The 72089-nt window shown below is 37.4% G+C and overlaps 1 protein-coding gene across 3 annotated transcripts; it reads left to right on the top strand.

Moving 5' to 3' along the window:
• Positions 1-3892: 3892 nt before the first annotated feature.
• On the top strand, positions 3893-53652 carry LOC149186383 (uncharacterized). 3 transcript variants are annotated; one of them, XM_089410989.1, is made up of 4 exons: positions 3893-4210; positions 35018-36024; positions 36112-36999; positions 50886-51960. In XM_089410989.1, exons 2-4 carry the CDS (start codon positions 35088-35090, stop codon positions 51638-51640), a joined length of 2580 nt encoding a protein of 859 aa, XP_089267115.1. In that variant the 5' UTR covers positions 3893-4210; positions 35018-35087; the 3' UTR covers positions 51641-51960. The 3 variants fall into 3 exon arrangements, with proteins under 3 accessions (XP_089267115.1, XP_089267116.1, XP_089267117.1); XM_089410990.1 differs by lacking the exon at positions 50886-51960 and adding an exon at positions 53342-53652 and having other exon boundaries at positions 3897-4210; XM_089410991.1 differs by lacking the exon at positions 50886-51960 and adding an exon at positions 37272-37558 and having other exon boundaries at positions 3897-4210.
• The last annotated feature ends 18437 nt before the right edge of the window (positions 53653-72089 follow it).

A 72089-nucleotide genomic window follows, 5' to 3' on the forward strand; every position in this document is an offset into this window, starting at 1 on the left:
AACCCTTGATATTTGAATTTTCTATGTTACTATTCAACAAGTTTTATAAATGAATTAATATTGAAAATTCCCAACAAAATAAAAATAAAAAAAACAAATTTTATAAATGAATTAATATTGAAAATTCCCAACAAAATAAAAATAAAAATAAATATATATATATATATATATTCAAAAGGAAATTATAGATTGCTTACTTACTAATATATAAAATGAAATTATAGATTGCTTACTTACTAATATATAAAATGAAATTATAGATTGCTTACTCACTAATGTATAAAATTTAACTGAGTCAAATTATTTTTCCACGTCATTGTTAATTGTTTTCTCTCCAAAAACCACGTTAAAGAAATTTAAAAATAAATAAATTCAAAACATCATTGTTAACTCGTTTCTCTCCAAAAACCACTTTAAAAATATTTAAAATGGACAAAAGCTTTTAAAATGAATGTAAATTTTTCATACTATTATCCATGAATAAATCAAATTCACTTGCATATTCATTTTGATCCGACAACGCAAATTTATAATTAACAAAAGATACACTTTTCGAGGTATGTAATTAACTCTTAATATTTGAATTTTCAATATTACCATCAAGTGTTTTATAAATGAATTATATTGAATGTTTTAATTTTCAATATTACTATTGAGTGTTTTATAAATGAATTAATATTGAATATTTTAAGCAATTTTTTTCCCTCAAGGGGAAATGTATGTAAAAGTAACACATTTATAAGGAGAAAATTAGAGAGAGACGGTTTACTTATCTATAAAATTTAATGATTTTGGATAATTTTTATATTATTGTTAATTTTTTTTTCTCTTAAACTATTTTGTAAATATTTAAAATTAAAAAAAATAAAAAATAAAAATATCATTGTTTTTTCTAAAGCCACTTTCAAAATATTTAAGTAAACAAAAACTTTTTAAATGAATTAAAATTTTTATTATTAGTTAAATTTAAGACAAGATGGAGAATCAAATCTTAAAGAGAGTGATGTAGAGACAATTAATTCTAATAATTGACTTTGAATAAAGACATATTATTTATTAATAAGAAATATTTTAATATTAAAAAAAAATCTTACACATCAGTTTAAAAAAATAAAAAATTCATAAATATCACACATTTAATTATAACATTGCCATTTTCATTGAACACAATATATATTTTTAAAACTTTTATATAAATAATTACATTAGTGTAATGATGCAACTTCAATTATACTTCACTAAACGTTGAACTTATCATAGCTAGTCACAAACACTTTTCAAACTAATCCTTGGTATGATGAAGAGTGCAAGGTTGCCAAAGGGTCACTTAAGAAGGAGACAAATAATGAAACACTGAAGAAGTATAAAAATATGATTAAAACTAAAGAAGACAATTACGTGGCTGCTAGAAGGAATGAACTAATTTCTTTGGTAAAACACAACCCCAAATGTTTTTGGCGGGAGTTACAACAAAAGACAAAAAAACAGATAATAATATAATATTAGTTGCGCAGTGGTTAGATTATGCGATGCTGCTCTATGAGAGAGATCAGGTGAAAAGTAACCCCCCATAATCAACACTACAACCAAATTATTCTCATTGGAAGAGGTCAAGCGGGGTATAACTTTTTTAGCAAGTGGTAAGGCTCAAGACATTGATGGTTTGCAGGCATAATTTTTAAAGTGGGGTGTTGAGAGCTTGGCCCCAATCATTATAAGGATATTCAACAATGTCACGCAAGACAATTTTCCAGTGGAATGGACTACGAGTGTGGTTATCCCGCTTTACAAAAGTGGAGACATCAGTAATCCCTCTAATTACCATACTATTATGGTCAATCCTCTTCTTAGAAAATTGTTTAGGAGCATGTTGGAGCACATATTCAGTGACTGTGCGGAAAAATAGGGTAAAAGAGCTAAAGGGCAAGCTGGTTTTATGCTGCATCACTCTTAGGCACTTCATCGAAAAAGTTTGGGACGTCGAGGACGAGGAGGCCTTTTGTTGCTTCGTTGACTTCAAGAAAGCTTTTGACACTGTCCCTAGAGATAAGCTTTGGAGAAGAATGGAAGAGCTCAAAATTCCAAGGGAGTATAGAGTAGTTGTTCATAAACTTTATGAGAAAGTTAGCGCAAAAATTAGAACTAAGGAAGGCTTTTCTGAATGCTTTGGTAGTGACATTGGGGTTAAGCAGGGGTGCCCCCTTTCCCCCACACTTTTCGATTTATATATTGATAAGTTGGAAGAATGGGTGAACAACACTAGTGGAGAGGGTGTTCAATTAGCAAGATATGTGGTGACGCTGCTTTTATACGCAAACGATCTTATTATAATTGCAAAATCGGCTCACGGTTTGAGAGAGCATTTGAAGGCATTAGAGCTCTTCTACCAAGAGCTGGGGATGCAAGTAAACACTAGCAAAACTAAAGTCATGATCTTTACAACAAGTTAGCTTTATCTTTGAGGGAAAAGCCTTGGAGATAATGGAAGAGTACAAGTACTTACGAATTGTTTTTCACAACAGGCTCAGTTGGGAAACATGCATAACTAAAAGGATTCAAGGGGGATGGAGAGCTTCTTACCTTCTTCAAAATAGATGTAGGAAAGCATAATTATGGGATTGGAAAACCAATAAAACTCTTTTTGGATTATTAGTTACTTTGGTTGTCCTCTATCGGTGCGAAGTTTCGGGGAGCAACGTGTCAGATCACAAATGGAAACAGGTAGAAAGAATTCAAAAACACTCAATCACTAGAAACTTAAAAGTCAAATCAACAGTCCCATATGAGATCTTGTTGGCAGAGACTAGTTTGTTTATGATGGAAGCTTTAACAATCATTCTTTTGTTAATGTATTTAGAAAAGGTGGTTGGCATGGATGAACACCGTTGACCCAAATTGATTGTGGTAGAAGAGTTAAAATGTAGGAAGAAAACTTGGAGGAAGCAAAATGACAAGTGGATGGGAAAATGGGGAATCAATTGGCGGGACTGTTCTAATTCAAAAGTGGAAATAAAAATTTGGGTGCTTGAAAAATTCAGGACTGCGATGTGGAAGAAACATGTTCGCTGTAAAAAAATGATATATGTTAATAATTTCAACCCAACTTGGTCACATGATGAAAAGACTTATTTGAATGCCACAATCAAGGGAATGGCTAAAATGTTAATAGCGCAGCTAAGGATCGGATCCCATCATCTTTGATGTGAAACAAGTAGATAAATAGTTCCCAAAAAAATGAGAAGAAAGAACTTGTGTCTTTTACAAAGAAAAAGCGATGAAATCAAATGACACTTCATCATGGAATATCTATCCATTTACAAAAATGAAACCTAAAATAAAAGAGAAAACAAACCAAAGTGTCTCTCCTAACCGACCAAGCTACCAACCTAAACAGAATAATTATCAAATTGCAAAACTTTAATGATATCTACTCGCTTGGGAAGTTACCTCATGACATCATGATTTAGTGTGCAACGTGAGGGCAATATAAGCCACGTCGACTAGCCATCTAACCCCATTGACTATCCGGGCTCACTTTAGTTCGCAACTGGGTAGGCAGCTTCTTTCACTTCACCCTAAGCGCACGTGAAGGAATGATCGCACACGTGTCGTTGGAGGAGGTGGGGCCAGAGACCCAACTTGCATGCATGTCGTGTGAATGGGAAGCCATGAACATGGATGCATGGTGACCATGGAAGGCCATCACACATTCATGCATGTCTACGCGCTGTCGGCACCAGAGAAATCAAGGCGGTCCCAAATGTCATGCGCACGTGGGAGAATCTCACATCTTCGGGGCCCTGCCACGTGGCTTGATATGGACAGGACGTGGGAAATTGGAGGGAAGGGTAACAGCCACTTTTGACTCTGTTTCAACCCCCGCCATTTGATAAAAAAAATCCAAGAAGATCTGCTTTTTACGCTCTCCCCCTGCCTCTGTCTGTCTTGGTGGGGCACGAGTGTACTTACAGGGCTAAAGTGGTGCCTTTCTTTATTGCTTTTCTGTGTGGACCTTGCAAATTTATTGAGTGGTCTTTCTGAAGTGGGTGGATTGGGTCCCAAAGTGGGTAATGCTCATGACTGGTGAACGTGAAGATGGACTCAAGGTGTGGGACTTCTGCCATGGCGGAAGGAAGAGCAGATGTTGAGTGTGCAGGGAATTTCAGAGTTTTATTCAAGTTCTCCCAAATGCACCCTCTTACTTTCTGAGGTAAGCCAAATGGATTTAGTTAACCGAATTCTAATCTGTATCAGTCTTGGAATGTCGGATCTTGTTGTAAGATTGGGTGGACGATTCAGGACTTCTGAAGATCATACCCATGGCTCAATTTTGTCAGGCTGGATGCCTCTTGCTATCTGTTTTCATTAATAAGTAGAGCCCATGAATGTTGCATACCAACGTTTCGTTTTTGTGTAATTGGTTCTTGCTGTTTTCTGTGGCCTGACATATGTATATGTGGGCTCTTGCAGGGTTACTTATTGTAGTTTTAGTCTATTTTTAGAATAAGTTACATAAAGATGCTTGTCAAACGACTTGTTGACAAGTGGTTAAATCAAAGCACCTTTCAGAGTTAAGACTTGGGTTCAAACTCCTTGAGAACATAATATGTCAATGATGTGGCCAACCAAGCCATACTGCATCTGGTCTGGCATCTGAGACCAGGTGAAAGTCCTGGAGACCTTCGTGACTCATGGATGCAGTCCATCTCAGTGGGAGAGGCCAGATGCAAGTCCTGGTTGAACTTGGTGAAATATAATACCTTTTGGTCATGGCATCTAAGGCAATGGTAGACCCACTTCTTTAACAAAGGTTTATTTACCAACCCAAAGGTTACAGAACTGACACAAAATGAGGAACAAGAAAACTTATTGCTTTGTTGTGCCACTGAAGGCTTGTCAATGGCAATGGTGTTTCGTACACTATGCCACTTTGATTCAGTGTCATGTAAGAATATGATGCTTCAATAAGCATAGACTAAAATTGGCCAAAGGGAAAAGATTGAATTATATTCTGATAATCACTTAATGAAGTAGATGGTCAGTTCAGGTTTTCTGCAATAGATAGTGGGGAATATTATATAGTGTCATCGATCTAGCCAATGGCTTCTCATTGGATCACTATGAATCACTACGAGTGAAATAGTAAATGGATAAACCATGATGATCAGAAATTTATAAGTGGCTAGTGCAGATGTTTCAAGCCATGGTGAGAATGTGGGTGTCTGATAAGCACAAAGTTATCTAAGCTAAAGGTAGACCCAATTCCTTTATTATTTACCTCTCACCACATGCAATATGTGGAAACAGCACACTAGATCTCTTTGATAAGGTGTCATGTAAGAATACAATGCTTTAATATGCAGAGACTAAAACGGGTTCAAGGGAAATTTTGAATCATATTATGATAATCAGTCAATGAAAAACATGATTCACTCAGGTGCTCTGCATAAGGCATAGTGGGGGAATATTGTATAGTGTTAACTCTAGCCAGACTGCTATAGAAATCATAAGTAGATAAATCATGATGATCAAAAAAATTGTCAGGTGATAGTGCAGATACCCCCAAACCATATGGTGCAGACATAGGTTCCTAAATAAGCATGGAGTTATATTTGAGCCTTGAACTTTGCCAGCTATCATGTACTAGAGGAAGTTCGAGTTATGATTAAGGCAAGGACACGGAAAATAGTAGAGGAATGCTGTGTATGGAAATTTCATTCATTCCTTCCATGTGTGGATTATGTACTATTCAATCTTAGTTTCTGTCTTCACCTTCTGCCTTCAAGATATCGAAGGAAGGTTTATGATTTTGAATCTTTGATACAATTATTGATTACAAGCTGCTGCAAACTTGGGCTCTAAACTCTGTCAGTCTAGGTTGGCTTTGATTATTTTCTACCAGATAATAATGACTCGTAAAGGTTCACATTTGTTAAGGGTTTTGTACATCTATCATTAATTAGAAAGAATTGTTTCAGAACCCCTATTCGCTGTCCTTTTTCCAGTTTGTACTTGCAATTCCAGTCCCACTAGTGCCAAGCCTTGTCATGGCATTTTTATTATGTCAATACGGTATTATGATACATGTTTTAACAGGTTTATAGAAGTCTTGCATGACAAGATTGTAGTCTTTAAAGCAGTTGTTAATTACCCCATTTATAGAACCGAAATTTTAAAGGAAAATCTGAAGGAAATTATAGCTTGGTGCAAGCATTGACATTGCATAGCAAGAAACTTCATTGTTAGTAATCGATACATCTTTTTAAGGAGAATGAAGAATGATATTGGCTCTGATTTCTCTCTCTATTTATGATTCTACCTAAACTCTAGATTTGTGTGCCATATTCTCTCAGCTTGGATTTGGAGATTTATTTTGCACCGGTCTTGCACTCTAATCCTTCATTTATGTTTTCCAGTTGATAATACCATGTCCACATAATCGCCATATTAATTGCTTTCCTAATTTGAATCGGTGTCAAGTTGGTGGCTAATCATATTAATGATTCATTGAGTTAGCTGCATACAGCAATGGAACTTGCAAAATTTTAAGATGGCTCACTCCTTTGCATCATTCTATCCAACCTTTCTCTTCTCAAAGATACTTCTAGGAGAACATTTTTCTCTATTGCATAAAGTCAGCTAAATTGTATCAGTGACACAAAATGTTATCGCTACATGGCTAAGGGGCTGTCACTGTGTCTTGTTCCCATCAACAGTGGCCGCATATCATGGAAGGTTTAGAATCCTGAAGTTGTTTGTGTGATGGTGGTGTCAGTGAAGAGTCAAGACACACATGCATGTCAATATGGGACTTTGGAGTTGCTCTAGCGCTAAAGCTCACTGGAGTGCTACTTCCCTCTTCACACTTCAATTGCTAAGAAGCAAATCTTTTCTGGGAATGGAGGTCCTCTTTATGTGCTTGCAGTGAGTCAAAGCATCCTAATTCTATGTGATCCTGAATGACACCTTGACTGAAGGAAATTATTTAGCCTGCATTAGTAAGCCTCTTAGACAGATTTATCTTGAGATCAATTGCCACTAGTTCACCCCCTGCAGAAACTTTACACAATAGAGGCAGGTTGTTGATCCTCGAAGACCACAAACTCATTTCAACAAGATACACTCATTGCACAGCAAAAGGCATATCTAGGTAATCAGCTGATCAGATTGTCCTAGGTGCTCATTAAAGTTGTTTCATCTCTATTGCACACGTGATTGATGTTAACCAGAAGTTTGTATTGGAGATGGATATAACTAGTGGGTTACAAAGGCAGAAGGCTCTAAGGATGCAACTGCTGTAACTAAAGTGTCAGGAAGAGAAACGTTTCTAAGACACCATTAACGTCCTAGTTCCAATGACTAGATTTCTTGTAGAATACCACCAGGCTTTATCTGGTAGAGGAATCAGCTACTCTTGTGCAACGCCAAGACGGACTCGCCAATGTTCAAAAGCTGAGCTCATTTAAGACAGAATAGTTCTCAAAACAGTGTTTGCCAGATCTCTTGCTTCCCGAATGAGCTTCTTCTTGGACTACCAACTTAGCAACCAAGGAATCTTGATTACGTTGTCCTGTATCATTTAAGGAATCTTGATTAAGCTCATTTAAGTTTGCATTCAACGTCCAAATGGGTCCAAAGGACTTCAGATTTAATAGTGCTAGCAAGCAACAAAATCATTATCTTGATAATGTGTGCATCCCAGAAGACCCATTTGTAATATAGAGGCTTGAATAAGAAATTGCTAGTTATTGAGCATCAGAAAGCCCAAAACGGTCTAGCCTTAGAGCAATCCCAAAATAAATACAAGATACTTTTCTACATATGTAATAAGGTGCATGCATATGTGTATTAAACTTTCACAATCTTAATCTAGATTCTAACTATAAACATATTATTAACCAATGTATATATAAGATAAGATAATTTTATTATTGTGCATTAGTGATCAAAGTACATTAATGGGACTAGAGAGTACAACAATCCACAATAGTGATATGGGAGTGTTGAGACGACTCCTAAGTAACAAACAATCCATATAATAATAGTTATTAGAAAGGGATAAACCCATACAAGAACTATGATGAGTATATTGTTATACAAAAGGGAAAAGGATAAATGAGGGAGGCTTTCTTTTTTTTTGGGGGTGGGGCGGGGGGTGTAAATGTAGAGGTGTAGGAGGATTTATCTTCATCATCATGAATCATTGTGAAGGTACAAACACAATGTGAAAATTTCATCTATTGCAGCAACTAGAAATTATTCTCCTAACTGTAAATTAAATTATGCAGTTTATTTGCTACGACAAACAATGAATAAAATCACAACTGCAATTTTCACCATAAAAAAATCTGTGGAAAGTAAAATACTAGAAACTGAGAAATTCTAGCACACACATTAGAATTTTGACATAGTTAATTTTAGACAATTGTCCCCAGAAAAACCCAATGTGGGAAAACCGGTGTAGCAAATGAGGGTTTTATTATTATTCTTCAGCAACAATTCTGAGTACAATAATTTAGATGCTCTACTGGAAATCTAATCCGAGAAGAAAATTGGCAAAATTATTGTGAGAATTTTCTCTCACTCCACAACTAATTTCTTCCACTGAAATTGCCTCCCTTATTTTTGCCATCGAAATTGCCTCCCTAGCCACACGTTGAACCTTCTGCATCACCCTCTGCGCAGTGCTTGCGCATAACCTCTGGGGATTTTGACCTTCCTCTCATTGTCTCTTCCTGGGACTGGAATATTTCCTCTTGGAATGCTGCTAACCTCCTCTACCACCTGCTACTCACCCTCTGGCTCTATCTTCTCTGCTGAATCTCTGCCATTGAGAAAATCGAATTGCCTTGGCAACTGAGTATCTGCACTGGTGTGTTCTCCATCACAACATCAATCCTTTCTTATATCTTCCTGTTGGGACTCCAATGACCAAAATTAAATCTTAATTGATGGCTCAGATCGTTTATGGATCTATCTGAGTGAGTTTTTAGATGATTCTCACCTTATCTCAATAAATACTGATTAATTAACCATATTCCCTAAGTTTAGACTTAGGAAATATTTAAAAAACGGTTAATAATCTAATTTAGACACTTCGAGGTGGAATTTCCAAAAACGACTTCTGGGTTTTGGAGATCTCATGTATTCTAGCCTCCCCACTAAATTTCGTGGCTAGAACACATTCGATGCTACGAAAACTAACACTCCCTCTTAGCAAGGAATGTGTTCTAGCGCTGCACACCTTGTCACAACACTATGTTTTTGTATTATTTCTTGTCACACTGCTGATGTCTGGCTGGTGCTGCCCACCAACTACTGCGCAACTCTGATGTTGCGTCTGTGCTGCTGCTGACATTGCCATACTGCTGCCAACACTGCATCTGCAATTGAAAAATTTGTCCTTGCTACTGGAACGGGTTCTTCATTATACCCATTTGTTATCTAAAATAGAACAAATGGTTATATCTACAACTTAGAGATTTTGTCAATATATCTACAACTTGCTCTTCTGTGGGAACATACAGTAGCTGGATGACCCCACGTTGTACACAATCTCTAATGAAATGACACCGAATATCTATGTGTTTCGACTTGTCATGAAACACTGGATTCTCAGAGAGCTTGATGCAACTTTGATTATCACAGTAGACTCTGGTCGCCTCCATTCTCTGTCTGAACAAGCTTACTAGCAGCTTCCGAAGCCATATAGCTTCGCACGTAGTTGTGCTTGCTGCCATGTATTTTGCTTCTGCAGAGCTCAGAGCTACCAACTTCTGCTTCTTGCTGCACCACGAAACCATCCCTGATCCAACGCTGAAGCAGTACCCGGAGGTACTTTTCCTATCTACTGAACTGCTTGCCCAATCTGCATCTGTGAACCCACATAGTCTGACGTCATCCCCTCGGGTATATCTCAACCCATACTCGATTGTGTCGCGCACATACCTCAGAATATGCCTCGCTGTTGCCCAATGTACCCTCTTCGGCTCTACCATGAACTGACTGAGAGTATTGATTGCAAAGCAAATATCTAGCCTAGTGTTGACCAGATACATGAGAGACCCAATAAGTTATCTATACAAGGTGGTGTCGACATCCTTGTCATTTGACGCATCTATCTTCTTCCAGTTGGTGATCATGGGCGTAGACATGGGTCTGCAATCTTGCATTTTGAACCTCTTTAGAATATCTGTAGCGTATCTTCCTTGCCCAAGGAAGATCTCCCTATCCTTCTGCCACACTTCCAATCCTAGGAAATAGTGCATCAACCCCAAATCTTTCATATCAAACTCTGTTGCCAGGTTCCTCTTGCAGTCCTCTATGAGCCTTAATGACCCTTTCAAAAAAAGATCATTCAATACAAAACTAGGATGAGTGGCTCACCCTTTACCATCAAGTAGTAAAGGTTGGGATCTGCGTCACTCTTGACGAATCCCATCTGCTGCAAGTAGCTATTAATCCGACCATACCATGCCCTGGGAGCCTGCTTGAGTCCGTATAGATCTTTCTTCAGTCTGCACACATGAGTGCGCCTCTCATGAGTCTCGAAGCCCTCTGGCTATTCAATGTACACCTCTTCCTCTATCACCCCGTTCAAGAATGTTGTCTTGATGTCCAATTGATGAATTTTCCATCCCATTTGAGCTGCTAGGGATATAACTAACCAGATAGAGGTGTATCTAGCAACTGGGGCGAAGGTCTCCTCATAATCTATCCCTTCTTTCTATGCATACCCCTTTGCCACGAACCTAGCCTTGTACTTTTCCACATTGCCATCTGCAACATACTTAATCTTGTAGATCCATCTAGAACCTACAACTGACCTGTCTTCAGGCCTTGGCACCACCTCCCAAACATCATTCGTCATGATAGAGCTATACTCTTCTACCATGGCATCTACCCACACTTGATGCTGTGCGGCCTCCTGAAAGCTGGAAGGTTCTGCAACCTGAGCCACCAATGCTTGGTACCTGTCAGGCTGTCTGTGTTGTCTTTTGTTCGTCCTAGGAGTTCCAATAAACTCCTCTGCATCTCTCAATGTTTGACGAACCTCTCTGTTGGCTCAACCACTAGTGGTGGGAGGTTCAACCAGCTCCTCCTCATCCTGACTCTGTTGCTTTGTCTGCTGAGAACTCCCCGGATCTCCTGCACTTGAGGAAATACTAGTACTAGTCATTGTACTCGATCCCTGTGACTGTCCTCTTGCCGGTCCCACTGGCTTCCCATGTGGTTGCCCCTGATGCTGGACTAAAGGAGCTTCTGTTGACTGATTCTGATCACTTGCAGGCATCTCATGAGATCTCCTGAAAGCTCGGTCCTCCATGAAATTCACGTCTCGTCTCACCACAATCTTCCTACTGCTAGGAATGTAGATCCTGTATGCCTTTGAGGTTTTGCTATACCCAACGAGAAACCCCTTTTCTGCAGTTTGATCCAATTTGGTATGCTTTTCATCTGGCACGTGGCAATAAGCAACGCTGCCAAAAATCCTGAAGTGACTAACTTCTGGCTTCTTCCCTGTGAAGACCCCTTTTGGCGTTTTCTTCCCCAACGCTCTATGAGGAGTCCTATTCTGAATATACACTGTTGTGTTACATGCCTTTCCCATAGAAACCTGGGCAAATCCTGGTCATATAACATAGCCTTTCCAGCCCCAACTATGGCTCTGTTTGTTCGCTTTGCTACACCATTCTTCTGTGGATTATACAGGGTTGTCCATCTGATGTCTACCTTCGCACAAAAATTTGTGAAGTCCTTATCAGTATATTCTCCATCATTATCTCAACGAAGCACCTTGATCTATTTCCCTGTCACATTCTCCACGAGAGCCTTAAACTCGTTAAAACGATCGAAGGCCTCATCTTTGGTCTTCAAGAAGTAGATCCAGGTTTTCCTGGAATGGTCATCAATAAAGGTGACGAAGTATTTGGCACCACTGAGAGCTCTAGTGGACATCGAGCCACAAATATCTGAATGTATAAGTCCTAACACGCCATCTGCTCTGTTGTCACTTCTTGGGAATGCTACCTTAGCATACTTCCCAAGTACGCATCCTCTGCACACATCATCGTGTTCTGTGCCAAGTTCTGGAACCCTTGTTACTATTTCCTTGAGCATCTTGAGTGCTCCATGGTGTAGATGTCCCATTCTCCTATGCCATAACTCATTCAGATCCTTCCCACCGCTATTGTCACTGCCTATCAGTGCCATTGGAGAGTCGAGCTGCAACCTGTACAATTTGTTGCTTCAGACTCCAATTTGTCTTACCTTCTTCCAGCTTGAGTGTTTAATAAACACTCTCTTCCCTATGAAGTGGATATCATATCCCTTATCCTGTAACTGGGATACTGAAATTAGGTTCATACCCAATCCTAGCACATGCAGTACATCTGTAGTGCTGGTGCTTGCTCCTGACTCCCTTTGAAAATCAATGGTACCTCTCCCTACTGGAGTACACTTAGTTATGTTTCCCATCGTAATTTGGAAGTCCATTTGCTGCTCCTTGTAGCTAGAGAAATATTCTCTAACCCCTGTCATATGAGCTGATGCTCCACTGTCTATATACCAGACACCCTGTGAAGTTGAGCTTGATAAGCAAGCAAATTCATCCTGCAATCTGGAAGACAACTCTGAAGCTCCCTGAATATCAAATTGATCCATGGCCATATTGTGTGTTATTCCTCTTCCCCTCGACACTGATTCTGCTACTGCAAACTGCTGCAAAACCCTCTGTGCCACATATCAGTAATATGCTCTCGAAAATAACTCTGTTGTTGCTCCCTCTGCCTACTGGAATTACTAATCTCTAGAAATCGATATTTTTTGTTGGAAAATGTACCTAGGTTCGATCTTCATTTAATGTATCTGAGTCATCATGTAATGTACTTGTCAAAAGAATAAAGAAAAGAATTTTTATTATTATTATTGTGACTTATTAAATGTATGAAGCCTTGTCAAAGTTATTATTATTAAGAACGTTGGTCAAGTAGCAAGTTTGAAGAATGAGCTAAGGACCACAAAGATGATTCAAGAAGACACAGTGGCATCCTTCTTTGTGAAGACAACAAGAATCAGGGATGATCTTTTGGCTATTGATGAAATTGTTTCCGACAAAGAACTCGTGATCACTGCCCCATTAGGGTTACCATCTACTTGGGGTGCATTTGTTGCAGGTCTTAATAGTTGGAAGGAAGCTCCCACCTTTGAAGAACTATGGACTACCTGCAATCAAGAAGAATTAAGGATCTCTTTAGTTGCCAATTCTGAAGGTGTTTCAAATGCCTACATTGCTCAACGTAAGGGAAAGAAATCAAAAGGACCAAGGAAGAAAGTTGACATGTCCAAGGTAGAATGTTATCAATGCCATAAGAAGGGTCACTACAAGAGTGATTGTCTCGACAATCGAAGAAATAAGAAGAGAGAAAGAGATCATGCTAACATTGCCGAAGGAGACCCAAAGAAAGTCAAGCCCGAAAAATCTGACATTAGGGACTTACACTACCAAGTCCTTTGCTTGTAGCCTTAGATATCTTATTTTATATTTTGATGTTTTAGAATTTATAGGTTTTTAACATATTTTGGAAAAGACATTTTTATTGTTTTTATAAGTTTGTAGGTATCCCTCAAGCTTTGGAGGGAGTCCCCAACAAACTCCCAAAGATAAGTATCTCATCTCCTTTCAGTTTTTGGTTTCATGCACTTGCTTAAGTTTTGAGCATATTAATACTAATCACCATTCTCCCTCTATTATCTTGATTAGGAAAACATCTCCTATATCCTCAAGGAGTTTGAAGAGAGCTACCCAAGGAAAGGTGTCAAGAAACAAAGGTAAACTATAATACATTGATCTCTTTATATTAAAAGTTTATTCATTTGACAGTCTATTACTAACATTGTTATGTCTAGCTATATTGAATCATAACGATTCTTGTTTTGGGTGATTCATCACTTGATAAATCTACCCACCCCACTCATATTCTTAACTGATTTTGTAGAACCCTAGACAGGTTCTAGAAAACCCTAATCTAAGGGTATGCTAATGTGAATGTCTAAAACCCTAAACTGCTTAGGGATATTGTGAAATGCTATTTGAAGTTTTATTGATGATGTCATGTTTGGGATTTTGGTATGATCAGGAAAACCTAACTTGTTAGGATTGAATGATAAGGTCTAAAATCCCGAACCTTTGAAATATTGGTAATGTTGGGTTTGCTATGTTCCTATGTTGAAACCCTAACTCATTAGGGTTTGGTGGAATGTGTAAGCAAGACCCTTATAATGTCTTAGAAATGATTTCCTTGGTATGTGTGTCCAATCAAATTTGTTATATGTCTAACTTATATTTGATATTTGTGAAGTTGGGTTTGACTGACACATGATATGAAATGTCTTTGCATGATGATGAAAACCTAGGCATATATAGATATGTCCTTTCGGTCGAAACCCTAGCTTGGTCTAGGTCAAGTATATGTCTAAGGTATTAATGTTGTTGAACATATGATATGCTTATGTATGATTATGAATTCCTAGATATGTGTGTTGACCTAGTTATTGATGGTCATAAGTCTTAGGATTTGAAGTAAGTACTTGTCTGAGATTCTAGGAGGATATTTGGAAATCTAGGGTTTTACAACGAAACCCTAGTAGGAAGTAAATTCTCTAGTATGTGTGATATAACAATTTGAAATCTATTTAATGATTGTTGAGATTGTGAAAATGGAATTCTAGGGTTTTGGAGTTGAACCTTAGTAGAAGTAAAAATCTTTGATGTATGATGACAATATGATAATTTGAGGTTTGTGTAAGATTGTTGAAATTTGAGATTTGGTTGGGATTGATGGTTGATCGGAAATCTAGGGTTTGCAACTAACCCCAGTGGAAGCTAGTCATGTTAATGACTAAGCTGTGATTCACTTTGATTGATTCTTTTGTATGAAATCTAGGATTTGCATAAAACCCTAGTGGAAAATCTAACATATGAATTTTGAAAAGTTGTTAGATGCTTTATTTTTGTTTATATTGTTTCTAGGGTTTTATATATGTTGTAGTAAGGTATGTCATGTTTTTGGAAGAAACATTGAAACCCTAGATGTAATGAAAGTTGATTATGATGTAGTCTAGGGTTTATGACAAAGTCCCTAGCAAGATGTTGAAGATTATATGTCTCTTGTTTGTAATTAAGTTTGGGTATTTGTTATGTATAAAGTTGAAATGCTTTTGTGATTCTGATATAGCTAACTTCATTCTTCTATAGTTTTGGTTGTACTTGCTATCTAAGTTGTGCAGGTACACAATCTTCAATATGGTGAAGATGCTCGTTGATGTAATAAACATGATGAGGATATTGATAACTCTAATGAAATGGTTGGAAGCCACGAAAGATTCTCCGATGTTGAAAAGAAGAAGCTGATCTCCCCGAGGAAGCTTGAATAGAAGAGATCTCCCTAAGATTAAGAGGGAGTCTAGATAATAAGATGCTCCTTGGTTGAGAGGGAGGGTATAGCTTGGTTTTGATTGAAGAATGAATTTCGGAGGATATGTTGCTGCATGAGAAGTAGGAAAGCATATAATTGAGGAATCTTCTGTCAAAGATTCGGTTGATAGTCCTACTGAGTTGAGGAGCAACATCTAGAACGACCCCGGAGGTTTGTATTTGATTATGTACATGTGAAAGTATATTATTGATTGGGGTTGTGTTTGTACAGGTGAATCTCTTGAAGGTTTTGATAGCATGCTGGTTACCGATCAGTTTGATCGGGAGAGATTTGTTGTCCTTGATCTGCTGGATCAAGGGGTGTTGAGGCTTTGTGAGTGAAGCATTGCCTGGGAGGACATCTAGTCGACACTTTGTGTTGATGTCTAGGTCCCGAAGTTGGAAAGGTGGCGTTGGTCATTGAGCTCTGACACGCACTTGGATTTCTGGGTTGATGGTTAGCAAGTAAGCTTGATGGTACCTAGAGAGGCTGAAAGCTTGAGTCCATCTTAGTCCCACATGGATAGATTGCCCTGGTCAGGAATCTAGTCCGTGGCATTGCGGTGCCTAAATTGTTGAGAGACCAATGGATAATGGATAGATTTCCCTGGTCAGGAATCTAGTCCATGGCATTGCGGTGCCTAAAGTTCTTCATGGTTCATATAGTTTGAGATCTTCCATTATACTTGTATATAATGAATACCTCCCTAGTTAAGAGGGAGTGTTGGAAAATGTAACTAGGTTCGGTCTTCATTTAATGTATTTGAGTCATCATGTAATGTACTTGTCAAAATAATAAAGAGAATACTTTTTATTGTTATTAGTGTGACTTATTAAAGCATGGGTTTCATGCTTGGGTTACCATGTTTTAGGTCAAAGTACCCATTGAGGACTTCTAGGATTTATTTTAAGTCAATAGAGTTATTGTGCTTTTAAAGAGACCCTTCTTGGGCTTTTCAATCATGTACAAGGGTTTAGTATTGAGTCAAATATGATTTATGTATCCACCACACCAAGTCGGCCTAAGAAGACTATTAGACCTCACATGGAGCTTATAAATACAAGCTTATCGAATTCATTTAGAACACACTCTCTCACAAGAAGTTCAATATCTCTTGTAGCTGGGAAAAGTGCAAAGTCTGTTGCCGGGAAGCCGAAGTAAGTGCGAGTTTGGGGAAGTCTAAGGAGAAAGGAAAAATTGAAATTTTGGTGCCTCTCTCTCTCTCTCTTTGTTTCATGCCCCGGATTGGGAGATCGAAGTCTTCCAAGTTTCACTGTTGCCAGAAGCTGTTAGTTGCCGGAAGCTGCTACCTAGTCGAAGTTGCTGGAAAGGGGTTGAAATTTTGGGAGGTTGACTTGGTGTGGAGGGAAGGTCTGGTCTTGGTCTAGGGTGAAGAGTCTCAAAGAATACTATTGAAAGGAAGATTTTTTTTACTGGTTTTTCCCCTCGAGGGGGGTTTTGCCCTGGCATAGTGCCTACATTTGGTGTCTATTGTTTTATGTGCTGCTACTTTGGTAATTTCTTGATGAACTAAAAGAAAGAAGATATAAAGAATCGTAATAACAAGAAACATCACAAGTAATTATCAAGAATAAGAAAATCTTTTTCCTTTTTGATTTCTAACATTTTTCTGCCACCTGCAACTGAAAAATCGAATTTCCCAAGTAATTCGTATTGACTGGCTAGGTAATTTGCGCAGCCTCTGTGAATTTTCTACTGTTGCTCCCTTTGAACAACGAAATTCGTGCTTCTTCGATCTGAGCTACCAATTTGCTAAACTAACTCTGATACCATGTGAAAATTTCATCTATTGCAACAACTGGAAATTATTCTTCTAACTGTAAATTAAATTATGCAGTTTATTTGTTACGACAAACAATGAATAAAATCACAACTGCAATTTTCACCATAAAAATAATATGGAAAATAAAATATTGGAAATTGAGAAATTCTAGTACACACATAAGAATTTTGACACAGTTATTTTTGGACAATTGTCCCTGGAAAAACCCAATGTGGGAAAATCAGTGCAGCAGATGAGGGTTTTATTATTATTCTTTAGCAAAAATTCTAAGTACAATAATTTAGATGCTCTACTGGCAATCTAATCTGAATAAAATTTTGGCAAAATTATTGTGAGAATTTTCTCTCACCCCACAACTAATTTCTGCCACCGAAATTGCCTCCCTAGCCACACATTGAACCTTCTGCATCACCCTCTACGCAGTTCTTACGCATAACCTATGGGGATTTCGACCTTCCTCTTAGTGCCTCTTCCCAGGACTGGAATATTTCCTCCTGGAATGTTGCTAACCTCCTCTACCACCTGCTACTCACCCTCAGGCTTTATCTTCTCTGCTTAATCTCTGCCACTGAGAAAATCGAACTGCCTGGGCAACTGAGTATCTGCACTGTTGTGTTCTCCATCACCACATCCATCCCTTCTTATCTCTTGTTGTTGGGACTCCAACGGACAAAATTAAATCTTAATCGATCGCCCAGATCATTTCTGGATCGATCCGAATGAGTTTTTAGATGATTTTCATCTTATCTCAATTAATAATGATTAACCATATTTCCTAAGTTTAGACTTAGGAAATATTAAAAAATAGTTAATAATCTAATTGATACACTTCTAGGTAGAATTTATAGAAACGATTTTTGGGTTTTGGAGATCTCATGTATTCTAGTCTCTCCACCAAATTTCGTGGCTAGAACATGTCCGATGCTACAAAAACTAACACACAAGGCTCAATGATGTTGTTTAGGGAGTGTTGATATTGAGACTCAAGAAGACTTTCCTAGGTAATCTTGCGGGGAGGTTGAGTACAATATACTTAGGCACCCCTAACATCTAAGGTCAAAGAGGAAATTCTAGTAGTGGATGCCTAATTACACGATCTATTCTAGGATGTTCTCATGCCAAGACCAACTAGAGTGGGTACATCTTCATGGCTTTGTGTAAACGGGTTGTTGTGCCTTAACAAAATTTGAGGTTCTGAGCCGTCTCATTAGTCTATGCTACCTTGTATCCATGGATGGTGTGTCTAGATGACATTTCACATCTTCAATCAACAATATAAGTTAGAGGAAAGAGGTGATCAACTTGTAGAACTAGTCCTTGATAGGTCTTGTAAGGTCTATCATGTATGACTAATCACATCTTGATTGTAGAGATTCAAACATCTATGATTTAGATAACAAAAAAAAATAGCAAGGATGTAGTTGCTCCTTGTAACTAAAGTGTCTAAACGAGAAATATTTCTATGACACCATTAACGTCCTAGGTCCAATGATTGCATTTTTTGTAGAATACCATTAGTCTTGATTTGGTTGAGGAACGACCTACTCATGCACAACCTCAAGAGAGACTCACTAATGTTTCAAAAGTGAGCTCATTTAAGTGAGAATAGCTCTCAACACACTATTTGCTAGATCTCTTGCTTCCTAATGAGCTCCCACTTGTGCTAGCAACTTAGCAACCAAAGAATCTTGAATATTGTTTTCTTGCATCATTTATTAAACTCTTGTAAATTCGCGTACTTTTTTCAACTATCAAATGGTTGAAAGGACTTTAGATTTAATCATTTTCTAGCAAGCAACAAAATTCCTACCCAAATAATGTGTGCCCCACAAAAGAGCCATTTGTAAGATGGGTTTGGAATAAGAAATTGCTAGTTATCGATGCACTAGAAGGTCCAAAATAGTCTAACCTTAGGGCAATCCTAAAGTAAATACAAGATACTTTTTTAATTTTGTAATAAGGTGCATGCATCATATGTGTTAAACTTTTGCAATCTTAATCTAGATTCTAACTATAAGCACATTATTAAACAATGTAAAGATAAGATAATTTTATTATTGTGCACTTGTGAACAAAGTAAGTAAATGGAACTAGAGAGTAACAATTGTTGAGAAATCAATACATGTAGATATTAGGGTTTGATTCCTCTTTTCTTGATAATCACTTGTGATATGTGTTGGCTTCTTTTACTTATTTATTATGTTATCTTTCATCAAGCAATTACTGAATCAAAAGTGCATGAAGATCACAAGAACAAGAAACACAAGATGTAGGCACTTAGCCAGGGCAAAACCCCTATGAAGGGGAAAACACAGTTAAACTCTTCCTTTAGTAGATTCAAATCAAGATGAGACAATCCAAGACCCTTTTGACCTAGACAAGGCCTCCTCCAGTCACCAAGCCAACCCTTCCTTCAAGTAGACAAACTCTGCCAAAGAAACTAAGTGTCAACTCTTCAAATATTGCTTCAAATCCAGAATTTTGGCCTCCCAGCTACATAATTTCAGACCTGCAGTTACTGCAGAAATTTCGGCCCCTGCGACTTGCCCAGAAACCCTAGAAAACTTGCACGTGTGAGAGAGAGATGCCCAAAAGCTTCGATGTGGTCTTCCTTGGCTTTGTTCTTCCTTTTCCTCGACTTCACTTTTCTTTTCTTGCTCTTGAGTTGTAGATCGAACTTGTGGATGAATGGATTCCAAATAAGGTCGAGCTCCTATTCTATTGATTTGAACTTAAACAGGAACGCAACAACTTACAGATATAATCATAATACAGAGATGCAGCAGAAAACACTTCATTTCATTAATAGAAAAATACTGAACTATGCTTACAAATAGAATGGAAATAAGATAGCTCGGGCGATGGTAGCTTATCACTGAAAAGAGATGTGGCTGCTACATGCTTCTGAACTGTGTTACAATGAGGCTCAAAGGTCTATTTATTATTGAGAAATAGTGGAAAATCGTAAACATCCAAAAACTTAACCGTAGGAGATGAGGCGCCAAAATTGTGGGCCATGTTTGGGTAAATTGGTATATCAACTTCCCGGGGTCATAACTTTGATATACAATATTCATTTGGCTATCATAATACCTCGTTTCGAAAATCTCGAAGAGAAGGCTGAAAATAAACTCGCAAACCAATTTGGGACATTTTTGGTCTCTTCGTTTTCCTTAAAAACGTTGTTTAGGGCCTCAAAACAACTCCAGAAGTTCAGGACCCGAAAAATTGCCAAAAATAGTAAACTGTGCTACAATTAAGGAAACCGAAAAACTGAAAGAGACAGTGTTGGGGGTCCAAGTGGAATAGGTGGGTGGCCACCAATATCCACCTGGATCATCTATTTATACTGCTTCTGCTGGGTCGAATAGCCCTAATCTGGGCCGACTTCATCAAAGTAGGGCCGACTTGGTGAGGAGGTGACAAAAGACACTTTTGACTCAAAATTAATTTTCTTTACATGATACAAATGCCCAAGAAGGGTCTAATAAATGTGACAATGACTCTTATGACTCAAGACAAAACCTAGAAGCCTTCAATGGAGACTATGACCTAGAAAATAAATAAAAGAGCATGAAACCCATGCTTCAAAAATAAATTTTCTTTTACAATAAATTTTCTTTTTCTTTCTTATGACAAATTCATTACATCATGACTCATATACAATTATGAAGACCGACGTTAGTTACATTCTTCAACACTCCCTCTTAACTAGGGAGGTATTCATAATTATACATATATATAGGTACAAGGATGCACTGAAAATGATATGCTTTACAAAGAGTCATAGCATATGCGATGCTAAAGATTAGATACTTGACCAAGGTATCTAGCTGGTTGGGACTATGGTGTTATCCAAGCTTCCACCACTATAGGTACCATCAGGCTTTAACTCTAACACCAACCCACAGGGATCTTGGTATCGTATCCAAGGTCGAAGCTCCACAAGACCAACGATAACCTCCCTCTTTGGGATCTAGCCATCATCACAGGTCGACCAGATGTCCTCCCAAGCATCATATAGGCACACAACCCAAGATGCTTCATCTCTCCCTGTATACTAAATCTGAGATATCTACTAGTCCAAGCATGCTTCTGAAATATTTGAACTTCTTATTTGGAAGAGATTCGTTAACACGTCAGCTACCTGTTCATCAGTCGGAAATGTATTGTAGCTTCAAAACCCCATTTTGCACCAAACTTCTAATATAGTGGTACTTGTTATTAATATGCTTCATCCAGGCATGGAACACGCTATCTTCAAACATCTTGATACAATTAAGCAAAGTCTTTCAGTAGAAATCACATAAGGTGGCTTCAACCTTTACCATCCGGAGCTCCTTAGATTTGTAAAAGACCCAGTGGACCCCAAGAATATGAAGGGTGTTTACGTTATCCCATGCTCTTGTGGGACTCCCTACATTGGTGAGACTAGTTGCTCGATTAATCAAAGGATTTGTGATCATGCCGTTGACATCAAGCATGGCAGGACCCGCTCCTTTGCTTTGGCAGAGCATGCAGATAAATCTAAGCATCACATCTGCATTGAGGAGGCCCAAGTCATTGCTAGGGTTAGTCATTTCCATCATCGTAAATTGAGGGAGGCCCTAGAAATTGAAAAAAAGACCCAATAATTCGAATAGAGATGATGGCTGGAATATTAGTAGAAGTTGGGTCCCTGTCCTATCCTCCTAGTTTTTTAGGCTTCTTTTTGGGATTTATTTTGTTTGTTTGTTTATCTATGTAGGTATTGGCATCCTTTTTATAGTATTTGTTGTTGATTTATTCTTCATTAGAGTTTATTTTCTTGATCCTTCATGTTTTTTATATATTTTATCATCCTATTCGTTCTTAACTCCTTTTAGTATTTTTGTTATTTGTTTAATGAGCCTCAGCCCCATATTTTATTGTTGACCCTGTTTTATTTATTGATTACTTTTCTTTGAATATATATATATATATATATATATATATATATATATATATATATATATATATATAGTATTATTTATTTATTTATATATATATTTCTTTTGACTTGTGTATATTTTTGTTTTATTTTATTTATTTTTCCATTAATTATTTTTAATTTAGTTTATTTTATTTCCATTAATTATTTTATTTATTAAATGATCTTGTCTCGATTAGGGCCTTGACTCCTTTTTATAATTTTTGACTTCCCTCCTTGTTTAGAGTTTGATTTTTTTTTTTCAAATACTAGCTGTTTAATATAGCGGTTACTTATTAATATTTGTTTTTAATAAATTAATAAACTAATATCATAATTTAAATATTTTTTTTCAAAAACTAGTAATATTTGGTTTTAATAAATTAATTTAAATATTATTTTTCAAAAACTAGCTGTTTAATATAGTCGTTACTTATTAATATTTGTTAATAAATTAATAAACTAATATCATTATTTAAATATTATTTTTCAAAAACTAGTAATATTTGGTTTTAATAAATTAAAATATTATTTTTCAAAAACTAGTCGTTTAATATAGCCCAGTGTTGCGGAGGAGCGCCCCCCCCCCCCCTCGCTCCCGCTCCCGATCCGCGCTCCGGGCGGGAGCGCGCTCCCGAAATCGCTCCCTAAAAAAAATTTCGCTCCCTGCCTTTTCGGGAGCGTTTTGCCTTTTTTGCATTTTTTTTTTTGTAGTAATGTTCGAAATGCAATTTTTTTTGAAAGAAACAAATAGTTTTTGAGTGGGGCAACTTAATGATCAAGTGTAGGCCCTAGTATTGATATGCTATTCATGGTAATGTTAAATTCTTAAAGTAAAAGTGACATTTTCTTTAATTTTCATTTTCATCCTTTTACTTAAATTTTTAACATTACCATGAAATGACTCAGGATGTTTGAGAGTGGTTTCGTCCTCATTGGATTTCATATGGAGAAAGTAGAATTTTAGATTTCATTCAAAATCCAGCAGACTTATCAGTTTTTCAGGATTTCAGGATTGGGGGATTGCAATGTTTCCATTGAATTTTGTCATGTATTAGGGTATGGAACTCATATTTAATCAAGAGTACCAATCCCTCTATGTACCTTGATGTTAGTGACATTGGTTGTCGAACTCCTCTATCATGACCCTTCTAAAAATGTACGCATCACTCAAACAAAATCTTGACTTGACATGCTATGCTTTTTCCATCTTATGTTAATGCTTAGAGGGTGATATTAATGACAAAGATCCCTATACAGATACAAAGGTAATGACAAAGATACCTCTGGATATTAATGCTTGGAGGGTGATATTAATGACAAAGATCCTGATTTTGCAACAAGACTAAAAAATTAGACATTTCTCGTGGTGGCAAGAGGCCCAAGCATAAGAAATAGATAATAGATTTACTTCTCTTTTCTAGTTTCTAGTAGCTTTTATAACTATTGACTCTTTCATATTTATTATGATATTTTTTTAAACAATATATGACAATTTAAGTTTGAAGTTGGCAATTATAACTCATTAGTAATGAATTATGAATATGATGCTTCATGAAAGTTGAAAGTTGTTTCATTTCATTTCATTTTATAACATTTCATTTCATGTTAGATATTATTTGTTGTAATGGTTACACTTAGCTTACAAGTACAACTTTGGTGATCAATGATGATAAATGTTATATATTGAATTTTGAAAGCTTGAAACTTTAAGATTGATGAATCATGAGACTCAATATGTTGTATGTTACTATGTTACTAACTTGCGGACGTGGTTGATGAAGATTATAACTTCTAGATGATTGTTGTTATATGGTTCAATCTATGCTTTTTTATGTTTTTTATATCTAATTCATCATTCTACATGTTTTTGTTGACATATATGTATCAAAAATTAAAAAATATAAAAAATATATATATTTTTAAAAAATCGCTCCGGGATTCGCTCCCAAACCGGGAGCTTCTGAAAATGGTCGCTCCCGCTCCCGCTTCCGCTCCCGCTTCCGCTCCCGCTCCCAAGTAACATTGATATAGCCGTTACCTATTAATATTTTTAATAAATTAATAAACTATTATCATTATTTAATTTTTTTTTTCAAAAACTAGCCGTTTAATATAGTCGTTACTTAACAATATTTGTTTTTAATATATTAATAAATTGATATCATAATTTAAATATTATTGTTCAAATATAGCCGTTACTTGAAATTGTCTCTACATTGCTCTCTATTTAAGCCTTTGCCATGGCCTGCCTCTTCATCTGGTCCTAATGATGAACCACACTTGTTGGTTCGAAACATGTTGGCCAAAAATTTCTCATGTGATTTCTATCGAAAGACTTTGCTTAATTCATTATGGATCACAGAAGCCTGAATACAAAAATCTTGAAACAACTTTGATTATCACAATTTATAATTATAGGATCTAATGGCCTTCCAAACAAATATGATAGAAGCTTTCTTAACCAAACTGCTTCTTTTCCTACTTAAAATGCAACAACATATTCAACCTCAACGCTATTCAAAGCAACTGTATCTTGTTTTCTACTCATCCAAGAAATCATTGCAGATCCCAAACTAAAACAACCACATGTAGTGCTTCTTCCATTTGTCTCACTGCGACCCCAATTAGAGTCGGTAAAACCTATTAATCAAATCTCCTTCCCATCATATTTTAGGCAATGATGAATATGTAGGCATCTCAAAATGTGCTTTGTAGCTATCCAATGATCATGATGAGGCTCCAACTGAAATTGACTAAGGATGTTTATAACAAAGCATATATTAGGTCTAGTTTTCACCAAGTACATCAAGGAGCCAACCAACTTTCGATAACTTGAGAAATTCCAACCAACTAACTTGAGAAGTGGGATTAATAGGGCGAGAATCAAAACTTCTCAAATTCTTTATATTTGTGATCGTAGGAGTTGTCATAGGCTTGGAATCCATCATACTAAACTTTTGTAATATCTTGATTATATATTTTCCTTGACCAAGATATATCTCACCGAGTTTCTGCCAAAATTCCAAGCTCAAGTAGTGATGCATAAGTCCTAAACCTTTCATTTCAAATTCAGCTTCCAGCATCTTCTTACATTCTAGAATTCTACGCTCTACACCTGTAACAAATAAATCATCCACATATAAAAGTATAATGACTGGTTCATTCTTCAGTATCTTGATGTAGAGGCATCTGTAGAATTTTTGACAAAGCCACTCCTTTAAAAGATAGGCATCCATTCTTGTGTACCAAGCCCTAGGAGCTTGCTTCAAGCCATATAAAGCTTTCTTTAATATGCAGATGTGAGTTTCCCTGCTATTTATCTCAAAGCCTTCTGGTTGTTCAATATATACTTCTTCATCTATGGTTCCATTTAGGAAGGTTGTTTTGACATCCATTTGATGGATATTCCATCCCATAGTGGCTGCTAAAGAAATCAAAGATCTAATAGTAGTGTACCTGGTAGTAGGAGCAAAGGTTTCTTTATAGTCTAGTCCTTCCTTTTGAGAGAAACCTCCTGCAGCAAATCTTACTTTGTATTTGTCTATGCTTCCATCAATGACATGTTTAATCTTGCAAACCCATTTGGAAGTGATAACAGATTTGTCACTAGGTCTAGGAACGACTTCCCAAACCCCATTCTTCATGATAGATTGATATTCTTCCTGCATTGCTTTCTTCCATTCTTCTTGATGAGCGACTTCTTCAAAAGTAGTTGGTTTTTCTTCAATTAACTTCGTCATGTATGTTGCATATCCAGAGTATCTTTTATACTTCTTTCTTTCTCTGAATGTGTCCTTCATTGCTTTGTGTCCTTTGGCTTCTTCAAGTGTAGCTCTTAACCACGCTAGTCTCTTCTTTACTTCGGGAATGATAGTAGGTTGAATAGGTTCACTTGGTCCTTCTTCTAGATTTGTTGGTGACTTGTCATGTTGCTCTGCCTCTTCAAATAGTGGTGCATTTTCTTCATCAGATTTAATAGTTATATCCTTGGATCTTTTGTATGCAAGATTTTCATCAAATATGACATTCATACTAACTTCAAATTCGCCTTTCTTCTTTAATGTAGATTCTATAAGCCTTTGATGAGAGGCTATAACCAACAAAGATACCTTTTATACTTGTAGAGTCTAACTTCTTTCGCTTGTCTTTTAGAACATGAATGTATGCAAGGCATCCAAAGATTTGGGAGATGATCTACACATGGCTTCTTCCTTGAGAATGCTTCTTTTGGTGTCATATTATCAAGAATTCTATGTGGACTTCTATTTTGTATGTATACTACTATCATGGTTGCTTCTACCTATAGGAATTTTGGTAGTTCTTGATCAAATATCATAGTTCTTATGCATTCCTCAATGGTTCTATATTTCCTTTCTGCTACTCCATTTTGTTCGAGATTGTAGGAAACTATGAGCTCACTTTTAATGCATGCTTCTTTGCAATAAGCTATAAGTTCCTTAGAAGTATATTCACCCCCATTGTCGGATCTAAGAGTTTTTATCTTTCTTTCGATTAGGGTCTCTACTTCGGATCTAAATTCCTTGAACTTTTCAAATACTTCATCCTTAGTCTTGAGAAGATAAATCCATTTCTTTCTAGAGTGATCATTAATGAAGGTCACATAGTATAGATGGCCTTCAAGAGATTTATCAGACATGGGTCCACATACATCAGAATGAATGAGGTCTAGTATTTCTTTAGACCTTGTGTCACTGCTTGTAAAGGGTTTCCTAGTATTCTTTCCCAAGGCACATCCCTTGCATACTCCTTCATGATCTTCCTTAATGTTGGGGATGCCCTTCACCATTTGACTTAGAGAGGGTAGTATTTTGTAGTGAATGTGTCCATATCTTCTATGCTAAAGCTCGATGGAACTAATCTCCATGTGAACAAGGGCTTGAGGAGATGGTGTTATAACTCTATATAATCTTCCTTCATGAATCCCAATAACCCTTGCCTTTTCAAAACTAGAACCATTTCCCCAAACCAAAACTTTACCATCTACAAAAGCAACCTTATCTCCTTTATCTTCTAAATAAGAAATGGTAAGTAAATTCTTTTTCAACGCTAGGACATAGAGGAATGTTGTTGAGATGTATTTTTCCTCCACTTTCTAGCTCCAAAGATGTAGATCCAAGGCCTTTGACTACATAGTTATTCTCCAAGCCCCACTGAATGAGATGATGTTCCTTTTGATAAAGTATGAAGTTGTCTACAGTCTCTTGTCATGTGTCTTGAGGCTCCACTATCAATAATCCAAGCATTGTCATCATTAAGTGTACTTGTAAGTGCAACTAAGAATCCTCCACTCTTGACTCTCCTTGATAGATTTTAGATGACCCTTACACCAAAGCTTCCTGCAATTTTCAAGAGGTCGAGTCTCATCTTCAAATAGCTTGACATTGAGAGAGTGATCTTTCTTCCAAGATTGCTTTCCTTCAAATGATAGCCAATAAAGTGATCTTCAAATAGTCCTTCTGTCACCTTAGCTCAGATACCATGTTGAGAAATTAATACATGTACATATTAGGGTTTGATTCCTCTTTTCCTGATAATCATTTGTGATATGTGTTGGCTTCTTTTATTTCTTTATTATGTTATCTTTCATCAAGCAATTACCAAATCAAAAATGCATGAAGATCACAAGAATAAGAAACAGAGGATGTAGGCACTCAGCGAGGGAAAAACTCCTGTGAAGGTTAAAACCTAGTCAAACTCTTCCTTTAGTAGATTAAAATCAAGATGAGACAATCCAAGACCCTTTTGACCTAGACAAGACCTCCTCCAGTGACCAAGCCAACCGTTCTTTCGAGTAGATGAACTTTGCCAAAGTCACTAAATGTTAGCTCCTCAAATATCGCTTCAAATCTAGAATTTCGGCCTCCCAACTACAAAATTTCGGACTTGCAGTTACTGCAAAAATTTCGGCCCTTGTAACTTGCCTAGAAACCCTAGAAAACTTCGCACGTGTGAGAGAGAGATGCCCAAAAGCTTTGATGTGGTCTTCCTTAGCTTTGTTCTTCCTTTTCCTTGACTTCACTCTTCTTTTCTTGCTCTTGAGTTGTAGATCCAACTTGTGAAGGAGTGGATTCCAAATAGGTCAAGCTCCTCTTCTATTTATACTGCTTCTGCTGGGTCAAATAACCCTAATTTGGGTCGACTTCATCAAGGTAGGCCGACTTGGTGAGGAGGTGACAAAAGACACTTTTGACTCAAAATTAATTTTCTTTGCATGATACAAATGCCCAAGAAGGGTCTAATAAATGTGACAGTGACTCTTATGACTCAAGACAAAACCTAGAAGTCTTCAATGGAGGCCATGACCTAGAAAATAAATAAAAGAGCCTGAAATCGATACCTCAAAAATAATTTTTCTTTTACAATAATTTTTTTCTTTCTTTCCTTTGACAAATTCATGACATCATGATCCAAATACAATTATGAAGACCGACACTAGTTACATTCTTCAACAATAACAAGCCACAATAGTGAAGTTGGAGTATCATGGCTACTCCTAATTAACAAAAGAATATATATAATGGTATTTAGGATAAACCAATAAAATAACTAAGATGAATACATCGTTATACATGAGGAAAAGTATAAAAGAGGAAGGGGGTGGGGTGGGGGAGCACTACACCATACTTGGGGTAAATGTAGAGATGGAGGAAGACCTATTTCCATCCCAACGTCACATGGTTTGGGTTCAACAAGGATGAAATTCAATTCGAATTCAAATTTCTCGATGATGTTATATATATATATATATATATCTATGATAATATTTTTTTATAAATAATGATAATTGTGGTCTATGAGTGGCGACCCATGATGGCATGACCATGGCTTGTAGCAAGTTGTGACTCAAAACAACTGACAACAAGTTGCAACCTTCACCTCTCTCCATGTTGCAAAGTATGGTTTCTTGTTGCCATAGGTATGGAGGCACTAGTTTCTTGATGCAGTAAATCACACAGTGCCACAGTGTAGAGATGAGGCTTGAGGGTTAGAACTAGTAGTTGATGGTATGGAGAGAATGCATAGATGTGGACCATTAAATTTTGTCTAGAATTGATTTAGGATTGTAATGATGAATATGATAAGACTCTGGTTAGAACTCACAACGTCACATGGAATCAGGCTAATGACGTCAAACCTTAACGAATGGGGTTCGTAGAATTTCAAACCTTAACCTAGAAGTTTTGCAAACCTTGTGACTTAGTCTCCATCATCAAGAATTGTTGTGAAGATACAAATTCAAAGCTTAATGATGTTGTCTAGAGATTGATTATGCCTAAGAGAACTTAGCTGGGTTATCTTGAGGGGAAGTTGAGTATAATCCATTGAAGCTCTCCTAACATCTGTGGCTAAAGAGAAAAATCTAGAAATGAATGTTTGATTACTAGATCCGTGTTTTGGGCATTCTCATGCTAAGACCAACTAGACTAAGCACACCTTCATGGCTTTGTGTAGGTGGTTGTTGTGTCTAGAAAAAATGGGAGGATGTGAGCTGTCTCATCTACCTTCAATGCCTTGTATCCATGGATGGTGTGTATACACAATGTTTCACACCTTCAATCGATGATATAAGCTAGAAGAAAGAGGTGATCAACTTGGTATAGTTGGTCCTAGATAGGTCTTGTAAGGTGTTTTGTCTATTATAAGTAGTTGGATCTTGATTGTAGAGAGTCAGGCATCATTGATTTGGATAATGGAAAAAAATAGCTAGGGATCCTCCTAAATTGCGGTATAGAGAGATATCTCCTTTTGACGTCATAATATATGGGACTTTTGTAGATGTAGTAGTCATTTGAATCAATCTCTTGTAGATGACACAATTGACAAATCTTATCTAGTCACAGAATGTGGGGGTTAGACTCCATATATAGATGGTGAGAACGTACCCTCAATTGGTCTAGTGGGAACTTGAATTTGTGTGACTGATAATGTTTTATGTAGTCTAAATAGTCAATGAGGACATTTTTCAACTCTAGAAAATGTTCAAAGTAGAAGCCATATTAGGGCCAAGAGGATTGGTGGTGGGGGTTCAAGTGACTTGAATACACTTACAAAATATGTCTTCCCTGATCGCTCTATTGAAATCTTCCTTTTCTTCCTCTCAATATTAAGTGACCAAATGTACTCTAGCCTCTTATTGCATGCTACAGGAAAATCTTGCAGATTCAAATACCATTTGAGCATATCATAGACATTATACTTGGAGAGAAATTAGTTGTTTCATATTATAATGTAGGGATAAGATATCGAGATACTAATTCTTGTCCTTTCATGTTCTCTAAGTGAAGGACAGATCATCTTGCTCCAAAACGGGCGAGATATAGCAAGGAGTTGAACCAAGGTCCAAAAGTATTTGGGTGGTCTGATAGAAGTGAGGAAATTCTTTTAATGTCTCACAAAAGTGCCAAACTTGATACTTTTTGTCCCTTTTAGTTGAGGGAACTATAAGCCTAGACATTGCCTATCAATTTTAGCTAGAGAAGGGACTAAGGAGATTGAGCTGTTGTACCTCTTCAAAATCACGAGGGTTTTAAGGATTAAAATAAGTCCTTGGTGCACACAATCCTTCAACTCTCTACGAGCATTGAGGATGTGTGATGGGAGTATAAAGTGATATTGTAAAACATTATTTTCTTTTTTGTGAGATTCAATTACATCATGAAACAAAGAGTTACAACAATTTAGTGGTAGGATTGTAAGGAAAATCCCTTCCAATAAAAGCCAAAAAACTCGAACATTTGAGCCTTGGCTACAATAGGTAGGGATTCAACATCTTTGTTGAAAAATTGAATTTGGCTTTTACTTATTTTTATTTAAAACCATAATTGGGAGATATTTATAGTAAAAAAATATAGTTGTAGTAGAGCTAATAACAGGCATACAAAAGGTGTTGATTGAGAATCTTGTCAATCATGTAGTTTTGCAGATTTTCCTTTCTCCCCTCAAAGAAATGGAAAGAGAGAAGGTGAATTTTCCTGCAAAGTCTCCTTTTGCCAAATTCCTGTGCACAAGAGCAGATCCTTACAAATTGATTACAGAGGATAGTACAAAAACAAAACATAGCTATCAATTGCTAGTTGAAATTGCTCTCATGCCCAAAGTAGGTTGCATAAATGTCTGATATCCCAAAAGGTTTTGCTTTTTTGTCTCATAAGTTCTTTGATCCTGATTGGATCGAAGCCCTTGTGAGAGGAGGGGAGGGATTCAGAGCTTTCTTTAGGATTTTGTTAAAGGATTTAGAAGGTTCAATGTGAACCCTTGCTACTAGCTTTGGTTCTTTTTCCTTATCCTCTTCTATTTTCTTGGCTTCCTTTACTTCCTTTGCATCCTCTTCTTTCTCCTTATCATTTTCTACTTCCTTTTTTGCTGGAGCATTGGTCTCAAGATCCTCAGGAGCTGGATACGTGTCATTATTTGGGAATGTTGATACAGTGGTGGGATTTATTGCTTCCTTTTCAGATTGTTTCCCTGAGTCTTTTGGCTTTAGTAAAACCCCTAGATTTCCAAGAACTTCAAATTGATTATTGCTTAAGGAGGGCAAAATCTCTTAGGATGCCATTTAAGGAGGCAGCCTCTTGTGCTAAGAATTCTTGTGCGTGCTTGAGACCATCTTGAATTCAGGTTCTTCATCTGTCTCTTGCTTTGATGAAGGCTACTATTGGGTTTTTGGACAGTTTTGGCAAAATGACAATAAACATGACAACCATTGCACTTGAATCGAATCTGTTCATAATCTAGGATCTGTTGATAGCTCCACCCATCTATATTTATTTGCAAAGCCTCTGGGAGCTCCTTCTCCAAATCCATCTCCATGCAAATTAATTGCATGATATGTGCCTCAGTTCTCATATTAAAAATAATGGAATGGGTTGATTGGAAATAAAACCATTGAAATTGATGACCCCCACTTTTAGGGATGTGGCTTGATTAGCAAAACCATCTGGTAAGTGATTATTCTCCTGAAGAACATTATAAAACTGAATGCTGGTGAATTTGACTGCTTCTTGTTTTGCTTGAACTAGCACTGATGCTAATAAATTATCAATTGTGGTAGTGTTCAATTACCATCTGGCCTATGATAACCTTTGAATCTCCCATCACAAGCAATGACTGTATGCCAGAATTGATATGTTTCCTCAAGCCTTGCAATAAGGCATATATAAGCTTATGCTTGATTATTAGATGAAATACCAAGATTCAAGATCCCAAGCAAAAGATGTTTCATTTGTACCTCCAGGGCTTATGATGAACCCCTCGGCACTTGCCACCCTTACAAGCAAATTCCATTACTCTAAGAGGGGAAGGTTCCTCATGAAAAGTACCCAAAAACATAAAGATACTTGATCTTTTTACCCATTCAACCCTACCTTACCCATGTCAGAACCAAAAATGGTTTTTTAAATTTGCTGCATTTTAGGGTTCACTCCTGCTATACAAATGCATGACCTTAGAGCACAGTTTAAGTAAAAATGGTGGACAAATTACTTGATACGAGAGTCAACTGTCTCCTACTAGTATTTTTGGTGACACACCTCAAATTAATGTCCTTTTGCACTCCTACACTTCATCTCCTACATTCCTGGACATCCAGTTTGATCAATTGCGGTGTCATGTAAGTAGAAATATGACTTAGCTCGTTTCTAAAGAGTGAGTTAGAAAGAAGCATCGTCTAACTTCAACATTCATGGTTTAAACTTTAATCATCAGTATGAGTAAATTGTAGGCCACTGAGGACTAGGAGAACTGTCCCAAATGCTCAGCATTTGCAATTTGAATTGTCATGGAAGTTCCAATTGCTCTGCATGATGTTAGAAAGGATATGTGCATCACGCCTTTGAGTTAAAGTTTATAGAGTTTCCTTGCATATCCAGATAACAAACATTTGATATGCTTCATGATTCTCCATATAAAGCTCTTTCTGGAATGATATATATATATATATAGTTGCAATTGGATAATGAAAGACAAAGGTGGAGGGCAGTCCATTAATGGCTTAAAAATTCAATAGGTATAAATTTGATCCTAGAGTAGAAACCTCATGAAGATTCTGACATTCTAACTCATTTCCTGATTCAGTTTAAAAAAAACTGCTAGTTTCATTGCTTATGCTACATAGGAGATACAACCAGCCAGATTATATTCTTTAATATCTGTTCTGGTCTGTATGTCTTGCATTATAGAACATAGCTTCCAAATTCAGCTGAATCAGCCCAAACAAGAAATTCAAAAATTCGGTTTTGTTGGTGAATGATTTTGTTAGGTTTATAGCAGAAGTGAGGTTGTGTTTCAGATGTGTCCCAGCTGTTTTCAAAGAGCAAGGTTCAGGCTAAAACTGATATGATCATTTCCGTTGTAGTGTGATTACTGTTTCTCTGATCTGTGCAGCAAGCTCAGATTGCCAATACATACAGAAGCTGCATTAACCTCTTCATTAGAAATGGCTGGGTTGAAAAATTGGGAAGGAAGGAAGTTCCAGTGAGGTGGAGTCCTATCTTATACCTACAGTTAATTGATTCCCTCTCTTCTGCTTATTTTACTGTCAACTGGCCCTGACTCAGTGAATGGAATCCATGACAGGGGTTCTTGATATCCAGGCATGTCCAAACTACACATCGATAATTAATATAAGAGTGAAAAGTATTGCTCATTTGAGCGATTTTTGTATGGAATGTGTTAGTATTGGATTTTTGTATGGAATGTTTGGTATTGAGAAATCCAGCTTTCAGCATCACAAGGGGTTTGAATCATTTACCTGGCTATCTGAAGAGTTGCTGCAACAATCCTTGATAATTTGAAGGAAACATATCGTATTACAGTGTCTATACTCAAATTTTTATTGCAGTGAAAAAACTTTCGTCTGATTTTGTTTTCATATTGTACCGAATTTGATTTTGAACTTGTTAACCATGTTCTAGAATATTGCTTGTGATCTGTCTAGCGTAGAAACATGTTCTGAAGAGGATAAAAAAGGTCACCATGGAGATTGGTATCTTTTAAAAATAACTTTTTACGTGTACTTCTACAGTTTATTTGTGTAGTCCTTGTTTTCCAATTATTTAATTTCTTTGCTTTAGATTACTAATATTTTGATTACAAGAAGCTTCATTAATTAGTAACCTAAACTGTATAATATTTGAAAACTGAAAGGGGAAAACCAAATCAAGGTGGTATACGTTATATTTTAAACTCAGTATGAATTTTAGCAAAGAACTCAGGAATTAGAACCAGAAATTTCAAAGCTTAAATGAGAAATGAAAATTTCATACTTTGTACGAGTTGTACTTCATATTTTCGAATTTCCTATGTGATTTACATCCTCTGAATTCTTCTTACTCTATTGCTTATTTTTAATCGGTCTTGCAAAAACAATTATTGTAAGCATGGTAACATCGTCTGGCAATAACAGCCCAGTGTCTGTTAACCTAGGCATCATTCATCAGATTGGAAGTAATTTCTAACAAATAAAAATGGGGAAATAGTGGCAAAGAAAATTAAAAGAAAAAACTAATTTATGAAAAAGTGGATAATTAAGATAATTTGTCCTTCGTCAGTTCGCTTGTATGCTTTTAAGTTTTAACTGCTCAGTTTGGTAAAAATCCACCATTCATTTTTGGCTTGAACATTTTTGAGACTCAGTAACACCTGCTTTCCAGTGCTGTTTGTCGTGCATTTTGATTTCCTTTTGCAGATGACCTCAAAGCTTAATGTTAGAAAAAAATGCTAGCATCCTGAAATTGAACCTAATTTGGCCATGCTTTCGGCTTGCAGGAGGATAAATAAATGGGTTGCAAGCTCCTGGAACCAAGTAGGTTGTGAAACCATATACAAGGGCCCAAAAATGGGAGATGTTAGAGAGTTCAACCAGAATCCTCCATCTCCAGATGATTCAGAAGATGACAGTGGGCTTGAACTAAGTTTGGGCCTATCATGTGGTGGATCTGTGAGCAAAGTGAAAGGCAAAGAACCTGGTTCTAATGGAGGAGGAAAAGAAAATTTGAAAAATGGTAAAACTGGTGTTAAAAATGCATTTCTAAAACATTTCCTTGAAAATAGCCATGGAGAGGAGGAAGATATTGGGAAACAAAAGGCTGGTACTTTGCCTTTACAACAGGAAAGCTTTAGGATAAGTTTAGAAAAAAGTACTTTAGAGGAGCCACAGAAGTCAACGGGGATGCATACGAGTCAACTACTGTTTCCAGGTTTTGGAGACACATGGTGTGCGGCAAAAAATTCAGAACTGCCAAAAGCTTCTCCTCAAGAAATTCTGTCAAACTTTTCTTCACAGAACAGTCATGGAGAAACTCCTGGGACTCCAGTAAGAAAAGGTGATATTAATATCATGTCGAGAGAACTTCAATTTCCACCACATGCAGCAGCAGGACAGTTCATGCAAAATAATTTGCCTGCCCATTTCCTAGATGCTTTTGGGAAGGGAAGTTTGATGTCTGGGCAGGCTATTGGACAATCACATGCTATCCCAAATTCTCTAACGCAACACTCAACTCAGATTGTTGGAACTCAATCTCCTTCCCTGGGAATGAAAGCATCCCTTCGATTGGATATTACACAGGACAAGCAGTTTATAGGCATGGAGAATGCAAATACTGATCAGCAACAAAGGAAGTCAGTGGTGCAGCAGCACCAGCGAGATGACATATTGGAGCATCAGAAGAAAGAAGAGATGAGGGAGGCAAGAAAGAAGCGTAAAATGCTAATTGAGGAACAAAAACAGCAGAAGAAAACAAAGAAGGAAGATGAGAGGGCTGGTCCACATGGTAAGCCTACCATCTCTATGTTATATTTCCAGTTACTAACTATGTAAGATGTTTCCTTTGTTGACATTGATGATACCGTTGAAACAGGTTTCCGCAGGCCTGGAAGCAACACATGGGTTCGTGGGTGGGAAATGGCCACTCCATCACTTGCTGATATGGACAGATCTAAGATTACTCAGGAAGATCACGATGAAGCCAATCAAGCAATGGATGTAAGTTTTAACTTGCAGCGAGAGAGGGACAGAAATATGAAGGAGAGCGAAACAGACACAGATAAAGAAGAGAGTTCAGAATCTCAGCAAGAGGAATCAAACGACTCTGATAATTCTTTCCTGCAGGGTCTGAAAGCCCGGGAAATAGGCAAATCCTTTTCAAATGCCAAGCAGTTAGGATACTTACCAAATGAAAACTATAAATATTCATCAGAAGCCCAACAATGCACATCCAAGGGAACTGATGCATTGCAGAAAAAAGAGAATGCAGAAGAGCAAGACTGCAAAATACAAAGTCCAGTGGGTGTAGGAAAACTGGTTCCGCAGTCTAATATGGTTGGAAATAACTCTAATACAGTGCTTTCCAGTGTGCCGATTACAAATTCAGCCACAATAACAAGCACAGCTCTCCACTACCCTCTTCAATCCTTCTCAGTTCTGCCCGCACCCTACTCTCTCCCCATTCCAGTACCTAACAATCCAAATGTCCCATTTCCAGTAGGGTTCTCATTTCCTTACCTCATGCATTATATACCTCCATCTGTTGATTGTTTGGATCGTACTGGAGCTCGGCCTCCAATTTATCCAAGTGGCTTTCAGCTGCCTCCTGGCTATACACCATTTCAATTGCCAACACCTGAAGCATCACCATCTTGGGTGCCAGTTATGCGTCCTCAGCAATCTCCAACCTTCTATCCAGCAAATTTTGGAGGTGCGAGGACTTCTTCAGAAAGTGTAGAGGATGAAACAAAAGTTTCTCAAGGTTAATTTCTTTCTTTTCTTCCATGCAGATTGTTCATGCATGTCAGTAAACAGATATGCTATGCTTGTATATATTCTTGATTTATAATTTTATACGGCCATGCTTTTTGAGATTGATGAAGCCATGGGATTATACCATTCTCAGTTATTATCTTACATTTCATTTTCAGTTGAAATTTATAGTTCAATCATCATGCAGAAGTCAGACCATGTTTTTCAGGCTGTAATGCATGAATCAAATCTGAAATTGTATACATTTTTGGTTTTATTCAGCAGCACCAAGCGCTGAGTTTTAAATGTTTCGACCTAGGAAGATTGTCACTGGGGATTACTGGATTGGCTGTTTTTCTATGAGCTTTTGGTCTAACAGTAAGCGCTGACTTGCTAGAAATATTGTGTGTGCTATATGGCTTCTGCCCTTGTTGATATAAAACCACCTAGATAGCTTAGTTCTTGCTATGCTTTTAGCATTTTCAGCCACTTAAGGTGTCACAAATTTATTTCCTATGAATTAGAGCATATAGCAGTTGCCAGTAACTTTGGCTTGGTTGCACAAGTTGTGGACAAGGTTGACTGGTTGAACATTGCAATGGCTAAGCCACTAAGATCTGCAGGAGGATTCTGAGTTCTCCATGTATGTTTTCCTCAATCATCATGTATTGACAGTTGTTTGAAGCTTAATATGTTCTACTTTTTTTTTGTTTTGAAACTGGGATCTCTACATTATAGTACTCTTATTAGAGAAGAAATGGATGGTATATAGGGATGTGACATTTCCAACAAGTCACCTGTAATTTTGCAGCTTCCAGTTAACTAAAATCTATACTTTTCAGTGATAGTTTGGAGGGCATAGTTGAGTAGTTAACAAGGTCAACATTCCATGTTTTAAGCCTCCTCATGTTATTACAACGATCTAATTCCTGTCTACCAGCCATTAGCCACACCTATTTATGCATCACAAGTTGCAGTTGTCCAGGTTCTATGCTACAAATAGGTGCCTTTCCTTGATATCGAGGCCGGGGAATCTGTAGTTACATGTATCCTTCATCATGATGAAGAAGCCTCTCCTTGGAATTGATGTCATTACCTTGTCTTTTTGAATTGCTTTTCCAAAGTGCCATACACTACTGCAATCCCATGCTGCTTTTGACAATTCATTAGAACACCAAAATAGATTGGCAAGTATTGTACTTCCCCACAATCATATAATTATATATTGTGAACATAATTAATCAATTCATATTTGGCATGGGACAGCTATTACATTACTTACAGAGAAATAATGACGTAGAAAAATGAATCACTCACAAAACACAAAATGTACGTGGTAAAACCTTGACAGTGTGTCAAGGAAACATTCACAGGGCAAGGTAAGGTATTTTATTGATCAAGAAGAAAATCAGGCTTACAACACAAATCAACCCATCTTTCGAGCTACATAGATATACCTATCTTGGCACCATTACATGTGTTATATGAGCTGCCACTAGTTTTGTAAACCAACATTTATAAAAATTACGAAAACATTTACATGAACTAAATTTTGTCTTTTAACAATTTCAGTTAATTGTTGTCATGAATTCCAACAATCTCCACCTTGACAACATTTTACTTGATACCTTGCCCAAGCCCATTCATCACCTCATCTGTAAGCCAAGAGAAGCTAAACACCACAGCAGTTTCTCTAACAATACTAGTGTTGTAAACATGTCTCAATTTTCTTGAGTGTGGGCCTTTTTAAGATTTACTACACCTCCATCAATTATTTGTCTTACAAAATGGGACTTAATATTAATATGCTTAGTCATAGAATAGTAAGCTGGATTTGTAGTCAAATGGATAGCACTTTGACTATCACATAATATAGTTGCATTGTCCTGTGTTCTTCCAAGCTCACCTAGAAGATCCTTGCATGCATGTGAGACAATAATATATTCTGCCTTAGTAGTGGATAAAGCAACTATTTCTTGAAGCTTTGACATCCAACTATTAGATCCTCCTGTAAGAGTAAAGACATAACCTGAAGTAGATCTCTTCTTGTTCAATAAACATTATTTCCCATAAACAATATTACAAGAAACATTATTTCCCATAAGAACAATACCACCATCAATAGCTCAATAAGAATAAAACCAACTTCTATACACATGTGATGAGAAGCACTAGAATCTAACAACCATTCTTCATAGTATTGAGGGGCATTACAAATAGACAAAACTTTGTTAAAATTGGCAACTAGGGCCAAACTCCATGTGGGTCACCTTATTTATGGCTGCTGATATTTTTCTTAGATTCCTCTCGTCGAGAGGTGTAGGATTGATCTAAAGATCATCCGATTCCAATAAGTATTTATGAAGATATGAATTTATTTTGATTATGGACAAATTGTCAAGGTTGGCCAGCAAACTTATGTAGGCTTAGAAGCCCAACAGTCATGTCTAATCAACCTCAACGTTTTGCTATAAAAGGAGAAGGTCTTCAAGTCATTTATGCACGCACTCCTTATGTGATCTCCTCCTCTCCACGCCTTTGGGTTTTGGTGGAGGAGAGACACTAAGAGTATACGCTGGCCTAAGTAAAGATGACGCCCTAGCCGCAGTAAGGATGATGCCCTAGCCGCAGTAATGAGGGTTCTATATGCAACTAGAGGAAACTTCTATCCACAGCATTTAAGGGTGCCCTAGCCGTAGCATTTAAAGGTGCCCTTGACCGCAGTCAATGATGATCTGATGTAGCAAGTGGAGGCACTTATACACAGTCTAGAAGAGAATTCCGCAGAGAAAGGAGGTTCTAGATGCAGCTATAAGATGCCCTAAGTCACAGTTAAAGGGAGGCTCAATACACAGTGCATGAAGGTCCTTAATTATGCAGTAATTAGATTCTCATACGCTGTTTAAAGAGAGCTACAATCCACTGTCCTAGAAGGCTCCTATACTTAGTCCTAGAGGAGAGTAAGATGCAGTCATCTGAAGGTCACTAATCCTCTGTAAAGAAGAAGATAACTGCAGTTGAAGGAGAGCCCTATCAACGGTTAAATCTAGCTGCAATGGTGGGGAAATCTGACCGCATTCAAAGGAGGCCTAAACGCAGCAAAGAGAGGCCAGATCCATAGCCCAGAGGAGCTCCTATCTGCTGTCCGAAAGAAGCTCTGATCCATAGTCTATAGAGACTTAGCCACAACAAAATAAAGACCTTTAAAGTTTAATCTACAGCAAGGAGCCTAGACAACGTGGGATTTGACAGTGCTTAATAAGGCTGATCTAAGGTTTGGTGCAGCCTCAAAGAGAAGGTCAATCAAGTGTGTCTAAGATGATCTCTCTGGATAAGATTGGAAGACACACTGCTGTTCAAAGGCAGTAATATTTGGGTGCTGTGTGTAAACCTATCTTATGGCTGAGCTAGGCCGCAGGCCATAGCCAGCAGCATAAAACTTTAAGGGCTGAACTAATCAGTGGCAGTGCTGGAACCTCTCTTGGTCTTTGAGTTGTTGACTGTTTCAAGGACTAACATGATGTAGGTGACATCAATGATGTTGAGAACAACTCAATGATATTTGGGTGCAACACCGAGACGATGAAGTACAACATGATAGTAAGGTACAACATGATGATGAGTTGCAGCATGGTGATGGGAGCAGCCTAGTGATGGGAGCGGCTCAGTGACTAGGTGCAGCACAATGACGAGATGCAACACTATGATAGGTGAAGCAGTCACCTTGTAGAATCAGTGGAAGCAGCATGTCTTCAATTGATCTCATGTAGAAAGTCAAAGTGTTGACTTCTGTTATAAATGTACTACCTCTATCTCTCTCTATCTGCTGAACTATTGAAGAACATAAAAGAAGAATTGTTCAAGGGTTTCCCCACATTGGGGTTTGTCCCTGGCTAGCGCCACATCTTGTGTCCTCTTGTCTTGGCTTGTCTTCTGCGATTTATATTTATGTTCTATCTGCAGTTTACTTTTATGCTGATGTGATTGCTAATCCGGAAAAGATATTGAGCTAACTATGAAAATTGAAATAAATTGCTCTAGCATAGAACATACCTAAAATTTAACATGGTATCAGAGTTGAGGTGAAGACAAAGCCAAAGCAAGAGTGAAAGAGCAATCACCGAAGACAGTTGGGAAAGGACAAAAGGATCAATGGGTTCCTCATCCCTCTTCAAATTCACCCAGGGTGAAGTCGAAGCAGAGAATATTATCAGAATGGTGCAACGGAAGTTTCTAATGGCCTACCTAAAGATCACTTCATTGGGAAGTTCGGATCTAAAGGTGGAAGGAAAGACGGATGCCTTGGTTGCAATAAGTTCGGCCATTATGCGAAGGAGTGTCCGAATGGCAGAGACACATCTCTTGATGAAGATAATAATCATTCATGGGACATCTTCAATGATCAAAGGAATGACAGGTAATGCAGGTCATCAAGGAAATGGTCAACTCTTCAAGGAAAGCAAGGAACCCCAGGTATGAAGATCAAATATTGTTTCTGATAAGATAAAGAAGCATTATCTTGTATTGGCCCTCTCCTTCATATTCTTTGGGAATCTGGCTTATCGATTGTAGTGCTTCAAGGCACTTCATTGGATAGATGGGTGCACTCTCTAATTTGGTAGAGATGGAAACAATCGTGGGATTATACTTGGAGCCGATGCCACCTATCTTGAAAAGGGTGTAGGGAATGTTATCCCTCAATTGAATGAGGGTAACTCGATTCATTTACAGAATCTCTTTTATGTACTTGATCGCAAGAAGTATTTGGTGTCCATTTTAGCAATGGAAGTCAAAGGTTTCCGGGTGGCACTCATCGATGGAAAGGTACATGTTTGAAAATAGAATTTTCAAAGATGTTTTTGAGTTCAGGGTTATATCAAGTTATAGGAAGTCCACTGGGGACCATGTCCATTAACACATAGCACCGAAGGTCTGTGAGTCAAATGGTGACAGGGATGCTTGAATTCAAAAAGAGCATGAAAGTACATGTCTGAGATGTACTGAAGAAAAAACTTACAAGGGGACCAGTCCCCTCATGTAGCAAGTCCACAGGTTTGGAACAACCCGAGGGGTTTGAGATTGATGATCAGGAATCTCACGTATGCAGGTGGAAGAAAGCCCTCTATGGCTTGAAGCTAGTATGAGAGGATTGATAGCTATCAGATGAAGTTGAGATTCACTAGGAGTGAAACCGATCCAAACCATTACCCGAAGGTTGTGGACGATAGACCTCTCATACCGGCACCTTATGAGGACGACCTATTTCTGACAGGTGCAGACCCTCTCATTTGCAGAAGTAAGAGGGAGTTGGATTCCGAATATGGAATGATAAACTGCAAGCTTGTGACTACCTCAAGGATCTTAACTTTCAGAAGTTATATGGTAGTGATGTCGGGCCAGATTTGGGAAATGCCTCAGAGTTTCATAAACTCATTTGCCTTGATGTTCTTGATGAACTTCTGTCCGGACATATGTTTTACAGTTTGCATGGTGAGCTCATATTTTGTTGAGCCTCACTGGATTGGTGCCAAGAATCTTCTGAGATATCTTCAGGGCACAATCTCTCATGGATTGAGATACGCTGTCGGAAATATGAAACTGCATGATTATTCGAATGCTGAGTGGGCAGGCAGTGTGGAGGATCACTAGAGCACTTCTCAGTGCTGGTTCTCTTTGGATTCTGCTTTGATATCATGGATGAGCAGGAAGCAGAAGTCAGTTGCTACAAGCACCGCCGAGACCGAATACCACTGTGATTCTCTGTGACAACCAGAGACGAGATTCGATTATTGAGGAATCTCATATTCAATAATTTCTCCAGCAGATAGACATCAGATACTGCCTTATCTGGGATATGGTAAGTCGATGAGCAAGAAGGCTCCATCGCATTAAGACTGATGTACAGGTTGTTGACATTTTGTCAAAGCCCCTGGGAAAGGTCAAATCTATGACTTTCCCGAATGACTTGGAGTCGTTGAGAGGCCTTCTTATAAGGGTCCTGCATGTTGCATGCATTGAGTTCTAGGAACTCTAGGGGGGCTTGGGGTACTTACTGGAGAAACATACGACCACAGGGCGACTCACCCTCCCCTGGTGGTGCGCTATGAATAGGATGATTCATTCTCCTGTGGGCTAGGATGATTCATTCTCCATGGCGACTGTGGAACAGGATGATTCATTCTCCTGTGGGCTAGGATGATTCGTTCTTATAAGAAGAGCTTCGGCGTAATTCACATAATGAAAGACTTTTGTCGACGCGTTTTGAGCCAGCAAGTGTGGCTCATCGTCAGGACAAGTTGAAGAAACAGATCCAGCTTTGCGTGTTAAATAGTATGAGCAGGGCCTCCAACAGCTATCTAGAATAACGACTAGTTTTGACTTAGGGACAGTCAAAAAGTCAAATTGATTATTTCAAGGAAGATAGCAATGACCATACCTATATATAAATATATAATTATATAAATGAAATAATTTAAGAAGGGGTTTACTTTAATAATTAGTTAAAATGTATAATTTAATAATTAATTTTTTTTTAATTAAATGGGAATTAGTTAAATTGAAGACCTAACTTATTTATAAACAAGGTAAATGTAATTAAATAAAATAATAATACAAATCAGCAAATAAATAAATAATAATAATATATATTCGCAATATAACGGATATATATCATTATTAGTATTTACTTTATTATTTTTATAAATAGATAAAAATCTATATAAAAATAATAATAATAATAACTAATTTATATATATTATTATTATTATTATTTTTATATAGATTTTTATCTATTTATAAAAATAATAAAGTAAATACTAATAATGATATATATCCGTTATATTGCGAATATATATTATTATTATTTATTTATTTGCTGATTTGTATTATTATTTTATTTAATTACATTTACCTTGTTTATAAATAAGTTAGGTCTTCAATTTAACTAATTCCCATTTAATTAAAAAAAATTTAATTATTAAATTATACATTTTAACTAATTATTAAAGTAAACCCCTTCTTGTATGGTCATTGCTATCTTCCTTGAAATAATCAATTTGACTTTTTGACTGTCCCTAAGTCAAAACTAGCCGTTATTCTAGATAGCTGTTGGAGGCCCTGCTCATACTATTTAACACGCAAAGCTGGATCTGTTTCTTCAACTTGTCCTGACGATGAGCCACACTTGCTGGCTCGAAACACGTCGACAAAAGTCTTTCATTATGTGAATTACGCCGAAGCTCTTCTTATAACTATTATGGATCACAGAAGTCTCAATTCAACAAATGATTCGTTCTCTGTGGCGACTGTGGAACAGGATGATTCATTCTCTTGTGGGCCAGGATGATTTGTTCTCCGTGGCGACTGTGGAACAGGATGATTCGTTCTCCGTGGCGACTGTGGAGTAGGATGATTCGTTCTCCGTGGCGACTTTGGAACAGGATGATTCGTTCTCCGTGGCATCCACTGACAGGATGATTCGTTCCCCTGTGGACAGGATGATTCGTTCTCCTATCGAGGCATCCTATCCATGCAGTCTGGGACTCATGGGAAGTACCTCTCATCTGATCAATGAGTAGGGAAATTAGGATAGGGACCATAGTAGTTCTATTGATGGACGTATCATTGTATCTACCGTACTCCTTATGCTGGGATTACCTCCATCGATCTGGGATCAATGAAACTGACTTCGGGTCAGTGAGAGTGATGTGACACACTCTCTTCAGATGAAACTGACTTCGGGTCAGTGAGAGTGATGTGACACACTCTCTTTAGATGAAACTGACTTCGGGTCAGTAGAGAATGATATGAGACATTCTCAATCAATTCTTCTTCTTCATGGTTTAGCAGAACTGAGCAGAGCAGTGCAGGGCACTGATGGCAGAGATAGTACAGTCGGACATATGGATCAACGGATGGAGTTCTCCCTAGTTGAGAGGGAGTGTTAAAATTGGAAACTAGGGCCAAACTCCATGTGGGTCACTTTATTTATGGCTGCTGATATTCTTCCTAGATTCCTCTTGTCGAGAGGTGTAGGATTGATCTAAAGATCGTCCGATTCCGATAAGTATTTATAAAGATATGAATTTATTTTGATTATGGACAAATTGTCAAGGTCAGCTAGCAAACTTATGTAGGCTCAGAAGCCCAACAGTCATGTCTATTCAACCTCAACGTTTTACTATAAAAGGAGAAGGTTTTCAAGTCATTTATGCACGCACTCCTTATGTGATCTCCTCCTCTCCACGTCTTTGGGTTTTGGTGGAGGAGAGACACTAAGAGTATACGCTGGCCTAAGTAAAGATGATGCCCTAGTCGCAGTAAGGATGATGCCCTAGCCGCAGTAATGAGGGTTCTATATGCAACTAGAGGAAACTTCTATCTGCAGCATTTAAGGGTGCCCTAGCCGTAGCATTTAAAGGTGCCCTTGACCGCAGTCAATGATGATCTGATGCAGCAAGGGGAGGCACTTATACACAGTCTAGAAGAGACTTAATTCCGCAGAGAAAGGAGGTTCTAAATGCAGCTATAAGATGCCCTAAGTCACAGTTAAAGGGAGGCTCAATACACAGTCCATGAAGGTCCTTAATTACGCAGTAATTAGATTCTCATACGCTGTTTAAAGAGAGCTACAATCCACTGTCCTAGAAGGCTCCTATACTCAGTCCTAGAGGAGAGTAAGACGCAGTCATCTAAAGGTCACTAATCCGCTGTAAAGAAGAAGATAACTGCAGTTGAAGGAGAGCCCTATCAACGGTTAAATCTAGCTGCAATGGTGGGGAAATCTGACCGCATTCAAAGGAGGCCTAAACGCAGCAAAGAGAGGCCAGATCCATAGCCCAGAGGAGCTCCTATCTGCTGTCCGAAAGAAGCTCTGATCCACAGTCTATAGAGACCTAGCCACAGCAAAATAAAGACCTTTAATCTACAGCAAGAAGGAGCCTAGACAACGTGGGATTTGACAGTGCTTAATAAGGCTGATCTAAGGTCTGGTGCAGCCTCAAAGAGAAGGTCAATCAAGTCTGTCTAAGATGATCTCTCTGGATAAGATTGGAAGACACACTGCTGTTCAAAGGCAGTAATATTCGGGTGCTGTGTGTAAACCTATCTTGCTGCTGAGCTAGGCCGCAGGCCATAGCCAGCAGCATAAAACTTTAAGGGCTGAACTAATCAGTGGAAGTGCTGGAACCTCTCTTGGTCTTTGAGTTGTTGACTGTTTCAAGGACTAACATGATGTAGGTGACATCAATGATGTTGAGAACAACTCAGTGATATTTGGGTGCAGCACCGAGACGATGAAGTACAACATGATGATGAGTTGCAACATGGTGATGGGAGCAGCCTAGTGATGGGAGCAACTCAGTGACTAGGTGCAGCACAATGACGAGATGCAACACTATGATAGGTGAAGCAGTCACCTTGGAGAATCAGATGAAGCAGCATGTCTTCCACTGATCTCATGTAGAAAGTCAAAGTGTTGACTTCTGTTGTAAATGTACTATCTCTATCTCTCTCTATCTGCTGAACTATTGAAGAACATAAAAGAAGAATTGATCAAGGGTTTCCCCACATTGGGGTTTGTCCCTGGCTAGCGCCACATCTTGTGTCCTCTTGTCTTGGCTTGTCTTCTGCGATTTATATTTATGTTCTATCTGCAGTTTACTTTAATGCTGATGTGATTGCTAATCTGGAAAAGATATTGAGCTAACTGTGAAAATTGAAATAAATTGCTCTAGGATAGAACATACCTAAAATTTAACAAACTTCATCAATTAGACCATGTCTTGATTCAATCGGATTTGCTTTTTTTTGGAATCTTCTTTGGATTCATGCCTCTTTCAAGTTTCAACAATCTTTCTAAAGATGCCCTGACTTATTACAGTACCAAAATTTGATTTTACTCTTCTTTCCTTTTGACTTTGATTTGAATGTACCTCTTGACTTCTCTCCTTTTTCTCTAAACTGACTTCTAGCCACCATTGCTTCTGTTGTGGAGGTTTTAATACTGGATTTCCTCCGCATCTTCTTGGATAACAATACTCCCACAACAGAATCATAGTTAAGAGTATAAGTTGTACTAAAGCTGATAGAAGTGATTAAATGATCCCATGATTTAGGCAATGAATACAATAATGTAATTGCCTTATCTTCATCTTCGATTTTAACATCCATACTAGTCAACTGGCATATAAGAGTGTTTAATACATTTAAATGATCTGCATTTTTGTACCTTCTTTCATTTTTAGGATGTACAGTTGCCTCCTCAAGTAGAGTCCGTTTGTCAAGGATTTGGTCATATAAAGGCCCTCTCTGCTCCATAAGCCTGCTGCTTATCTTTCTCTGATAATATAAAACAGAACATCATCTGCAAGACATAACTGAATGGTGTTGAGAGCTCTTGCATCAAGATCTTCCCATTCCTTATTAGTCATACTTGTAGGTTTCTTCGTCTTGCTATCTAATACCTAATGCAGACCTTGCTTCCCTGACAAATCTCGCATCTTAAGCTTCTCTAATTCGAAGTTATTTTTACCTTCAAAATTTCCACCTTGAACTTGGCATTTGTCATCTTTGCCATTAATCTCTACACAAGCTCCCTCCAAACTGAAAATAGATGTCAATTTGAAAAAATAATGCGTGTGTTCACCACAAGACCAAACTCTGTGGCCTTCACCAAATTTAAACGGCCTCAAAAATACCAGAACTTTCACTAAATTTGAATATGTGTGTGTGTGTTTATAGGAAAAAAGAGTGCATAAATTTTTAAATATATACACTTTATCACCAAACTCCACAGCCTCCACCAAGTTGTCCAACATAAACTAGACCTCCTTCACGACTTCTCTGCATGGCCAAACTGTGTGGGTAGAAAATTGCCTCAAACAGGGTTCATGGCTACTCGAACAACTCCTCGGACTTTGTTCAATAGATGTAACTGACAGTCTTCCTTTGTGTTTGCACCCGAGCAAGCTGGACTCTTCACTACGTGCTTGTACAGCCTGTGGCTAAAGAAATCATGATGCGAATAGATATTGGCTCGAATAACCTCCTTTGCAATGGTGGCTAGGGTTACAAGAAATCCACCTGTGCCTCTCCTCTTCTATGCATAGTGTGATCACTCCTCCATGAGTTTTTGACGGTTTGTCTCGAGCACGAACGGGCCCTGCAATCCTCTGCGACAACAGTGCTCTACGAGTTCGTCTTTTCTTGGTGGATAAGTCCGCGACTGCAACGCACGGCTAGCTCGATGGCTGTCTCGACTCTTGAGCACTAGACATAAACCTTTGCAACCTCCCTCTTCCACTGCGCGTGATGGACAAAACTGGCTCCTTTTACCTTGGCTCTGTGGCACAAATAGATCTCAGCCCTTCCTCAGACTAGTGCTATGATACCACGTGTTGGTAATTAGAGCTTGGATAATATTACTTACAGAGAAATAATGACATAGAAAAATGAATCGATTACACAACACGAAATTTATGTAGTAGAACCCTGACACTGTGTCAAGGAAACATCCATGGGCAAGGTAAGGCATTTTATTGATCAAGAAGAAGATCAGGTTTACAACCCAAATCAACCCATCTCTTGGGCTACATAGATATATCTATCTTGGCACTGTCACATGCATTATACAAACTTCCAAGACCATTACGAAAACTACCAAAAAAACTTACATGAAGTAAATTTTGAATTTTAATGATTTCAGTTAATTGTTGTCAGGAATTCTAACAATAGCTGGTGTAAGCTAATCTTACCTATCACGTATTTTCTGGAGATACAATGTTCTATTACCTAGCATACTCTCTTTTGGCTGGTGCAGTTCAACGGTCAAAAGGGATTGGAAAACGGCTTTAGGATTGTTGTCATTAACTATGCAATGACAAAGGAAGAAAGTTCTCTTCTCTTTGTCTCAAGCTAGGAAACCGGATTCGTCCTAAACCCCCTGCGAATCCCGAATCCGGTGAATCCGACACGATTCGGTCCGGATTCGTGTCCAAATCACAGGACACGTCGTGTCCGAGGGCGTGTCGCGATTTTAGGACACGTGTCCGGTTTCCAGGACTCGCTAAGCTCAGTGCGGGTATGAAAAGGGCGTGTTTGCTCATTAATATTTTCATTTGGTAAGTGATTTGTGCTGTTGCAGCAAGGAGTAGAGCATTTTGGCAGCTTCATAATCAAGTCTAGGCCCTAGTATTGATATGCTATTCATGGTAATGTTAAATTCTTAAAGTAAAAGTGACATTCTCCTTAATCTTCATTTTCATCCTTTTACTTAAATTTTTAACATTACCATGAAATGACTCAGGATGTTTGAGAGTGGTTCCGGCCTCATTGGATTTCATATGGAGAAAGTAGAATTTTAGATTTCATTCAAAATCCAGCAGACTTATCAGTTTTTCAGGATTTTAGGATTGGGGGATTGCAATGTTTCCATTGAATTTTGTCATGTATTAGGGTATGGAACTCGTATTTAATCAAGAGCACCAAACCAAGAGCTTCTGAATATGTCGCTCCCGCTCCCGTTTTCGCTCCCGCTCCCCGCTTTCGCTCCCGCTCCCAAGTAACACTGTTCTTGATGATATGGGTCTGGACACCATTGTTGAGTTGGCATTGGCCAACATGGATCTCAATGATCCAGTGCTAGAGCCTGTTAGATTTGATGACTTAGAGGGGTCAGCCTCCATACTAGCAGATGCAAAGGCGACTATGGATACAGGGGAGGAGGAGGATGTAGAGGAGAGCAGTGGGGACCATGATGATGGGGACAGTGATGCTGATTTTGATGCTGATTGATGCCTTGAGGCTTGTATACCTGTAGTTGTTTTATATTTTCTATTTCTATTTGCCATTGGCATTGCACCAACACTACCTATGTAACACATTTTGATTTGATGACTTAATGAGAAAACTACAGTTGTCAGTGTGTTTATCTTACTATCTTGTAGTTGTAAGTTGTCTTTCAGTTATGAATTATGAATCATGATTTAAATTTTTAATAGATTTATCATTTATGTGACCAGTACCACTGACATTTATTTGAATTTTGTATGTACTATGCATGCTAATAGCTATAGATGAAGATCTATGTTTGAAATCAATAAATTTGTATCATTAATTAAAATTTGTGTAAGAAATATGATAATATCTAATTTTTAATATATATATATATATATATATATATTTTTAAATATATTATGTATATATATATTTTTTAATAAAATAATATATAACGTGTCCTAACGTGTCCTGTTCCGGGGGGTCAGCGTGTCCCGAATCCGACACCACGAATCCCGAATCCTACGTGTCCCGAATCCCCGTGTCAGGTGACTTAGGTCTCAAGTAATACTGTTGTCATTAACTATGCAATGACAAAGGAAGAAAGTTCTCTTCTCTTTGTCTCAAGTAATACTGAAGAGCGAGCTGTGCACATCCTTCAAGTTTTCATTTTCCAATGGGTGGTTACTTTAGATGCTAAACTTTTAGGGACACCTGGGGTGCTGGTCTGAATGTAGATTCTCTGACACAACTACCAAGATATCCCTCTCAGTTTGGCTCAGCATCTTAAATACTCTACTTTATCCTAGTGATGCATCGGAACTCCTTACTGTCCATTCTACAATAGGGCAATATCTCTGCCTTGCATAAATTGGCAAGTAAATGCAGGTAATTCTGCATTTCCATCTTTCTAGCTTTTACTTGTCATGGCTGTTCAAGCTGGCAGTACTATTTGTTGATATGTTACCGTCTTATATGTTTGGATGCATGTCTGATAATTGCTTAGGTTGTCTTTCAATCTCAACATCCCATTCTATGCACATATTTATAGAAAATTATGCTTAAAGCATCAACTAGGCATTCTATTTATTTTCCTGATAATGCCAGCTTTCTGTTTGGCAGGAGTAAAAAGACATGACCAACAAAGGAAACAAGTTTCCTTAACAACAGAGGATACATTTAAACATATCTCTTCACTACATAGATCAGATTCATTGCGTAATAGTCAAGAAGAAGATACAGCACCTGCACACTTACTACCAGTGTTAGGTTCCCAAGTCCTATCAAGTCTTTCATTTTCATCAGGCTCTTCACTTCCCCAACCACAAACACTCTCTGGCACAGGGAAAACACAGTTCTTCACTGAAAATGGAAGAGTTTCTGCAGTGAGGGATTCTGGAGATTCAATTTCCATTGGATCAGCAACACGTGAATGCAAAAAAGCAGTGTCAATAAAATCTCCAAGAAAAGATGAAGCAGAATTAAAAAGAAATGTAAATGGGAGTGGCATAGCTTCTGAGGCTGTCCAGAAGGACGAAGGACATGCCATTGGAGGGCCTTACATGACAAGTTGTCTCTCTCAAGAAGTTACGGCTTTACACCCTGGTTTAGCATGCGGATTGAAGTTCGGGGGTAATGGCACAACACCAGAGCTACCGTGGGTATCAACAACTGGGCGCGGTGGAAAGACAATATGTGGTGTACTATACAGGTATAATGCAAACCAAGTTAATGTAGTGTGCGCCTGCCATGGAAGGCACATGTCATCTAACGAGTTTGTACAGCATGCAAATTTTGTAGGAGCTTCAAACCCACAGATGAAAAATGCTGTTAACCCTTACACTGTCGACAGCCCAGCAGCATCTGCACAGGGGTAAATTGAATAGGAGAATAATAGCATAGGAAAAATAGCTGCAGATTTAGACCTGCGAATAAGTTTTTGCTGCATAATTAATCCAAAACTTGAGACCATTTAGGTGAAGCAACTAACTTAAATACCATCTCTATGTTCTAAGCCATGTGAAACGTGGCATCTGGATACAGTGATTTTTTAATCCAAGATGGGATTCTCATCGTTGTTTGGAGACTTGTGGGTATCTTCCGCATCAAGAATTTCGAAACATTTTAAATGCTCTGCTAATGATGAGTTGCAAGGATTGGCGTTTTTAATCGATGGTGGAACTACTTAACCTAAAAATCAATCATCAATGCTTTATAATCTTATTTTCATGGTCTGGACAGCGTTCTTTTTATATGAATTTTAAAACAGAAATCAACATTGTTTAAAAAGCCAAATTTTTGAATAGTTGAGGTGATGTTCATTTTCCATTAAAGGACTTTTCTTTTGGAAAGCACATCTATTACATCTATTATCTAATAGCTGTACAGTATAAAATACATAAAGAGTCATGAGTTCTGGTTATACAAACTCCTCCCTAGATAGGCAAGGACAGCTAGCATATTTATCTTGGCCTTATGTGATTATGAATTCACATGGTACCATGTGACTTTATTGATGTTTTAGATGGGGGAAATTCAAATTTCAGACGTCTTAGAGATGATGTTAATTGTGTCGAATTTGGTTCGTCTTTTGATGCATTTCTTGAGGGCTCTAAACAACATTTTTTAGACTTTAGACCTGGTGTCATACTACGTGGGAATTGTTGTTGTCATTGAGATATTTCCATGAGTTAATATGCACCTAAAATAAAGTTCCTATACAAAAGTCATGGCCTTTGCAATGTACTGGTGACCATGTCAACTCACCATAATTCAGATACAGGGAGATAGTAATGTGCGAGAATTCATTTGAGACTTCTAGAAGCATCATGTAGGTCCCATTAGAGTTTTGAAACCGTAAAACCAGCCCCAATTCTAACTTGAAAAAACCTAGTAGCATTGGGGAAAGGGTTCATTTTTCAATAGCCACCCATCATAGTATGAGCAATGGTGTGTGGAGGAGATATAATAGAGTAGAGAGATGGGAAAAAAATCTTATTTCTTCTATGCTTTTTGTTTTTATATGAATTAAATGAAGTGTGTGTGTCCAAATGGACATTTTATGCCCCACTATTTGAGTATAATTTTGAAGTCAAAGTCAAATAATTTTCTAACAAAGAGCCTTCCTCTTTTATCAATCCATTAGCTGCTAAAATTATGCTTTTTGTTAGTATATGAATCAAATGGAGTCCTTTAATCTACCTAGGGAAGTGTAGATATCCCATCCACCTTTTTGTTATTTGTTGATTTTTAATGTACCTTGGACAAGTGGTTTCCTATGGGGTTAATCTCTACCTACGGAAAAGTGTCCAAAAATTTCTTTTCCTAAATGTGACTTTATAAGTGGTAAAGTCAATGTTAAATTATAAAGTGAAAAGTGACTTTAGACATAAAGTACAATGTGGGTACTTTATTTAATGCGTGAATTAAAAATAGAAAGTGAGAATTAAATGCACATTTATTCTCAGCCCTTGATCTAAATGAATTTGAGCCATTAGATTTTAGGGTTGCTCAAAAGTCATTTAGGGAAACAAAAGAGGGAAAATAAAAGAGTGACTGCATTCATTTTTCATGAGCAGATTGGAGAAAGGAGGCTGAGAGCTAGAGAAAAATTCTGAAGGAGAAATTTGTTGCAGCAAGCTGAAGGAGTGGTTTTTGGACAAAGTTGGGCACATAAATCAAGGCATAGAAGACAACATAAGGTACAATACAAACAACATTTAATGTTGTGAGTTGCACATCGTTCGAGAGAAATTTTTGAGTTTTTTTTTGAAAAATTTGTACAATACAGTTCGTATTCGTACAGTACATATTTTCAGTGTCAAGTGGGCATGGAAATCGAGGCAAAGTGGGAACGGTTTTCAAGGAGTTTTGGGTTGAAGAGATAAGTTGTATTTTGTTGTTTTGTTTTGTCTGCAAATGTATTTTTCTCGAACTTGAAAGATAAATAACTTTGAAGAGCTTTCTAACAGTTTTTTCTCAGAGAAGATTGAAGGGGTTTTCCCTGGGTCTAAGTTGATAAAAAAATTTGTCTTTTTATGTGTGTTGCTGGTCTGTTTATGTCCATATTTATTTTTAGCATGTGTTGATAGGCCCATGTGTTTTAATCTGAAAATTTCATTTCCATAATTCTATCTGTTGAATGTATGTTTATGGGAAAAAAATGTTTAACTGAATGGGAGTGATAAGGTGAAATTAAAATTGGGTTGGGATTGCAGGAAACTTTTTAGTCATTAAATTTCAACATTATTGGAACTGTATAATTTTTTTTTTAACTCACTATACTTAGAAGAAGGAAAGAAGTGCGATTCAGATCCAAGAGAATTAGGTAGGGAATCTTATTGTCCAAATATGTGATGAATATTAAATGAATGAATACACTAGAGTAATTTACAAATTAGGTGAAAGTCATGAATATTAAATGAATGAATACACTAGAGTAATTTACAAATTAGGTGAAAGTCTTTCACATACATGTATGTATGTATTTATTTGTGTTTTAGATCTAGATGAACTAACTTTAAGCCTACCTACCACTATCATGGAAAATAATCACCCACTAACTGTGTGTAATAAGTATCCCACCAATTAATGATACACATTAACTCTATCATGGTGTGTAATGAGTGGTCCACTAATGTTATACCTAGGGAAGTGTAGATATCCCATCCACTTTTTTGTTATTGGAACTATATATATATATTTTTAATGTGTGTAATAAGTATCCCACCAATTAATGATACACATTAACTCTATCATGGTGTGTAATGAGTGGTCCACTAATGTTATACCTAGGCAAGTGTAGATATCCCATCCACTTTTTTGTTATTGGAACTATATAATTTTTTTTTTGAACTCACTATACTTGGAAGAAGGAAAGAGGTGTGATTCAAATGCAAGAGAATTAGGTAGGGAATCTTATTATCCAAATATTTAATGAATATTAAATGAATGAATACACTAGAGTAATTTACAAATTAGGTGAAAGCCTTCCACATACATGTATGTATGTATTTATGTGTGTTTTAGATTTAGATGAACTAAATTTAAGCCTACCTACCACTGTCATGGAAAATAATCACCCACTAATGTGTGTAATAAGTGTGTAATAAGTATCCCACCTAATTGATGCACATTAACTCTATCATGATGTGTAATGAGTGGTCCACTAATGTTATACCAAGTCAAGGTTAGTATTTGTAACTAACAACCCCCTCAAGTGTGACTTGGGCACTGTTACGAGATTTTTTTCCCTAATGGTTGGGGTTAAAAACCTCAAAAAATTGGACGAATGAAACTTAAAGACACAACCCAAATAATCAAGCAATTATGATAAACTACCATCTAATGGTCAAAAGACATACTAGGGGATTCACAAGTTGGAGATTCCCTTGTCCGATCGTCACCTCCCACTCCTCACGTTCAGGCCTGTAATTGACACAACAAATGAGAGTAGACAACAACAATATCAAAGTAAACCTGAATATAAAATATTAGTGAAATCTAAATTCCAGTGCATGAATATAAAACACATCATATAAAACACTGAAATTGAGATATGAAAGATGAGTTTCTTATAAATTTAAAGAGTAGCAATACAATGGATGAAGATCACTTGACTCTTGGCACAGACTTTGAATAGAACTATCCTCTGATTCCTCCTTCCTGGGCCATTAAAGGTTTCCTCCTACTATCTTTTGCTCTAAACCAATGTGTGAGATGAAGGAGACTCAACAAAAAGTTATGGGGAGAAAATGAAGACCGAGAAACAAGGGTTTCGTATTGAGAGAAGAGATTAAAAGCTTAGGGAAACAACCTTAGACCAGGGAGAAAATTCGCTAGTGTTATGTTGCGCAAGTAAGCATGCTTTAATCCTTAGTCAAAGGCATCAATTTATAGTCCCAATAATTGGTTGGGGTTGTTGAGATACAAGCTATAGTAAGTGGCTTTTCGTCTAACTTGTAAACCTCGCCTAAAAAAGTGCCAAAATACACACATTTAAAGTTTTTTGGTGCATTTTTGAAGGTGTACATAGGTTTATTTTGCAGGAACCGTAAATATACATGCTTTGTCTCTATGAAGCTCACGTATATACGTGTTATGCTAGAACAAGAAGGGCATATGGATACTCAAAAAGTGTTCTTTGACTAACGTTTTGGGGAAAAAGAGTCTGCTATAGGGAAAGGGATATAATGTCATAGCCAATCACTGCATCTCAAAACATGTGGCAAAATATGTTATAACATAGACAAAAGAAAGAAAGGTAGAAAAATAAATATATTGTTGAGACTACATTTTTGTCATTGAAGGTGTCAATGCATGCATTCGATCAATTAACTATGACCTTCAAACATATCCCCTCAATATGCACTTGAAAAATATTTGTGGAAAAAAAATAGTCTAAGTAAAATTCACAATAATACCACCTATATGTGAATTGGGTAGGGTATACAATTATGACCAGTGTTGACAACATCATGATGAAAATTGATGAAGATGAGGTGCAAACATGTTGTCAATGGAGAGTTCGTGAGAACTAAATCTCAAAACGCTAAAAAAATCTTCACCAACTTCTTATGCGCTAATAAAGTAATAAAAGTTTCCACAAACAAGATTAGGTACAAGTGATTGGTATTGTTAAAATAAATAATTTGTACGACATCTGAGATCACAAAGAACATGTTGACATTGAGAGTGATTTGACTAGGATGTCATTAAGGCAAATAATAGTTTCCACAAACAAGCTTAGGCACAAGCGATCGATATTGTTAAAATGAATAATCTCCACAACATTAGAGATCACAAAGAACATGTTGACATTCACAAAGAACACGTTGACATTGAGAGTGATTCAACTAAGATGCCATTAAGGAAAGTGTGTCAAATATCAATAAGAATTCTATGAAAAATTACTCTAAACATCACATGGGACAAGATGAGCTATATGTCATAAAATCCTTTTCTTCTATGCACATGTGCAAAAATGAAGCAAGAAAGCAAGGTTGGAATAAAAACAATGTGAAGAAGACATCACTGCTATAGTGAATCAATCATAGAAAGGATGATAAGTGATGAGAATTGCACCACTATACAAGTGATTAAATTAATGGATAAGATAGCTTCAAACAATAGCTTAAATATCGCCATGACCAATCATCAATCCAACTACAATTAGTCTTAATAGATGGTTTCAATCCAAAATTCTGCATCCATGCTTCTTAATCTTTGACTTGTAAATGCTAATCCTTGGATGGAGAGTGAGAATGCCTTTAAAAACTATGGTTAGGATGTTCATATCAATTAGATGTGGATGGTGAAGAATTTGGTTCTAGTTGATAAAGTGTTGGATCTAGTGCTAATGGGACCCAAAGCAATAGACATAAATGATGTAGACCTTGGTTCTTATAATTTATTAGTAGTAAAATAAATAATATCACTCACATCTATCAATGTTGTCTCAAAATATCCAAGGCCTGGTCTCATTATCCTTATTTGAGGCTCAAATAGAGCGAAAATACCTTGCCAATTCTTATAGAGTTTACTGCCTATATAATCCATATGTAGAAATAATTTGGTTCCATTTCCTTTCGTATGCTTTTCAAAATCAGGGAAAGAGAACATATTGATGATGATGATGATGATGATGATGATGATGGTTAACGTCCACTGAGACCAAATTGGTCTATCGGACCTACAATCTTCTTAATTTTTACTTGTCTGGCTCCTCGTCTTTCTTGGCGAGATTGGTGTTGTAGCTTTCTTTCTTTTCTCTACGGTCTTCCAACTTCCTTTGTCTTGCATCTCCTTCATCTCTTCTGGTTCTTGGGACATTGGTGTCTTAGCTTCGCGATCTATAGTCGGAGAAGTTTGGTTTAGGAGATCTGCTTTGTTGTTAAATGAAGATTTATTTTCTGCGGTATTCAAATCCTCATAACTGTTGATTTGTTGGGGCGGGCTTTCTCCTTGCTTGCTTTGAGAGTTGTTTCCTTCTTCCTTGATTTCTTGTGACTCAGAGTTTTCTCTAGAATATTCTTCTTTGATGACAGTGTAGTGTTCTTTTTGTGCTCCTTCCCACCATGTAGATCTGTGGTGGTTTTTTCTAGCAAAATTTTTCTCAGAGGCTTTTGGGCAATTTTTGGCTAGATGCCCCGTCTCAAAGCACGATCGACATCTGAAGAGGACACTTTCATAATCAAGCTTCTGGTTCCACACATAGTCTTTACTTGTTAGGTTTATTTCAGCTGGGAATCCGGCGCTGAAATCCATTTCCACACAGATGCGTGCATAGGTGGTTCTGGCATATTCCTCTGTTTCTGGGCACCTGCAGTAAAATTTCCCAATTGCATTTCCGATGGCTTTTAGCGAGGAGAGATTCTAGAGATGCAAGGGTAGGCTTGGCAATCTCACCCAAACTGGTGCTGAGGTTATCACTGCTGTAGAAGGATCGAATGATGGGTTCCATGGCTTCATGAATAGGCCTGATTTTTCCCAAAACCAAGGGCCGGAATCTAGAATACATTGTCTGCTTTCAGGATTTTCAAAATCTACTATAAAGAAACCTCTAGCACAGGGGTAGATATTAATTTCATCAGAAATGATAGGCTTCCATACCTCCGAGATCCAATTGTGGAGTTCTATAAGCCGCGGCCAAAAACCATTGAACCGGCAAATTAGGGCACTTTCGGAGAACTTCAAAGCTTCATCGAGTGAGTCCTGGACCATTTGGATAGTGGGAGCTGGGGCTTCACTCACGATATGGGCAGGAGATTGCCCTCCAGAGGCGGATGAGCCACCAGTTATTTTTGCGAAGCTCGGAGCCATATTTTACGCAGATCTGCACCAGATCGAAAGCCAAATCGCAGATCTAGTCACTGTCGCAGATCAGTGGAGATCAAAAGTTCTTCCTCGCCACAGATCAAACCACGTAAGAATTTACCCTAGTCGCAGATCCGTAAAGATCTGAATTAGAGATAAGAACCGCACGAAGAAGAAAAACCGCAGTAAATACCAAAGCAACCCTGGTATATTAATATGTAAGACTGTCCAGATCTTTACGCTGCAAATGCGACTTTAACACAAGGATATATGCCATAAGGAAGCCGTCGGGCTGGAAAGATGGCTACCGAATTAAATCGTGGGCAACAGAATAGAGGTGGCGAGATCAAATCCTTAGCTGAAATCTTGAGCAGCGGATGGAAATAGTAAAAAAGGGAGCTTCGCGGAAAATTACAGGTTAGCGGCCAAGCCCTTGCTAGGCGATGAAACCGTATCGCATAACCCTAATAACCGCAGATAAGAACCGCAGATTACAGGAAGAACCGCAGTGAGAATAGGAAGAACCGCACGAAGAACCGCAGATTACAGGAAGAACCGCAGTGAGAACCGCAGTGAGACTACACCGAAGAAGAGATCTGCGAGATCAGATCTTTACCTCCGAGATTAGTATCAGTAGTGCCAAATAAGAAATTACATAAGAAATAGAGGAACTAAGTATTAAAGAAATAAAATCCTCCTCCAATTTGTGAAATGTTTTTTTAGTCTTCATTTTTACATCCAAGTGCTTTTAAAATATGAGAGAGATTTTTCCATTTGTTTAATACAATTGTCAAAATATCCCAAACTTGTTGCTCCCATTTGTACAAAGTGTCTAAATATTAACTTGTTGGTTATACTTTGCATAAAGGGGAATAATAATCTTGGGATCTCTCAAAATAAGTTTTCATGTGACTAAATAAATTCTCTAGTTTATATTTAGTAAATTTTCGTTCACTTACTTTTTCTAGAAGGTTTTGATTGAGGTGCCACAAAGTTTGAATGGTATTAACTTTCTTGGATAGTTGTTGAAGCAAGAGATCATCGTCATTCTTCGAGCCTGTTGGTAGGCTAAATTGCTTCATTTTTAACCCCTTTTTCTTTTCAAAACCATAACCTTATACCAATGTTTCAACCTTGTAAACCTCCCTATTCTTGCACTAATCCAAGAATCGTGCCTTTCCTTGCACTAGCTTTATATTTCATGTTTAAGGGTTACGAATGTGCTTAATTAATCATTTTCATAAATTTGTACCTTTAATAATCTTTGCAACTAATATTTCTTTTCCTAAAGTATTTGATAGACAATGTATTGATCATCCCGTTAGCATGGCCGAGTGTAGGTAGCATTCTTGCAGCGCTGGCGGATCCTTAACTGTTGTGACAACTCACCACCTCATGCAGACACCTTGTTCCAGAATGATCAACTCGAGTTGGGCTCGAAGCAGAGAAAAATCAGGGATATGGTGGAGATTGGGTCTCTGACTGAATACTTAGATTAGCGTTTTGTTATAGCGGAAGGCTTAGTATGAATTGTTATTGTTATTTTGTTATAGCCGAAAGGCTCAGATTAGAACGCTTGATGTAATTTGGTTACAACCGCAGGCCTGAATGAATGTATAAAATATACGATAGCTATAGCAAGGATATTGTAATTCTGTTCTTCTGTAATTTTGCTGGTATCGCCCTCGTTCTGGGCTGGATTCGAACTCATGATGTACATTTGCTGATTATTAATAGAAAGGGACTGCGCCATGATTTCTCAATCTTGCATTGTAATTTTGTGTTGATGTTAGGTCCCTATCCTACTAATGTAACACTTTATTGTTATTAGTGCAACCCCCTTATTATATTGTTGTGCCCATGTAGTCCCCATATTGTTATTATTGTGCCCCATAGAAGCCCACTGTTGTTATTGTTGTGCCCTTACAATATTATTGTTATGTCGGCTCTGATTATATTATGACCCCTTAGAATCCTATATATAGAAAGGAGGCCTTGTCATTTGTATCATCTAAGAATTGTTCATTCGTGTAATGTAAAGGAGGTTGCCCCCTCGAAGAGGCTGATTTCTATGGCGTTGATATTTTTTTTTCTATCTTTTTGTGAGTTGGTTTCATAACATTTGGTATCAGAGCTTTGGATTCTAGGGTTTCGCTGCTCCAAATAGGTCATTGTGGAATTTTCTCTATAACGTTTTCGCTACAAATTTTCAGAAACTAAAAAAAAACCATTCGAGCCGAAATCTCTCTGAACCTCGGGTCAAAATTTCAGATTTTGTCTCGCTATATTTTTAGAGATATGATCCAAGGAAGTTAGGGTTTTTGCAGACTCCCGAATTACATTCAAAACATGTGACCTTGGGAAAATCGTCATAACTTTCTCTCTGAGCATCAGATTGAAATTTCGTAAGAAATTACAGAAAGAGGATGGACTTTAGTTTTCTGTGTATCTTTTTCAGATCCAAAGGTTGAAACAGTGACACGTGGCACGTTGTACAAGTTCGCTCTACTAAAAAATTATATAATCAGGTCATCTTGGGAGATTGGGCATAACTCTTTCTTGGAGAATCCAATTTTGATCAGACTGGTGGCATTGGAAAGAGGACTCAGAGGGCTACCACAGGAAACAATTTCAAACCTTGGAGATCCGCAATTACAGAGATACAACAGATTCAATATCGAGCTTCTACAAAGCGAAAAAATGTGTGTAGTCTTTTTAAAATTTTGCATAAGTTTGGGTTGAAAAATTAGGTTGAAGTTCAAAGGGCATAGTGAAGCATAATTATCATTAATTGATGCCCTGAAGAAAGAAAATGGAAACACCTAGTAAGCAACCTGAAAGCTCTAGCATGAGTCATGAATAAAACGAAAAATTGCAACATGATATATCAAAATTACGAGACCAAGTGCAACAAATTTCACTCTCACAAAAGGTAACCAAAGGTAAGATGAATGGCGTGCAAGCTAAGATGGATGGCATGGAAGCTAAGATGAATGGAATGGACGTTAAGATGGAAGAATTGAATATAGATTTGAATAAGTTGCTACAAGAAATGCTCACTAATGGTGAAAGGGTAGTAAAGGAAACTCGTGATGAGAACAAAAAGAATGTTAATCATGATTTCATAGACTCTAATGTTGGATTGAAGAACCACCATGTTCCAAAGATCGACATGATGAAGTTTGATGGCAAGGATCTCGTAACATGGATACTACAGATGGAGCAATTTTTCGATCTCCATAATGTGCAAAACACACAAAAGGTATGCATTGCAACTTTATATTTGGAACCAAATCAGTTTGTATGGTATCGATGGCTTTTCTCTCGTAAACAAATTTTCACTTGGGAAATTTTTACGGAAGAAATGATAGCACATTGTGAGGATACAAAAAACAACACTTTCTTTAGCCAACTGATAAATCTCAAACAAAAGGGTTCAATGGAAAAGCACATTGAGGACTTCCAAAAATTGAATATAAGGGTCAATGATATTCCAGAGAAGCAAATGATTGATGTCTTCATAGGACTTTAAAGGACAACATTCAACATGAGGTTTGTCTTTGGGAACTTGATTCATTGGAGAAGGAATTCAGGCTGGCAAGAAAAATTGAAAGTGGAATTATGGAAATAAAGAATCCTACCACTCAAAACTATAAATATGGAAGTATTTTTTCTCTTGGTCTTCCACAACCCACAAGGTTTACACCACAACAATTGGAAGAAAAAAGAGAAAAAGGGATTTGTTATAATTGTGATAGCAAATACACTAAAGGTCATAATTGTGCTGAGAAGAAATTATTTTACATAGATTGTGAAGAGGAGGAAGAAAAGGATCAATAAACGTCAAAAGAAGAGGATATACAACATGAACCAACCATAGAGAAAGAAGAAATGAATCCAACCATATATTGTAAAGCATTGGCAAGAATTACCACTCCTCAAATTCTCAAGATAGAAGGACATATCAAGAAGAAAAATGTTCAAGAAATGAAAGATCACATAAAGCATCAAGAAATGAATCCAACCATATGTTGTAATGCATTGGCGAGAATTACCACTCCTCAAACTCTCAAGATAGAAGGACATATCAAGAAGAAAAATGTTCAAGCAGTGAAATATCACATCGAGTATCAACAACAAGTTCTTAAACTTTTAAAGGATAACCCCACTTTGGTGCATAATCGAATGAAACAACAGACATATCAACATCACAGTGAAAGAAGTTTTGATGTAGGCGATTGGGTATTTTTACGAATACAACCATACAAAAAAATGTCCCGCAAGCAAGCTAAGAAGGATAATAAATTATAACCAAAGTACTATGGTCCTTACAGGGTGTTGCAAAAGATTGGTACTATGGAATACAATTGGAGCTTCTTAAGTCTTCTCGAGTGCCCCCCAGCTTTCCATGTTTCATGCTTAAAGAAGGTTATAGGTGACATGCTCACAGTTCAAACAATATTGTCAGAACTTGACGAGGAAGAAAAAATCATATTGAAACCTAAAGTAGTCACGGAAACAAGAACCCAACAACTAGGAAATCGATCAATTTCAGAGTATCTCATCAAGTGGAAGAACTTACCCGCTGAAGATTCCACATGAGAGGACGATAATTTTATACAGAAGCATCCATAACTACTCAAGCGTTGATGACAATACTTTTTGAAGGAGAGGGGCATGTTAGGTCCCTATACTACTAGTGTAACCCCTTATTGTTATTAGTGCAACCCCTTTATTATATTGTTGTGCCCATGTAGTCCGCATATTGTTATTATTGTTCTCCATAGAAGCCCACTATTGTTATTGTTGTTCCCTTGCATTATTATTGTTATGTCGGCTCTGATTATATTATGACCCCTTAGAATTCTATATATAGAAAGGAGGTCTTGTCATTTGTATCATCCAAGAATTGTTCATTTGTGTAATGTAAGGGAGGTTTCCCCCTCAAAGAGGTTGATTTCTAAGGCGTTGATCTTTATTTTCTATCTTTTTGTGAGTTGGTTTCATAACAGTTGATGTGTTGATTTAGAGCTGAATCTTTACGTTTCCTAAATAGGGAAACGAGCTGGTTGGCTAGAGCCCAACCAACCCATCTCGTCCTCCCTCGTGTTCTTTTTTTCAATCAAGGTGTGCTAATTTCGTTTAATGCAAAGTGTGAATTAAATAGATGTTTTTATTCTTTTGCAAGGTTTAGATCTGATTTCATCACTGTGTGACGGATCCGTGGTATGCATGCTCGACTGAGTTTAATTTTATGATTTCTTTTCTTCGAAGTTTAATATCGTTTCTGCCTGGATCGTGCAAGCACGCATTCCTGCACTAGTGCATTTACAGTTTCACAGATTGATTCCTTTGGTTCATTATAGTAATAGTCTTTTATTCTTATATGATTGATGAGCCTTAATGCATTTCTGCAGTGCGTAATTTTCTTGATATTTTGAACTAAATATGCTTTGGTAATTCGAGATTGAATGCCGTTGTGACACACTAATCTGTACCTGTACTTCATATTGTTCAGGGAAAGATCAGACTCTATGTGTAATTATTTTCAAAGAGAATCTTTTTGAGTTAAGAAGGTTATGAATGCATATCAATTCGTGTGAATAACTATTACAGGATTGAAACCTACTATCACAATTAGATGATTTCTTTAGATTGCATGAAGGGGTTCCTTGATTAAAGAAGGGTGTGCTTTGACTTTTGAAATTAATTCTTATTTTAGATATTAAGATTGGTTGAAGCATATTTTTGTTTGAGGAATTTATTCTGAAGTTTTGTTCACCTTTGCAAGCTCTTTCTTTAAGTTAACACATTCTCTATTTTCTTATAAGAAGAATTGGAAAACTTGGTGCAAGAATCTTTGTTCTGGTACATGAATCGATATCCTGATACAGGAACAGAGTGCTCTAGTCTTGAGGCTTAGATCTCATGCATGAAGACATAAATCTCTAGTACATATGTAAAATATACTTCCAACACCTAAACTTTGTTCTGGTACTAGTGCAAGCACATTGCATGAATATAGGAATAATATCTTAGTGCAGGGAGAAAGATCTATAAGATGTAAGATATCTTCAAAGGTCCAATTATTAACCTGACACACAACTATACTTAAGATAAGCATAGATTTACATTTTCATTAGCCAAGATTGTGTGCAAGAAGTTTGAGAGTTCCTTTCATTTATTTTCCTACAAGTGTACTTTCTTTCACATTCCAGCACTAGAATATCTTTGATGTAAATTGCCAGGTGATATTTTATTTTTGATTTTGTGAGATTACAATTAAAGAAGTAGAATAGGGTTTGGAAAAGTTCATATCATTCCTGACATTTCCCGTGCTTCGTCTCTAAGTTTTTGAAATCCCCGGGTTGACAATTAAGTGTTGAAGGAGTCTGCCTAACCACAATTCCTGCACCCAACATTTTGGCACCGTTGTCGGGGGGAGATTTGAAATTGGTAAGAATTTTCCATTTTTTGTAATATGGGTAAGTTTGCTATTATTTTTAATGTAGTATGCTTCTATTGTTTTGAGGATTTTACGAGTGTTGATTTTTTTTATTCATTGCAACAATTAACAGATTCTTTTTCTTTATAAGCATTTGAATTTTTATTTTTGGATTTAATTTTTTTTAAATGAATGCCTAAGAAAGGTAGGGGTCTGAAGCCCAATAAGGGTCGACAAAATACTGAAAAATCTGAAAACTCTTCTCATATTGGACCTTCTTTTGCAGGTAGAAAGTCCAAGCAAACCCAGACTCATCACGCCGGAACAATCCACTTGGATTCTGGAAACAGTGATTCAGGTGTGACACAACCCGAAAAGGGGAAGAAGGAGGTTAACGATGATTGTAAATTCAATTCAACATTAGTCAACCTTCACCTTCTAGAAGTGGTCCGATTGGAGGCACAACAATGGTTGATCATGAAGACCATGCAAAGGGGATTGGCGAGAACCAGGTAAATGAAGAGCAATCCACTTTTGGATTTCCAATAGTGAATGTACAAATGAAGAATATTTCACCTTCATCTCTTCCACACTTTCATGGTAAGGTGCATGAAGACCCAGATTCATTTCTTTTTGAGTTTGATATATTGTGTCGGAGTTATGATTATTCTTCTGATGCCCAGAAATTAAAGTTGTTTCTTGCAACTCTCAAGGATTCAACCTTGCACTGGTTCATGGGACTAGGAGGAAACAATGTAAGTTATTGGGACCAAATGAAGAGAGTATTTTATAATAAATATAAGGAATATTGTAAAACTAAAGAAATGTAGGACGAGATTTTCACCATTGTACAAGGTGATGATGAGACTTTGGAGGATTACTTAGAGAGATTTTTGTATATACTCCACCAGTCCAAATACAAATTTGATTTAAGTACTATTCGAACCTTGTTCCTACGAGGATTCTAGACATAATCTAAATTTGTTAGGACAAGGAGATATTGCTCAGAAAACTTTTGAACAAATTTGTGACTTGTGTAGGAAGTTCTCTAGAAATCAATCTAGACCCATTAGAGGAGGTCGAAGCAAAACTAACAAAATGGATCTACAGATGCTATGATCATTGGCTTGGAGAATAAAATGGACAAAATAATGAATACTGTTAGCAAACAAATAGACTTTGAAATTTCAGAAAAAAAATAGAAAATGAACAAGAGTCATTGTCTATTTTTTGTCCAAAGTGTAGGAAAAAATATCCTTTAAGATAGTGTCCTGCTGATATGAAAGGTGCTAATAAATGTGTGATTTGTGTAGAGAACCATGCCACCGAGGAGTGCCCCTCCATACCTGGATTAAAATTTGTACTTGAAGGAGAGCATTCTGAACCTGATCCATTACATGCCATGGGAGCACGAAGAAACTAGCCACAGGTAAGTGCAGGTATGGCTCCTGAACCACATTTTTATGGCTATAATGCACCTCCATATTCCTATTATAATAATAATAATCACTCTCAACATTGGCAGCACGGGAACCATTTTCATCATGGACAATCCTCTCAACCTTGGCAACAAGGATGGAGAGGGCCAAACCATTCATATCATTCCTATCCTGCTCAGATGCCATCATATCCTCCTTCCTATGCACCACACCATATGTCACAACCATCTTTTCCCTCTCTACCTCAGCAAAGTCAATCATTGCCACCATTGCCTTTGCCACCACCATTTAGACCACCTCAACTACCTACTCAACCGGTACCGAATCCTAATAATAAGGCGGTACAACTGATTCATTTGGTTGGACCGTCCCCTCTTCCTACCTATTGAACCCTGCCAGTTGGGATAAATGAGCTTCAATTGAGATCGAGAAGGGTAGTTAAACCAGAAAAACAAAAATAGTCCACGATGATTATTGAGGAGAAAAATGAGGAGGTAACTCCTGATCATTTGAAAAACAATGTCACCCTTCAACCCATTCCCGTACCTTCAGATTCACCATCTTCTTCAAACCAACCCCCCTATCCAGAGCGGTTGGTCATGGAGAAGAGTGACCCCAAGTCCACTCTGGCTTCTGAATTAAGGAATCTTTGTATAAAGGTCCCTTTACTTCAGGCTATCCGAGAAATTCCCATCTGTACAAAGATCATTCGAGAATTATGTCTTAAAAATCCAGGGAGGAAGAGAGTAGAACCTCAAACCATTCAGTTTGTTGGTTGGGCAGCTGAGTTGATGATAGGATGCGTATCGATGGAGAAATACACAGATCCTGGAAACCTAGTTGTTTCTGCTCAGATAGGTGATATCCTTGTCTCTAATGTATTAATAGACCTGGGGGCGGCCATCAATGTGATGACCAGGCAAACCATGGAACAACTTGGGTTGGGCCATATTCGTCCTACACCCATCGTGCTTGAACTTGCAGACATATCTAAAATCAAGCCTGATGGAGTATTGGACGACGTGGTTGTCTCTATAGATTCATGGGAATACCCCATGGATTTCATTGTGCTTCAACCAAAGAATCCAGTGGGAGGACATCCTTTTATTCTGGGACGACCATGGATTGCCACAACTGATGCTTATATTGGATGTTCCTCCGGTGATATATGCATTTCACATGGAGACTCTAGGAAAAATGTCACCTTATACCCACCTGCTAGATCTATTCGGGAACTCAAATATACCTTATGGTTAGATTATGATAGTAATAATGAGGAGACCTGACCTATTTCTTCGATTCAACATCATACCAAGTCCACCCAGGATGGTGAATTACGAGTTTTCTTGAAAAATCTAGACAACATGCCTAGTTTTGATACAATTCATTAGATCTTTAGTCTAGATTTCCAAGAAATTTTTGATTCCCAACCTTCCTTATCCCATACTGTGGCATCATCTTCCTGTAATCTTGAGCCCGAGACCACTCTTTTTGAAATTAGTCCAGGCAAATCTTTACACATTAGTTCAAACCTGGATTCATCTCAGCAAGAGCAACTTGTTACCTTGTTGCAAGATCACTTGGATGCATTCTCTTGGAGTTATGAAGACACGAAAGACATTACTCTTGAGACTTGTACTCATCATATATATATCCAGGAGGGAGCCCGACTTGTCTGACAACCCCAGAGACGAATAAATAACTCACTAAGAGATATTGCTAAGGAGGAATTACAAAAATCTTAGATGCTAATTTCATCTACCCCATTTATGATAGTCAGTGGGTCTCTTCATTAGTGATAGGCCCTAAGAAAGATGGGAGATGGCATATTTGCATTGACTATCGAGAATTAAACAAAGCCACTCTAAAGTATTAATTTCCCCTTCCTTTCATCGATCAGGTGCCAGATGCCCTTGCCGATAAAAAGTACTTTTCATTTTTAGATGGCTTCAGTGGGTATAACCAAATCCAGATTGCACCCTCAGATCAAGACAAAGCTACCTTTACATGCCCTTGGGGTACATTTTCTTACCAAGTGCTTCCTTTCAGGTTGTGTAATGCACCCGCTACCTTTCAAAGGGTTGTGATGGCTATTTTTGTTGATCTTGAACGTGTTGAGATTTATATGGATGATTTTTCTGTGTTTGGTAACTCATTTGATGAAGCTCTTAAAAATCTAGAAAAAGTGCTTTTACGTTGCCAAGAGGCCCATCTTGCTTTGAGTGATAAAAAATGTAGATTAATGTGCAAAGCAGGAGTGGTTCTTGGCCATTTGGTTTCTGACAAAGGTATCCAGGTAGACCCCGCTAAAATTGAAGTCATTATTCATCTGCCTGCACCCAAAACCCAAAGGGAAGTGAGAGGTTTCCTGGGACATGCTGGTTATTACCGGAGATTCATTGAAATTTTTTCCAAGATTTCTACCCCCCTTTTTCGATTACTAGCTAAGGATAGTGAATTCACCTAGTCCACAACTTGCCAACAATCATTTGAAACATTGAAGGAAAAACTAGTACAGGCACCAGTTTTGAGAGGACCAAATTGGTCCTTACCATTTCATATTTCCTTCGATGCTTCAGACACTGCCATTGGCGCAGCCTTAGGACAAGAGGAGAATAAACAATCCTATGCTATTTACTACATCAATAAAAATTTGTCACCTGCCGAATTTAACTATACAATGACTGAGAAAGAATTTTTAGCCGTTATTTTTGCTATTAATAAATTTAGACATTACATTACAGGATATGAAGTTTATGTGCATACTGATCATTCTGCTATAATATATTTAATGAATAAACCTTTAACTAGTGGTAGAGTGACTAGGTGGTTGCTTCTATTATAGGAATTCAATGTTACAATTATTGATAGACCAAGAAAATCTAATGTTGTAGCTGATTATCTTCTAGATTAAATAATCATGGTGAAGTAATTCCTATTGATGATGATTTCCCTGATGAGCATATTTTTGCTATGTCAGCAAAATCTCCATGGTTTGCTGACATAACTAACTATTTAGTCACTAGAAAGACACCACCTCACTTATCCGCTCGTGAAAAGCAGAATATTATTCAGAAAAGTGCTTCATATTCTTGGATACAAGGAGACCTCTTTTACACTGGAACAGATTTTGTTATTTGTAAATGTGTAAGAGAGGAAGAAATGTTTGATATCTTAAAATCTACCCATGATGAACCTTGCGGTGGCCACTTCGCTGATAAGCGAACTGCACATAAAATCTTATGCACTGGCTATTTTTGGCCTTCTTTGCTTAAGAATGCCAAGCAATATGTTAGGCATTGTGATAGTTGGCAACAAATGGGTCAACCTATTCAAGCCAATGGAATGCCTTTATGTCCTCAAGTCATGATAGAGCCCTTTGAAAAATGAGCTATTTATTTTTTAGGACCCATAAACCCCACATCTTTAAATAAAAAGCATATCTTGGTTTGTACTGATTTTGTTACTAAATGGGTAGAGGCTAATACTGTTTCTTTTGCCACTGAAAAATATGTTGTTGATTTCTTGTTCAATGAAATTTTTACTAGATTTGGCGTTCCTAGAGAAATTGTTTCTGACAATGGACCACAGTTTGTTTCTAACTTGGTACAGGAAGTCATGAATCAGTACAAGATTCGGCATAGGAAATCTACATTGTACCACTCGCAAGCAAATGGCCAGGTGGAATCCACAAATAAGGTGATCGAATCCATCCTCACCAAAACAATAAACATGCACAGGAAGGATTGGGCTATCCGATTGCTTGAAGCCTTATGGGCTTATCGAACCACTTGGAGGAACAACACGGGGCATACACCATATGAGATGGTGTATGGAAAACAAGTCCTTTTGCGGATTGAATTTAAGCTAAAGAATTTTAGAACTGCAGTTCAGTTGGGTCTAGATCTCTGGGAAGCACAACAACAACGCCTATTGAAGCTAAACGAGTTAGATGAATTTCGAAGGGATGATGTTCAACATAATATTTTGGTGCAGCAACAATGCAAGAAGTGGCATGACAAGTTTATCAGGAAGTAACAGTTCCAATCAGGTGATTGGGTACTTCTCTATGACTCTAGATTTAAACATTTTAAAGGGAAGTTCCATACTCATTGGATGAGACCGTATGAGGTAATTCAAGTTTTCGACAATGGGGCTGCAGAAGTCGAAAATATCGATGGGCGAGATTCAATTTTCCTTGTGAATGGGCATAGGCTTAAAGTATATTTTCAGCTCATGACAAACAAAGACTTCATGCAGCAAGTGCAACAACAATTTGAACTTCAGTTGGTAGGTGGCTATGCCAACCTATTGTAATATGATTTCTTCTATCTTGAAATAAAGATTATATATATATATATATATATATATATATATATATATATATATATATATCAAAAGCAAAAAAATTAAAAAGAAAAATTGTGAAAATTAGTTTTACTGACATGATTGCAGAATGATCAACCTGAAAACCATCTTGCTAGCAGGAAGATCAGTTCTAATAAAATGGGAATATTGCTTGATCTTTAGATGTGTTAACTGTCACCAAGAAGAAGCAGTTTCAAGTACAGGAACCAGGCCCTTATCCAAGTCTGGGATAGCTGGCACGGAAATTTTTATTCAAGCAACACTCAATTCCTACTGCATTTATTTTATGGATCAACACTTTACAGGCAGATGTTAAGTGAAAATTTTCCCTTCTTCTATTCCCATTTTCGTAAAAAAAAAAAAATCCCCTTTCTTCTTTTTATCTCATAAAGTTTACCATACCTTTCTTCAAAGAAATTTTCCCTATCCGATTTCACATTTCCCTCTTTTTTCCTTGAAAATTTTTCCCCAAAATCCCTTTTTTGATTTGTCCCTCTTGGTGATTTCGCTCTTGAATTCCCTATTGTAATTTCCTTCCCATTCTAAAAACTTACTATTTTTTCAACTTTTTTTTTTCCCTCATGGATCGATTGCAGGATCTGATGTGAACTCACAAATCAGATCGAAAGGCATGTGTCAACACTAAAGAATGGTGAATAAAGCCTCCTTTGTATATTCAACAATTTTTTTTAATCCAACCTATGAATTATATCCTATCATAATTTTCTTTTGGTTCCCGTTATGCTACAAATATTCGTGGTGCAGGAATGTGTGTTTGAGTGAAAGAAAATTCACTGCAGGCATGGGTAGTGCAAGCATGCTCGTTGCAAGCATGGTTGGTGCAAGTACGTTGAGTGTAGGCAAAGGAATCCTCACTGTTGAGCGTGCCCAATTTGAAAAAACACATGTTCTGGTGCAGGAACACCTGGTGCAAAAATGCGTATTGAAGCTTATCTTTTGTTTCATGAACTTTTGTACAGGCATAATAACTGTACCACCTACAGATCATGACATTCAGTTTGTATTATGATTAACACTTTGTTTTATCATTTACCAAATTAGGAAGAAATCGTTTAAGTACAAAGATATTTTAGGTTATGAAATCTTATCTTTTTGATGAGTACTAAGTACACCTTATGTGAGATCATGGAGTAAATGCGGGATGGTACGATTCTCCCGAAATCCAATACTTACCTTCTCTTGAAAAACTCATCACCTGATAATAATGGCCTTACTCCATATCCGACCTTGCATGATTGT

The sequence above is a fragment of the Pinus tabuliformis genome, chromosome 3_1 (genome assembly GCF_031772625.1).
Source record: "Pinus tabuliformis cultivar Carrire ecotype Pingquan chromosome 3_1, CPIR1, whole genome shotgun sequence".
NCBI lineage: Eukaryota > Viridiplantae > Streptophyta > Pinopsida > Pinales > Pinaceae > Pinus > Pinus tabuliformis.

Excerpts from the sequence above, each read along its gene's own strand:
- LOC149186383 (XM_089410989.1), top strand. The coding sequence starts at position 35,088 with ATGGGAGATGTTAGAGAGTTCAACCAGAATCCTCCATCTCCAGATGAT. Across the intron at positions 36,025-36,111 it reads TGAGAGGGCTGGTCCACATG|GTTTCCGCAGGCCTGGAAGC; the intron begins GTAAGCCTACCA and ends CCGTTGAAACAG. Across the intron at positions 37,000-50,885 it reads TGAAACAAAAGTTTCTCAAG|GAGTAAAAAGACATGACCAA; the intron begins GTTAATTTCTTT and ends TCTGTTTGGCAG.